Genomic DNA, 72,089 nt, shown 5'->3' on the forward strand with positions numbered 1-72,089 from the left:
TTTGTTAAAAAAAATGTCAAAGATGCAATGTTACATGCACCAACAAAAGTTCTGGATCAGTTTACACTATAATGTCAGCCAATTGAAATGGACTTGGCTGGATGGCTCAGCTTTTACCTTGAACCAGTGAGTATCTTCATGCATCAGTTGCAAAGGAACAATATTAATTAATTATCTAGGGTGCATATGATAAGATATTAAATTCCATCTATCATGATTCCATAATTAACAAAAAGAAAAAAAGAGAGGCTGTAGTAGAAACATAGGAACATAAAATTAACAGTGTGCTTAAGAAGTTTGTTCAAATAACCTCACTTGGTCTTATGGCTTTCATATTTTATATAAATAAAATACTGATTAGGTTGTTTAATTTGTACAAGATTATAAAACTAATATGTATCAGAGATAAGTAAAACATAGAGGTAGATCTAATATCAATAGATATTAGATCAACAAAGTTATGAAGATCCTTATAAATTAAAAGACTATATTTAATGAGATCTAAAGCTCTAAAAAAAGATAATTTTCAGATGCAATATCTATCTTAAACTTCTAACTGAATAGTAATTTTCTTTACCAGTGGCATTTATAGTTAGGAAACACACTTGCACTTAGTTCAGTTTCCAATATTTGTTTCCTAAATCCCCTCTATCATTATCAACTTCATCAGTAGATGGATAGGGGATAGGTGTAAAAATATTGAACCAGCTACTTATCTATACATAATAAAAATCATATTCTTTTCAAGAAATTATGCTTAATGTACCTTGATTTTTAAGTAATTCTTCCCACTTTGTATGAAACCTTATTCTGATTCTTTCAACTTACACAAAGCCAAATTTGACTACACAAATGAATACCAATAGTGTTTAATGTATAGGCCAATGAGGACTGATATCCTTGTGTAAAACAGTTGATTTTCCAAGTATAGATAGTTATTATTTCTCTAAGTCATAATGATTATATGTGTACTAAGGCACTTTGGGGAGGACTCTGAGGTCAAAACAATTTTCATCATACTATTGAAACATCCCTTTGTCTTTTCAAATTCATTCTTTCATGAGAACAAGTTGGAATACTCCTGAAGCTCATGATATATTCACAACAAACTAAATGCTGAAACACTTTAAGAAGAATTCAGTTGGTTCTTATGATTCTAGACAAGATTTGCAAACATGTAATGTCAGTGTTCTCACTATTTTTTGTTTTAGAAGATAAAATTGTTCTTATATTAACACAAAATATACACAAAATAAATGTAATTATTATTTTTATATATAAATAAGTGAATCTCTTAAAATTTGTCAAGTTTTAATTTTTGATATTGCAAAAATGTATACATTATACTAAACAGACTTTTGAAAGTGTCACTCAATAATATCGAGTTTAAAGGAGTCCTGAGAACAACGTTTTGGGAATTTTTCTTATAATAGATATATTATTGATTTTCTTATCAAAATACTAACAGAATACTAATACTAACAGAATGTACTCAATTTGTTGTACATACCATTAATATAAATGTTTCACATTTTGTCTAAGCACACATAGAGGATAATCAGAACTAAAGACATTTTTTATCATCCCATTTCCATTAACTTGAAAGAAACAAATGTTCTCTAACCAAAATGTAGCAGCCTTTTTTTTTCTCTCCAAGTTTTTGTACAATTTTTATTAGACCCTAGAATTTTAAAAATGGAATCTGAAACTTTTTGATAGCTTTCTCATTGCCTAAATAAGACAACAGCATTTTAGAATTCCCTACTTTGCCACCTCTTTCTTTAACTTTTGAATAGAATTAACATTCTTTGTAATTTATGTATTAATAAATATGCCAAAGAAATTTGTTTCTATACAAATAAATTTCTTTATTTTTATTTAATAGAATTGATATTTGAAGTAAATTTTAATTTAGAATTGAAATTTCTTTTTCTTACAGGTTTCAGTTAAAGAGACCTGACAATGTTTACAATCAATGCAAATATATAAAAGATGGCCAGTTACTTGATGGAGATTGCAAAGAACGTGGTTATTGTATATGTAAGAAGACAGCACATGGAGATTAAGTTTTTAAAATTATAAGAAAAAAAAAGACAAAAACTTTTCCAAGATGATTTTCATTTCATTTAAGAAAAATCTTTAATTTCCTGAAAATAAGCATCTTTAAGATATTAAACACCTTTCAATATAATTTGAAATAAATATAATACCAATTAAGTTTACACTTGTTAACTAAAAGGACTCAAATACCTTAGTAGTGAAGAATATGAAGTCAAAAAGAGTAAGGATGAAATAAAGAAACTTTTAAAGTGCAGAAAACAAAAAAGGCCTCACAGAGCTCTGATGATTGAAGTTTTAAGTTTTTCAAATTTTCAAAAATTGTTCAAAATAAAAGTTAAGCCACTTTACATATCTTCATCATTTTTCCTCTGTTTCATCGTAATGACCTACAACAAATTGGGGCATGAGAATAGATTTGACCTTCAAAGAGTGAGTTTTTCCACCAGTATAAAAAGTAAATGATTGGAAATGTTTGTAAAGAACCAAGAAATTTTAAAACTTTTCTTGGTTCAAAAGTAGGCATGGAAAGTGAAAACAAGCAACCTTTAAGAAAATATCCTAAGGTATATTTTGACTTTTGAAATTACATTTGCATTTTGTAATCTTAAGAATGAAGTACTCTAATAAATAACCAATAAACAATAAATAACCAATAAACAATAAATATCCAACAAAAATACCAAATTTTAAAATAACCTGAAACAAATGAACTTGACTATATGTTAAATTGGTGATACTATTTCACAGCGAAAAGAATTGACTTATGTAATTCTTCTAGGGATAGGAGAATTAACAACAACATGAAAAGCATTTTAACTCACTAAAGATGTAGCATTCACCATAAGTATACAACTTAAAAATAGCTTCAAAATATATAAACAAAAAATTTGAGAGAAGTACTAGGATAATTAGAAAAAAATCAATATAAATTACCAAATCATCATTATATAAATATAACAGAAGGAATACTTTTCTAAATAATTCCCAGATCAGATAAGAAAACTTAAACAAAAATTTTAAAATATATAAAATAATTTTTCAAAATATATAAGAATTTGAAAGACTGTTTCCTCCACAAGTAGCATAAGAAAAATGGATATATTTCATTTGTATATAATCTTTGTGATTTAGAATTTTAGCAAAGGACAAACCCCTATGGTCCAGGAGAAACTCTTGCAGCTTACATACTTAGCAAAATACTAGTTTGGTTATGGTAGACAGAGAAGTAGATTTACCGCAGTCAAGATATTTTCATGCCAAGCATATTTGAAGCATAATTTGAAAACTTTAATGGCCCCAAAAGCAAATGTGTGTGTGTGTGTGTGTGTGTGTGTGTGTGTGTATGTATATATATACCCAGTGGAGAATCCATCCAACCTAGGCAGTTTTTCTGAGCCTCAGGAGACCAGCTCAAAGTAAATCTTTGACTCATGTTGTCCCTTGCTACTTGTCTTATTGTCCCTTACTGTCCCTTATTGTGAGTGTTTGCCTTACAGGACTCAGACAAGTTGTTAGATAGTGTGCAACATTTCATAGCAAAGTGGAAGACAAACAGTAACCAGAAAGGAACTCAATGTAACTAAGACTTAGCCCAGCCCACTTCACCTCTGCTCTTAGGAGGAACTGAATAAGCAGTCTCCCTCTAATCTCCAGGAGGAGTAAAGATCTTTAAGTCTATAAAGAGAAAAAAAAAAACAACACATTAACAAATAAGTTAATATCATACTTCTTTCTCCATTGTTTTTCATTCAGTTCCAAAATATAATAAAATATTGAACATGTGAAGCAGCAAACAGATCCTATAATAAATACAAAAGTAGAGATTTGATATTTCAACATCATACAGATACGATACTGAGTTTAGAAGAAAAGAATTTCAAACCAAATATTCAAAGTAAGGTAAAAGTTAGTGGAAAAAAAACATAATGAATGAATGATACTTACAGGTAAAATGGAAACTGTAACTATATATATACATACATAGATATATGTATATATATATATAAATATATATATATATATATATATTTATATATATATAAATTCTAGAACTAAAAAATACACAACCTAAAAAAAATAATTATGATGGTGGGAAACAGACTGGTTGAGGAGTAGCAAGTACCCTAGGAGAGAACTCCAAATTTATTTTATGCCAGTGGGCCCAGAGGAAATCAGATTCCAAATTCTGAGCACCCATCACCAGTTTTTCACAACATTTATAGGCTGTCCAGTGTCATAAATTTTCTGGTCTAAACCAGTTGTGCAGGGGGTTTCAAGTGGGAAGCATAGAAAGTGATGGCAAGGGAGGGGCTGGCTCTTTTTACAAGGCCTTAGATAAATCTCTAGGGGGACCTTGCACTTCAAAGGAAAGTAGTTAAATCTCAGAGGAAGTCATTTACAATCCCAAAGGTAGGAATGGAGGATGCTAATCAAATTCCCAGAAGAGGAGCTGCCTAGAAACAGGAGGAGAACTCTTCCTTTCCAGGCACTAATTCTCAGGATGGTGTCCTTAGTTTGTTTTGCATCCAGGCTTGGGTTAGTCACTCATTACATTATGGTTTTAACTACAGATGGCAAAATGCAAATGCAAGAATGAATAAATTTAAAAACAGCCAGATGTGTTGCTGCCAGTTTATAATCCCAATTACTCAGGAAAATGAGGCAGAGGGATCAAAAGTTTGAGAGCAGCCTGGGCAACTTAATGAGATCTTTCATCAAAATAAAAAAGGCAGAGAAGGTGAGGGGAAGTAGTTTAGTAGTTGAGCACTTGCCTAACATGTGTGAGGCCCTGATTTTAATTCCTAGTACTGCAACAACAAAAATGCCGATGAAGAAGAAGAAGATGATGATGATGGTGATAATTAAAAGTTGGTCAAAACATAAACTTATAGATACTTAAGAATGAATCAGTCAGACTAAACTCTATGTAATTTAAACCCCAGAAAAGAGAGAGAATAATAGTAATAATTTAAGAAGTACTGTTAAAATTTTTTCCCATTTTATAAGGAACAAAATCTTACAACCAAAATGTTCAGCTAGTTCAGAATAAAGTGATTCTCTCTCTCTCACACACACACACACACACACACACACATACACACACACACACACACAAAACACACTACTAAATTAATCAAAGAAAAATGTAAATAAAAGGTGAAAACAAAAAATTTAAAAGCTCCCAGGGAGTAATATATTCCATGTTAGGGAAAAAAAAATTATGGTGGTTGACTTCATAAACAAAGGAACAACAAATTTAACTTGATGAAAGAGACAAAACCAAACCAAAATAATTCTGCCAATTTATAACTTTATATCAAGTATGTCATTTTAATATATAATTAAAAATTAAGTGAGGTCTTCTGGTTCCATCAAGTAGCATCACTCCAAAAAGTTTCTCTGTAACTCAAAGGTATACACACCTTGAGCAAGCATAGGAAGACCCCCCACCACCACCACCAAGAGTGAAAAGAACAAAACAGACTTCGAAGGGGTTTCTGGATTTAATAAATAACACAATGGTGTGTTCTCTAGGTACCCTTATTACTTCCCATATGGCTCAGACTTCTGAAATGCTCAGAAGTCTCCAACATAGAAGGGTCAAAAAAGAGCAAAACAAACAAACAAAAATCTCCAAAGAAGCTGGGCATGGTGGGGTTAAGGTGCTGAGACAAGAGGATCACAAGTTCAAAGTCTCCCTAGCAACCTACCAAGGCCCTAAGCAACTTAGACAGACTCCTGTCTCAAAATAAGAAATAAAAAGGGCTGGGGATGTTGCTCAGTAATAAATAACCCCTGGTTCAATTGCTGGTATGAAAAAAAAAATGTTCTCCAAAATACAGTACTTGCGACAGATCAAACTACAGAAATCTTTGGTGATTTCTGCCCTACTTTAGATAGATATTATCAGTGTTTTCACTGATGAGTCCTGCCTACTCACATGTTGAAGTTTGAACATTAGAGAAGCATGTCAAGGCAAGTATATAAAGTAGGGTTTATTTAAGGGGTAATATAGACTTTTTCCGTGGGGAGAAGGGGACCATAGCTGGTATCCTGGTATCCCCAGAACCAAGGTGTTCTGAACTTTTTATATGTCCTACTCTTCCTTTGTTCTCCTGCCCTCCTCCCCTTATCTTTTTCCTTCCTGCATACTTGAACAGGCCCAGGAATGCTCAATGGGAGGACCAAAAGGTGGGAAACAGGTGGGCTGAAGGGGGAAGGGTGGTGCAACCCAGGACATATTAATTAACAACCTTATGGATCCCTGAAGGGAGGGGCAATTCCTGTTACTCTGTCAACTGGCTGGAGCAGGGGCAAGTTCTTGATAAAGGTGGAGGAAGGGCTCTTAAGTAATTAACATTTCAATCCTTCAAGGGGCAGTCTCCAACTTCCCTTCATTCAAAGTTGGCTTCACTTGATCTGACCTGACTCAATTTACCTATCTATACTGACTCTAACTGTCTAATTCTGGCTTCATCAGGACAAATATCACCTTCCAACACCCCCTACCCCCATGCCACCATTTCTGCAAAACTGAATGCAGAATTGTTTTTAGTCTCCACCTCAGCCCTCTTTGCTCACCAACAATTGGAGCTCTAATTCTCCCTCCATAATAGTGTTATTGAAGTTCCTTGGGAAGCTGATCCTGAGCCACAGTCATATTCAGAAGCGAGAAGGCAACACAAGTCTGGGAAGTAAACTTGCAACTCACCAGAGAGCAATGAGCACCATGAGTCAGTGCCTATTTTTATTAGTACTGTGTCAAGGGGACAGGGAGAAGCTGATTTCAGAATAGCCAACAGGAGAAATAGACTTCTACCCCACCATCTATCTGCAGTGAGATGGTGTAAGTCAATGCCCTGATTTTCTGAAGGTGCTGTCAGAGGGACACAGTGGGAAGGGGCAGCCAAGACTCCTGTCTCTCTGCTACAACATAGCAAGAAGACTGCATTAGGGGAAAAGGGGTTAGTTCACAGAGTCTTACAATTAAATATCCAAAATGTCTACAAAGCAATAGAAAATCACTCATTATGACAGCAACCTGGAAACCACAACATGAATGAGAAAAGACACCAATGTTGAGATAATTACACGTGAAATTTTTCATCTGACAAAGATTTTATGCAACATTATTTAAAAATACTTCTGTGAGTTAAAATTTGTTTTGAATTTGTAAACATCACAAAAGAAGTATAAAAAAGAACTAATATTGAAGTCAGATTTAAAGATAGGTAGTCAGTGTAGTTAGGTAAATTGGGTCTAATATCGAATAAAATCCAAAATGAAGGCCATGTTGAGAATGAAGTCCCGGAAAAGCAGAACAACTCTTGGAATGTTAATGTCCCCAAGGCCCAGAGCCCATCCCAAAGAAGTGTTAATGAAACAGCTCCCAGGAAACTTGAAGATGCTGACCCAAAAGTCCTTCCTGCCCAGATTACTCCTTTGGCGCACCCGTGCCCTACCCTTAACAGAACAAAGGACAGGAATGTGACAGGAAGGTGGGAAAGCTAAAAGAAGACCTTAGCTATAAAAAGGGGAGACAACCACCCTTCCACGGATTCCACCTCTTGGGTCCCCATCTCTTGGGTCCCCTTCTTCCTCCGGGAGAAGTCTTTTCTGCTGTCCTTTAATAAAGCCTCTACTTTCCACTCTAACCTTGCCTCGGCGTGCTTCTCTGGTGTTATACTTCAGCATTGGGAAAGCAAGGACTCGTTACCGGTGAACAACGGTAACAATATTAGTAAAATCCGAATTGATTTATTTCCAGCAGTTGCACATTGTAAGAAGTGTTCAAGGGTTGTTCTTACTGGAGGATAAAATACCAGATGAGAGTCTGGATCTGTTATGCTCAAGTTTGGGACCCCCAAAAGACCACCAGAGACCAAGATCGATGTAAGCAGCAAAGAGGTGTTTATTGCGAGCTAGCTCCGTCCTCCACGTGCACACAGCAACTGGTGACGCTGAGAGGCCCCAAGCCCAGGGTTTACAGCAGTTTTATACATTCTTTGGGGAAGGCAGGGACCCCCACATACATCATAGCATCTCTTAGCAAATCATCACACACTTCGGGAAAAATCATAAAACAACTCTAAAACATGATTAGCACATTCACTGGCGGGAACAAGTTGGGTAGGGGTGATTGGTTACTACAAGAGGGGGATTCATTTGAACTGATTGGTTTAAGCCATGAGGGGAGTACATGCTGAACTACATGGTTTCCCAACATGTTATCAACCATCATAAACTACTGGGGGATCATCTGGCATCCCAGGTATTTTCCCTGTCTCATGCTGATTGGTGGTTGCTAGGGGGTTGCTATGGGTTCTCACCTAGCTTAACTGAGTCAGGGACACCTGGCACCACAGATCTCTCCTGTTATTTGTAGATAAACAACTCAGCAGGGTGGTTATGTGCCTATGAGCACTAGGTTTTTCCAAGGACAAGGGTCACACCTCCTTCCTTGGACAGGCTTTGCTCTGAGGTAGAGGCCGGTTTCTCAGGTCCAGAGGAAAAAATTAGAGGTAGAATTATAGATGTATGATTAAATATAAAGGAATTTTTTCCAAATATCTTATGGTCCAACCAATGTCTTCAGGCAAAAATAAGAGCAATTTATTTCAGTACTTGTATGTGAAAATCAATTATATCACAGTGTAACCAAAAGCCAAGTCCTTGTTCCCAATGCCAGTTGATGCCAATTTAATAATGAGGACACGGTTTTGAGAAAAAGGAAAAAGAAGTTTTATTGCTTTGCTAGCAAAGGAGAAACACAGGGGACTCTTGTCCCAAAATGAAAGACCCCAGCCCAGAAACCCCAGGCCCCATTGTGAAACCATCAGGGCGTGTTGCTAACCCAACAAGAGGTCTATCTGTTAATCAGTTAAGGGTAGTCTATTGTGAGAGGACAGGATGGTTGAGAAAGAACAGAAAAGCAGATCCCAAGGCATGCCTGAACAAACAGGAACTGATAATGATTAGCAGGAACAGAAAAACCAGAGTGTTAATATGTAACTGTCATGAGGTTTATCCAGGAACATAAAGTGAAAAACAACTTTGCCCTTTAGGTAATCTATATGTTGGGTTCAAAATAACCAATAAGAAACCTGTCACTTCCTGCGAGCGCGAAACCTGCCCCATTATCCTATAAAAGACCTGTACCCCAAAGCCCGGTGTGCCAGTTCACCAAAGCTCCGGCTGAGGTTTTGCTGAGCACCCGCAGGCGTCTGTGTCTGAACAAACCTCTTGCGTTTGCAGCCAGTGCCTGGTGCATCTTTCTTGGACAGGGAATCGGTGGGTCTTTCAAAAGGTTGTGACTTTCCCCATCAGGTGGGTCAGGGGACTTTTAAAGGAACTTTTCAAGGGCTACATTCCAGGTGTGCTCTGGTATGGAATCCCAGAGCGACCTGATGCTCTGTTAGGATTCACTTGTTAATTTGGGAGATATTCACTTTCCACATCCTCAGCAGGCATCTCCTTCCTGTAGTGGGTGTGTTCAAGAGCAATTAACTGGGGGAAGAAGAGGTAACACTGTCTCTCCAGTCTTGTTAGGGAGGGGGCGAGGGGAGAAGAGAGGAAAAAAAAATCATTTTTTAAAAAAAAATAAGCCTTAGAGCAATGAAGGCTATATTTAGAAGGTGAAGGGATCACTGTTAAAACAGTAGTGACATCAAAATAAATAGTAAGTGGGAGTGTAATGCCAGATTCATGGGACCCCAATAGACCTCTAGGAGCGGAATCCCATGTAATCACACAGGAGTCTTTATTGCAAGCTCAAGCCTGGACTCACAACCATTTCCACTGCAGCAGTCCCAGGGAGTGAGTCCTGACCCTTAGTTCAGTAAGGATTTATAGGTTTTTTTGGGGATACTCTATGCATCACAACATCACACAGCAAATCATTTCATACCGTGGGAAAGTCAAACAACTCTTAACATTAATTAGCACATTCACTGGCAGAACAAGTTGGATAGGGGTGATTGGTTAGTACAATAAGGGGATATATTTGAACTGATTGGTTTAGGCTGCGAGGGTGTAGCGCTAAACTTGCAGGGTTACCTAATCATGTTATCAATCACCAAAACTACTGGGAGGGTCACCTGTCATTTCAGATATTTTCCCTGTCTCACTCTGATTGGTTGTTGCTATGGTCTGACTTTAGGTCTTTGGTCTTGCATTGCTGAGTCGAGGCTATCTGATTTATTGATTTCATGATAGAAAACAAAATTCAAATGTATATTTATATAATGTTTATGCCCAACTTACTTTTAAAAAGAAGACACAGACTGAACTTAAAAGATAGTATAAAAATATACCAGGTAAAAATACCAGGCAAAAGCCAATCATAAAATATCTGGTGTGATTATCTTAATGACAGGTAAGATAAATGAGGACTATTATCAGAGATGAAGAAGATATCATAATGATATTGTGAAGAAATCATCAAGAAGACACAATGTTCCTAGATGACCACATCCAACTTCAAAACACATGAAGCAAAATTTAACATAATAAAACAAAAGTAGAGACATGATCACAGATGAAGCTATTAATACTAATAATAAAATGAGCAGAAAAATAAAGTTATTTAAAATTAGAAGATAATATCAATCAAAGTAAAATAGTTTAAGTTTACATAATATTATTACATTAAGAAAAGGAATATTCAGCAGTGCGTGGTGGTACATGCCTGTAATTCCAGTGACCTGGGAGGCTGAGGAAGGAGGATCAAAGTCAGCCTCAGCAAAAGTGAGGCAGGCACTAAGCAACTCAGTAAGACCCTGTCTCTAAATAAAATACAAGCTAGGGCTGGGGATGTGGTTGAGTGGTTGAGTTCCCTTGAGTTCAATCTCCAGTACTCATTCTCCTCTCCAAGAAAAAAAAAGAAAAGAAAAGGAATATTTATTATTTCAAGTGATTATAAAGCAATTTGAAATGTAGAACATATGCTGGACCATATATTGTATTCAAATTAAATAGGAACCTGGCTTTGAAGAAGAAAAAAGTTCTCACAATTCTCCTGCTGAAGCAAATAGAAAAAAAAAAAAAATGGGTGACAGGTAAAATGCAGAACTACATTTGCAACTACATGAAAAGAAATACACAGTAAGTTTCACAATGGTCTTAACTTTCTGCCTGGAGCCACAATCTGATCACCAGTCCTACAGAGGCATCAGAGACAGAAATATGGAGGTCATTGATTTGAGAATACAAACATCAGAATGTAGGCCAAACAACAATAGTGTTTCAGAATAAAATAAGTTACACAGAAAAACAAAAATTAACAGCTCAAGATATGTGCATAGGATCTCTTGGAAATTTTGCTAAATATTTAAATCACACTTACATATGTTGAAAATATGAGGCTGGCCAAAGAATGACAATGGGCTGTAAATTGAACAATAGACATAGGTGGAGACTCCATATTAGTTACTGAAACATTCAATAAATACCCCAGACTTACTAGGTATCACAGGTAGAGTAAAATCACAATCCAACAAACTAAAAAGCAACCCTTGAAAGAATCTAACTTGTCCATAGGTGATCTCTAATTTTCTGCCAGAACAAAGCCCAACAGTATTTCAAGAAAACAAATTCAGACATTACCACAGTAATACCCACTATCACCAATATTGGGATGGAACTTTTAAACTTTTCTATTTGAAAATAGAAAAGTGTAACCGATAATGAAGGGAGGGTAAATAAAAAGAAGTCCCAAATGACAGAGATAATAGAATTGATAGGAAAAAACAAAAACTTTGAAATAGCAAGTATGAATATACTCAAACATTTAAAGAAAAAGATGAGCCTAATAAAGTGAGAAATGGGAGATTTAGAAAATATCCAAATGAAATTCCTCCAAATGAAAAGTACATTGTTATCCCTGAGTGGGGTTAACAATAAATTAGACATTGCTATGAGTTGAATATGTGATGCCCCCAAAAGCTCATGTGTGAGACAATGCAAAAATGTTCAGAGGTGAAATGACTAGATTAGGAGAGCTGTAACATAATTGGCGAATTAATCCACTTGAATGGATTAATCCTACCTGCCTACAGTTGTCCCTGGAGGAAGAAGGTCATTGTGAGGTATGACTTTGGGAATTATATTTCTCTTACACCTTGCTTTCCCTCTCTCTGCTTCCTGGATGTCATGAATTGAGCAGCTTTCCTTTGCCATACCCTCCCACCATCTTGTCCTGCTTCACCTCAGGCCCAGAGCTATGGAATCAGCTGACCATAAACTGAACCTCTGAAATTGAGCTAAAATCAACTTTTCTTTTTCTGAAATGTTCTTGTCTAGTCATTGGTCATAGCAGCAAGAAGCTGATTAAAATAGATATGGTCAAAAGAAAAGAAAGAGAAACCAGAGAACTTCACAACAATTGGAGCTGCTCAAAATGGAACACAGAAAAAAAAAATGCTGACTAAAAATTGACATAGCCATAAGACACTGTTAAAGATGTGCATTTGGAGACTCTAAGAAAAAGAAGGTATGTTTGGGTAGGAAAAAATTTGAAGAGATAATATGGCCACAATTTTCAAATTTAATGAATAATATCAAATCCACAGTTACAGATATTGAACAAACTTTGAACAGTATAAAATGAAGAAAGAAAGCAAGAAAAATCATAACACCAGTTTCTGAAAAATCAGTATTCAGTGAAGCTGAAGAGAAAAGATATTGCACAGAGAATAAAGAAAAGGATATCTGGAGACTTCACATCAGAAATTCATCAGACTTTCACTGAGGAACTATGCAAACCAAACATAACCTTGGAATTGTCATAACTGGGGATGTGGTGGGTAGGGGTTGCCAAGCTAGAACTTAAATTCTGTGAAAATAAAGAAAAAATAGAGATATTTATAGAAAACAAAAGCTGAACGAATTCATCAACAGCAGATCTCTTTTATAAAAAGAATTTCTTTTAAATTCTGGTGTAGGACTTGACCCCACACCAGAGAAAAAAGAAATAATAATAGAACTGATACACATATTAATGAATATAGAGTTTATTTCCATTTTAACTTTTTAAAATAAAATCACCCTTTTAGGTAAAAAGTCATCAAAAGGACATGACAATTCTAAATGTTATGAATGTATTAGTAGAGGTTCAAAATTTACAAAATGAAATTTGACAGAAGTGAAATGAAGGAAAAGATACCTGAGGGAAATCCTCTCTTTGTCATTGATAATACGAGCAGCAACATATCAACAAAAATATTAAAGAACCTCATGAAACAATTTGTCCTCATCAACATTTATATAACACTCACCCAACAACAAAAGAATGAATGATTTTCCCATGCACACAAACTTTTACTGAGCTAGAACATACTCGGGTCCATAAAAGAAATCTCAATAAATTAAAAAAAAATTCAAATCATACAAAATTTCTCTTACAATAATAAAATTAAACGAGAAATAATAGTGTATGTTGGTTTGTGTAGGAGCACTGAAAATATATAATGAACAGCAGTTAGCTACTCCCAAGGCTGTAATGGCTTTTGAGTGAGGGCAATTAATTTATCATTGCATTTTTTATATCACTTTTTTTTAAAAAATACTTATTTATTTTTTTTTTAGTTTTTCGGCGGACACAACATCTTTGTTTGTATGTGGTGCTGAGGATCGAATCCGGGCCGCACGCATGCCAGGCAAGCTACCGCTTGAGCCACATCCCCAGCCCTCACTTTTTATCTAAATGAACAAATATTTATAAATATTTTCATAAATATCTTTACATTATCACACCTTGATCAATTTTTTATAACTTTATTATATATTAAACTGATTACTTTTAAATCTTTTCACATTAATCTTCATGTAAATATTTTATTTCCCCTTTCATTTATAATTTCTTATTAAGTGAAAAAATATTGAATACAAACTAATTTTTCTCCTCTTAAGCTTATTTCCAGTGATTGGCTTTCAAGAGTAGAATTATAAATAAAAGACAGTAAAAGTTAAATACAATTTTCAAAGATTGATCTACAAGCATTCAGTAATTTAACAGCATAACTTATGTCTATTTTAAAAATATTCGCAAGTGAGATTAATGAAATGCTGGTATCTTAAACATTCAGGTAAATTTTCCTCTTTCTTTTTCATTATTAATTGACTGATTGGTGACTTATTATCAAAATTATTATCAAATAATTTAATTTCCTACATATTACAGAATTAGATTTTCTTTTCAAAACATTGAAAATAATTTAAAATATTTGAAGACAATTTCTTAATAATGAATAATGTTCTCAATTATGTTTGTATTCATGCAAGTACTGAGTGAAACTGGTGCAAATATGTTAAGTAGCTTCTGTAACTTAAGGAAGACCCATGAGAGGCCCTGCCCTGTCTAGGGATGACATAGAGATGAACTGGGCAGCAGCAAAACAGTTTCCTGTGTGACTGCAGAGGACTCTTCCTCTTGCATTCTGAATTCACTTTTCAGCCTCTCTCAAAGGACAGACATGTATTATTTGTATATTTCTCTTTTCTTATCTTCTTTCTGTGGGCTCTCTTGTTCAATACTAATGACCATCAAAATTCTTAAATTCAAACTTCTGCCATAAGGGTTAAGATCTGAGCCAGACTCAGTGGCCCATGCCTGTAATCCCAGTGGCCTGGGAGGCTGAGGCGGGAGGATTTCGATTTCAAAGTCAGACTCAGCAATTTAGTGAAGCCCTAAGCAACTCAGTGAGATCCTGTCTCTAAATAAAATATAAAAAAAGGTTTGTGAATATGGCTCAGTGGTAAAGTGCCCCTGGATTCAATCTCTGGTTAACCCCCCACAAAAAAAAGAGTTAAGATCTGCTTATTTCTAGGATAAGTATATGCTCTCTGCATACACAAGTTCAGATATTTTCTTCTAAAAACTGGTATTTGATGCCCAGGCATTCATTATGTTTCTCAGAATTTATAGAATTCTGAGAAGGGAATGATTTAGGGGAACTTAAGTGTTAGATTCAGAGATGAACTGATATATCTACATTTAGGCAGGTATGTGTGCACATATATGTATACATATATAGTCTTACAGATTACATATACACACATATACATGTAGTAGATTTTCAATAAAAACACACACATATGTAACTTAGAAGAAAAGGAAATAAAAAATAAAAGTGTGGGTAATCGAGTAGTGAAGGAGGACAGAGAAGAAAGGAGATAGGAAGGGTTGAAGGAATGAAAGATGCTAAGAGATAAAGTAGGTGAACACAGATAGTCTTAAGAAGGGTATTCTAATTATTTAATTTTAGTAATTTATTATTATCACTGTTGATTTTTTTTCAAAGTTTTTATTAGTTATTGATGGACCTTTATTTATTTATTTGTTTATATATGGTAATGAGAATCGAACCCAGTGCTGCACACATGCTAGGCAAGTGCTCTACCACTGAGCCACAACACAGCCCCACTGTTAAATTTTTGATACAGCATTTTGTGGCATGTAGAAATTGTTAAACATAAGATAAAAGTTTAATGAAAACAAAGAGATAAAAATTCAACTAGAGTAAAACACAATTAAATTCTCATAGAATGTGCCTTGTCTTTTGTGAAAAACTTGGTACATTATCTACTAGCAAGGTAACAAAACAACAACAACAATAACAAAATCCTCACATTGATTTTTTTTAATTTTCTAAAATGTTTAATGAAAAAAAGTGATTTAACTCCTAAACATTTTTTAGTACATAAAACATTAGGTTTAGAGATAAACTTATTAGTTTTTATACTGCATCATGGTAATGAATAATAATAGCAGTAGCAAAAAATGAATAATATTAAGGGAATCCCAAAAAAGTGAGAAGATACTAATGAAACCAAAATAAGAGGAGATCATTAATAGAATGGTGACAAAGAATAATGAAATAAAGTGAAAGAGGTGATTGTTATTGAAGCAATTGGGAATTTTATTAAAGGAAATGGACTTTGACCAATTGAAAAAATTGAAATTATAGAAGGAAAATATACCAAAGAAGGAAGGTGGAGAGTGCTTATGATATATGGGAAAAGAATAAGGATGTTGGAGTTTTTGGAGTATGGAAAAATGGAGACAGGTGGAAGTTGAAAAGAAAACTGTAAAGAAGGAAAGAGGAGGTTAAATTGTGGAGGACATGAAAGCCTCATTTCATTCTTCAGAGTTCAAGAAAGCCATCTGATTATGTAGTGTTCATTTGCATTTTTAATTATGACTGAATAACTTTAGAAGTTTGTAATTGTGAATAGACAATATTAAAGAAGCCAAAATAATAAAGCATATCACTCAATAACAAAACAAATCTTCATATATTTTTTCATTCTTGAAATGTGTTTGAATTTGTGTTTCTCTTACACCCTAACCACTAATTACTTGAGTTCATTCCCAACAATGTTTCAATCAACACCAATTTTATTTAATAATTACACCATTTTCTTTAATTGAAAATACATTTTGTGTTCCTTTTCACTGTATCTTTGACCTTCTATAATGAGTGAAGTAAATGTAGCATTGTGGTTGTGGTTTAGACATCTAGATATGTGTGTTTTCTGTACTTTCTTAAAGAACATAAAAAAATACACATATATAAAAATATATAATATGTAACATATGTAATATAAAATACATAAAAATATACTGAATATTAAAAATAAAAAGTATGTTATGCACACACAATTTTAATTTTTAATGTTTATCTTTTATCAAACAAGAAAAAATAAACAGTTTTGAGGACATAAAACTTTTTTCCTATGAAATGTCATTTTAACTACATTACAAACACTAAATCAGTGCCTTTTGAGTATATGAAAGATTTGGGAAGTGAATTATGTCATTCACAATTTTCTGTCATTTTATATCAGTACTATGTAATAAAATATTTCAGAAATAGAAAAGTGAGATCATTTTGTTACTCTAGTAGAGTTTCTGGTTTTTGAGTAATCATATTTTTCTTGTTTTCTTAATTAATACATTTGCTAGCATAGTGTATTCAAACTGTATCCTTGTCAAATATCACATATTTGTTTTGACACAATACTACAATGGTATCATTTTAATAGAACACATATGATTCCATGAAATTTAGCCATCATCCTATCATTTGAAATTTGCTTAATTCATGTTTTCACTGGTGCTAATTTACATTTGTCAAATGTTTTAATTTAATACACAAAATAATTAGAAGTTCATTACATATTAACTTATGGATTCTTTTTGAGTTATATTAACAGGATAGTCATGACTTTGGCAAAATGTATTATTATTGTTAACCAGTATCTTCATTGTTCCCTTTCCAATTTTAAAAATTATAATTATTATGGTGCTATTTATTACATATGCCTTTACCATGTGATTAATGAGAAAATAAGTTAATATTTGCTTAATATATTAACAATTAAAGGAAAACCTTTTAGCTGCAACTGATTCCAATGTATTCAAAATTTGTCTTTTCATTCCTAATGAAGAATTAATCTTACCATTACACAAAGCTCCCTTCAGATTTGTACGGGAAAATGTTATTAACAAAATTATTATTGGTGGGCGTGAGTATATGAATGTGTAAAAATGCCCTCCTTCACAATTATTCCTGTTTTGCATATGCCAAAATAGAATGACCCAGAGTCATTATCCTGTCTTTTAAATTTGTTTTTATCAAACAGTATATTTTTGTATTCTTCACAGTTTATAAAGTATTTTCTCATATGTAAATCAATAACACAAGAACTGCATAAGGTCATTTTGTGTGTTTTTTCTCCTAGCTAATCTACAAACATAAACAAAAAGTTATGATAATTAAATCCTATGTTCAGGATATTAGAATCTCTCATTGTCAGAATCCAGTCTACCTGGGAAATCAAAGCCTCTTTTCTCTTCATCCAGAGTCCCTGGATGATTCTTGAATAACTAACTAATATTCTAAGAATAACTAACTTTTCTAACAAAAAGCTAAATTAAACTTTCTGTCATTTTTAATTTTATTTTTGTTAAAATATGTTCCTTGATGTGTAGGTAACTCAGGGACCTACAACTAAAATACATATGAGGATGAGTGTTTCTCTTGACTTTTGTGGAAATTAAAATCTATCATCTTTTTTAAAATTTTCAGTGAAAACTTTTGACCACCAGGTTTCACTGTGTACAAAGCACAGGTCAAAGTTTATTGCAGCTATATGATGATGTGTTTACATATGTAAAGAAAAAAAATCATGAAAGAGAAAATTTCTTAAATGTGTTAAAAAATATTTATTTTACTATCATTATAAAACTCTTATAATTTATATGCAAAATTTTTAAGTTACTAAAATATAGAAAATATGGAAATAATACTAAATATTTTTGTCACCAGAAATAGCATAAATAACACTTAGCCATATTTTTAAAAATCATTTTACATATATAAATACATAAGCACTTACATAGAAAACAATATATATTTTTTATCTTTAAGAATTTGTTCTATGACCAGTGTGATTCTGCAATCTGTACAATCAGAAAAATGAGAAATTATATCCAAATGATTCAAATGTATGAATTGCCAAGATTATTGTAATGTTATGTGTAGCTAATAAAATAAAATAAAAAAAGAATTTGTTCTAATTAGTTACACATAATATTAGAATGCATTTTGACAATATAATATATAATAATTGAATAAAATTTCTTATTTCTTTTTTTAACAAAATGGAAGTTTATACTATAGTTCCTTTTGTGATATAAAATACAAATATTCATGTATTCATGAATAGATATTTATGTACTTAAGTACACATTAAGATTAGCATGAATGCAGTTTTTTTTTTTTACTGACATATATTAGTCAAGGTTTTTATGTTGTTAAAAGCCTTTTTTTTTTAGCTTTGACTGTTTTGCATCAATTTTATGTCTTTGATAAAAATCTACTTGTGGATTGAGGTTTTCATTTATCTTTTATCTTTATCACACATATAAATTATAAAATTCCATTCATGCCTGTTAGCTATTTAGTTGATGAATATTTTTATTGCTTCTTGTAAGTTTTCACAATAGGTGAACCTTTCTATTTTCTTCTAGTTTTTTAATCTACCCACTTGGATTCACTTAGAAATATTTTATTGTGTGGTTTCAGGTGAGGCTCTATACTGATACTATTCTCCCAAAAGGCTGAACACTTATCAACAGGATCTTTTATTTTAAAAATATTTTATTAAAATAAATGGAAATGATATTCTTTAAATTTAAAAAAAATTAAGTTTTATAGGAAAATATAAAGAAAGGCTTGAAAGTCTTCTATAGTACTAATATCTGGAAGGAACTTGTATTAACAAACACATTTATGGTATGTCTACACCATAAAGTCAGCATTGTGGTTAAATATGCATTTTTCTATACCAAGCTGCCTTATCTTGAATGTTAGTTTCCCCCATTAAATTTGTGTGATTTTGCTAGATATTTAACTTTTCTCTTCCTCAATTCATCACATTTATAAAAATGGCAATGTAAATATTGAGTAGTTCATTACACTGATTTGAGGGTTAGGAAAAAATGGAGCATTTAGCAATGACCTTCCTAATTCTGAGTCAAATACTGCAGTCAATTTTACTCTTTATCTTACTTGATCTATCACTAGCATTTGACCGTGTTTACTTCTGGAACACTCCACTCTTGAAATATTCCTCCTGTTTTATGATCCTTCTTCTTAGTGTCCTTTGCTATTGTCTTCACGTTCCCTGATCTCTGAATATTGAGCTCTCTTTGAATTCACTCTTCTCTCTCATCTTTCATTTGTATATTTGCTCTCTAGTGACTCACCAGTCTCTGGGCTTTAAATATCATTGGCATGATAATGAGTCAACATTTATATCTGTGCTGGATTTCTCCCTTGGAATTTAGATTAACTACTCCACATAATAATCAAATTTCCTTTTACATGTCAATAGAGATCTTACAGGCTATCTTCCTACTTTATCTGGTATTATCACCTCAAAAGCCCTGGTTTTCCCCATTTACATTGTTTGCAACGTCATGCTTTCAGTTATCCATACTAAAGAAATTAGAAACTCATCCTTGATTAGTATTTTTCTCTATGAATTTTCATCAACAAATCTTGCCTTAAAAATTGTGAGAATTTTACCACTTTCAACACCTTGACAACACCCTATTCTAAATCGCAATTCTTTTCTTCCTATTACTCCAGAGATACATGGACTGCCTTTCTTAAGGAAAGGAATGGTTATGGAGAATGGAGGGATATGAGGGAGATCATAAATTTGTTTTAATTGAGTAAATTCATATAATGTCATTAAAATTTCTTTCTTCACGTAAAACATCCACCTCTGAGGCAAGATTTTCTCTTAAAAATCAAAATGCCTACTTTAAATTAGTTTCTTGCTTTTTGCTTGACTTTACTGACATGTTATAAACCCCAAATCATGTAAGTCTAATCTGCCTTTTTTCCACATTAATATTTTAAATTAAATTTAAATTATTTTTTAAAATTTGTTCTAATTAGTTACACATGATCCACATTAATTTTTACCATGACTCCAAATTTCTTGCCATCTTAGTAAAATGATATGGCAAGTCAAATAGGAGCTAAAAATTTAAATCTGAGCTGGAGGGCCATGTAGAAGAGCACTCTAATACTAGCTAAAAATCCTGGTATGGCCACCACCTACTGGAATGACGAGTATGATTCTGCTTAGAGACAAACTAGAAAAAGCAAAACAAAATGAAAAGAAGAAATTGGAAGAAAACCCAAATGTTTTATATATATATATATCTCCAAGATTTCACTTCTAAATCATAAGTCATCTTTCTTAAAATTGATTTTTCCCATTGTTCACTTTTTTTACAGAACACTTGTTTTTTAAAAAGTTACACTTCACCTGTATCCCTAATTTGAGTGACATCTCATTGCTGAGGCTCTTATGTCTCTATTTATCTCCACAAAGCATTATATATTCTGTAGCCCTCTACAATGTTGGGGTGGAGGGCAAAGGGAAGAGTCACATGTTTATGTGTGCTCCCCATCATGATTGTCTAAATGCTTTGCAAAAACAGTGTTGATATGAAGACATGGATTCAGTCAGATGAGTACAGATTGGCTATGGATAATGTGTCAACGAATTCATTCTGACAAGTGAATTTACCGCATATTACTTGAGACCCCAGAGTATGCAAATTCTAGAAATTCAAACATGGGAAGTTCAGAAAGAAGGATATAGGTAGTACCAGGTTTATAGCAAAGGCTTGGAAGGTCTAGAGGGTGGAAACATTAGTATGATTAGTGGTGGTTTTTTATCTGCTGTATTGAGTTTCCTGAAAAGTTCATGAAGTGAGTTATTCATCTCTGATATCTTGCTATTCCTGCATAGCATTTTCATTTTATTCACCTTATAAATTGTATACATTATGTTCATTCTGATTTCCCCCTTTCTTATTAGATGCTTTAAAGTATAAAACATTACTAGTTCAAATTCCATGTCTAGAAATTATACATGGGCCATCTCTGTATCTGATTTTCAAGGCTTTCTCTTTGTAAGATGTGTCTCCCCAGGTGCTATCTATTGCTCTGACAAGTGGGTTTTTTGTTCCTGCACCCCAACTCTGCAGCATTTGTCTTGTATCAGTGGTATCTTGCATGTGAAGCAATTTCCTGTCTCCCCACCAGCTGCAATCATCCACTTTGTACCATTGCAGGATCTTGGGCATAAGTTGGTTTCCTGTCCCTCTAAAAACAGATGGCTTTACTTATTGTCAGTCCGGGTTGTGGGCAGGTTGGTTTTCTACTTCTTCCCCTACTAACAGCTGACCTCTTCCTGAAATAAATGGGGTAGCAGTGGAGTGGGGGGCAGCAAAGTGGTGGCGGAGCATTTAGCATGTATTACTAATTCCCCCGTAACTGCTTATCTTTACTTGTGTCCTGGAATCAGGACCAGGGGGGTCTTATACCTGTCTCCCACGAGAAACCCATCACCAACTTTTACTCATGCAGGACCCAGAGTACAGGTCTGCTCCAGATGCACCCTTGGACCTTGGAAGGCACTATACACTTGGGGGAAAAAAAGGGAGACTCTTCCTCTAGGATCTCCTGTTCTTTCCCCATCTTTCCATTGAGCAACTAGCAGAAGCCCAAAGAAAATAATTGGGATATGAGTGTGACCTCCCATTGGCCTGTGGCTACTGGAACTCTAAAGCCTCACATCATCTTGCCCTAACATTTTTAAAAACTCTTTGCATTTATGGCTGCCATATATACCTGCTATGCTTTATCAAAGGTGAGTAGAGCAGGTGTTTTCTCTCCTGACAGAAGCAGGGCTTAGCTCCTCTTTGGAATTCAGTTCACCTGCTTGCTTTTTTAAGTCAGCTAACTCAAAAAAGGATTGCAATTTTATAATTATTTGTTTCCCCATCTTCTTAAGTTGTGAGTCATGCTGTCATACAGCTTACTACACTTACAATAGATATGAACTCTGAATAAATATTCAGCTGCTAATGTGACAGTCTTCATTCATCTCTTTCTATAAATCTTCCTGTTCTCTCTTCTTCACAGAAATCCACCACAGTATTTCTGGTATTTGACTGTTGCTTTCATCTGTTTAAAACTTAGCCACACAGTATAAGTCTACTTTCCCTCTAGACACAATCAAAAATATGTTTACATTTTCTGTTTATATCTTCAATTCAATCCAATTTGTTGACTAAATATAATATTCTCTACATAGAACTGGGGATTATTATTACCAGACTTATGAAATTCTTGAGAACTTTCTAAGCATATCACAAACATTACTTAAATATTTTCAAAATTTTTCCCATTTTCTTTATTAAATCTTTCTTTGGCTTTGGAGGCTGAGACAGGAGGATCATGAATTCAAAACCAGCCTTAGCAAAAGCAAGGCACTAAGGAACTCAGTGAGACTGTGTCTCTAAATAAAATACAAAATAGTGCTGGGAATGTGGCTCAGTGGTTGAGTACCCCTGAGTTCAATCCTCAGTACCAAAAAACAAAACAAAACAAAAAAAAAACTTTCTTAATTCTCAAAAACTTGCTCACTATCATCACAAGATGTCCTTCTTCTGTGACAAATTGCTGAATAAACTTGTAATATTTTCATTCTAATTTTTATGTTTATGACCTTCTATTTGTGTTCATTAAAGCAAGTAATGTTTTGTTTATTATTTTTGTACTTCCAAATTTACTACAGTATCTTAAACATAGGAATACCTAATTATTTTCTGTGTGAGTTTAAAATTGACCTTCCTGAATTTTTTGATGAATCAGAAGAATATCCATAAAATTTGTCTTCCATCAAGGAAGCAAATTTTAAGCAGACAATTTTGGAAGACTTTCTGAGTCATGACTTTATCTGCAAGGGAGAAGAAAGAATTAGTGATGTTTCAACTGTCTAACCTGAGTGACAAACCTACATAGGTGTAAGCATATTATTAGTAAAATCTACTTGTATGTCAAAGACTATTTCTCCTGGAGATTAGTGCTCTATCTGACGTGCATGTGGCAAAAATTTGCTCCCAAAATGTAGGCTCTCTGCTCACCTCATTGATTGTTTCTTTTGCTGAGAAGGAGCTTTTAAATTTGAGCCCATCCCATTTATTAATTCTTGATTTTATTTCTTACACTGTAGGAGTACTGTTAAGGAAGTCAGAACCTAATATGATATGATGAAGATTTCAGCCTACTTTTTCCTCTATTAGGCACAAGGTCTTTGGTCTAATTTCTAGGTCCTTGATCCACTTTGAGTTGAATTTTGTGCATGGTTGAGAGATAGGGGTTTATTTTCATTTTGCTGCATATGGATTTCCAGTTCTCCCAGCACTATTTGTTGAAAAGGCTATCTTTTCTCCAATGTATGCTTTTGGCACCTTTGTCTAGTATGAGATAACTGTACTTATGTGGGTTTGTCACTGTGTCTTCTATAAAATTTAACATACACACACACACACACACACACAAAAAAAAAAAAAAAAAAACCAAACAACCCAATCAATAAATGGGCTAAGGAGCTGAACAGACCCTTCTCAGAAGAAGATATACATTCAATCAACAAATATATGAAAAAATGTTCAATATTTTTCATTTTTCTAATTTCTAGTAATTAGAGAAATGCAAATCAAAACTACTCTAAGATTTCATCTCATGCCAATCAGAATGACAGTTATCAAGAATACAGACAACAATAAGTGTTGATATGGTAGTGGAGGAAAAGGCATATTCATACATTGCTGGTGGAACTGCAAATTGGTGCAATTACTCTAGAAAGCAGTATAAAGATTCCTTAGAAAACTTGGAATGGAATCACCATTTGACCCAGCTACCCCACTCCTCGATCTATACCCAAAGGACTTAAAATCAGCATACTATAGTAATTCAATCACATCAATCTTCATAGCAGCTCAATTCACAATAGGTAAATTGTGGAACCAACCTAGATGCCCTTCAATAGATGAATGGATAAAGAAACTGTGGTATATGTACACAATGGAATATGAGTCAGCATTGAAAGAGAATAAAATTATGGCATTTGCAGGTAAAAGGGTAGAGTTGGAGAATATCATGCTAAGCAATGTAAGCCAATCCCCCCCCAAAAAAACAAAGTTCGAATGTTCTCTCTGATAAGTGGATGCTGATCCATAAGGGCAGGGGGACACGGGAAAAATGGAGGAACTTTGATTGGAAAAAGGGGAGGGAGGATAGGGAGGGTGCATTGGGGCAGGAAAGATGGTGGAATGAGATGGACATCATTACCCTAGGTACATGTATGACTGCACATATGGTGCAAAGCTACATCGTGTACAGTCAGAGAAATGAAAAATTGTGCTGCAATTGTGTGCAATGAATCAAAATGCATTCTGCTGTCATTTATACCTTCCTAAATTAAATTAATTAATAAAAAAACTATTTATCATGTAGTTTTAAACATATATTATTTACATATTCAAAATGATGTAATCTATCAAATGTTGACCTGAGGATGAATAAAAGTTTCTTAGGATATTGGTTTATATGAGTGGATACGTTTATGATTTTATATATTTCTTATCTGATATTTTTAACCTTATAGATTTGTTTCTCCTTAAAAATACACATATACTTTTGGTGGCGGTGTTCCAGGGATTGGACTCAAGGGTACTCAACCACATTCCCAGCCCTATTTTGTATTTTATTTAGAGACAGGGTTTCACTGAGTTGCTTAGCATCTCACTTTTGCTGAGGTTGGCTTTGAACTTGCAATCCTCCTGCCTCATTCTCTTGAGCCACAGGGATTACAGGCATGCACCACCATGCATGGCCATAAATACACATATACTTTTAAAATTTCGATCATGATATTACATTGACAATTGACAATGGTTTGTGTGTGTTGGGGAGATATTGTTTTGGGGTTGTTTTTTGCTTGGCTGTTTGTTTGAGGAAGCATCTTAGTATATTGCCCAGGATGGCTTCAAACTCCTAAACTCAAGTAATTGCTTCTATCTCAGCCTCTCGAGTAGGTGAGGCTACAGGTGTGCCTCATCTCTCTTGCTTAATTCTCTGATTTTTTACTGTTATTGTTTTTTGTGCTAAGAATTGAACTCAGAGCCCACAATATTCTAGGAAGCTCTCTAGCACTGAGCTATATTCTCAGACCTGTAATTGTTATTTAAAAAAATTATTTTTCTATAAGCATCTTATGTATCTTGAAGACCAAATTGTTTTCATAGAAGTGGATTATTGGTTTAAAGATGTATAATAAAAATATATGAGTATGTAGTCCATAATGTAAATGTAAAACTCATATGTTGTTTTTATTAATACAAGGTAGATTTGCTGTATAAACTTACTGTATACCAACTTTCACTGATGGGAAATGTTTAATTATAGTCTCTCTCTCTCTCTCTCTCTCTCTCTCTCTCTCTCTCTCTCTCTCTTAACTTTTCTTGACACTGTAGGGAAATGTACTGTTTGTTCATAAAATTGGCATCAGCATAGACCATATGGCCTCTATTTTTCAAGAAACATGTTTCCTTGGAAAAAGGGTCATCAATATTGTATTTGTTTAGAACTAAGATTTCTGAGATTGAATATTGAAGAAAGATGTAACGATGAGATTGTATGACAAATTTCAGTGGGTTGTAAATACTAGAATATTTCAAGAAGTGTAACCAAAACTCAAATTTAATGTTATTCTAAAATATTTTCTACACTGAAGTCATGTAAATCTTTACAATCTGACTATAATTTTGAATGTGTAGTTCAGTAACATTTAAGCGGCTTTCCTCAGCACTTCAGATAAAAGCACACTGAAGTGTCTAAGGCCATTTGTGATCTTATTCCTACCAATTTCTTGTGACTCCTCAGCTGTGAATGACTAGATCTAGACTCACTTTAGCTTCACCTAAGACTTTACATTCACCTAGAATTCTAAGCAATTGCATATTTATTTTTAATTACTGTACTTAATATAGTAAATGTATGTACTCTGTCAAGAATTATAGCACATATTTTGTGAAACATTTCTTGAAGTTTTTGGTTCTCATTGTTAAATTTGAGTATTTGATCTTTTGAAATTATCATCTATGCTTACCAGTATATAGTGTGTTCTGAGCTTTCATCTGGAAGGAACAAATTACACCTTTCCACAAAGAAGTTAATTGTGATAGATGATTAACAATTGTATTGTACTTTACATATTGTAGAATCTGATTATCAAAATTCTACTATAAAAGGAAATGCAGTAAATTTCAGAAATGAAAATATTCTGAAATTGCCTTGGGTCAGAGATGATATAATTAAATGCATTTTTCCATTTCTAATTCCAGATTTAAATTTCGAAGGAGCTTAATATATTATTTATTATTTATATTTCTTAGAGAACTGAGGAAATGGCATTTCTGACTTTTATAATTATATCCAAATATAATGTATTCAAAAAATAATATTGATATTAATAAATTTGGTATTTATTTATATTAAATATTTATTTAAAGCTGCTATTAATTTTAAAAAAAATATACACCAAGCATACACAAGTTGAAGATATTAGACAGTAGCTACTCTCATATCTCACTCACAAAAGGCATTAAAAGATAAGAATTTGGAATGACTTGCTTTTCATTCTAATAAACGTTCATGTCTAGGTTGCTATATAATAGATACATATTGCTTTTAAATATGCACATAAACATATACATATAGAAAAATAATGATATCTATTACTAAACACCACTTGATAAACACCTGATAAAATTGATAAAAATAGCTAATAATACACTTCTTAATTCTATTAGACTTTACATGTTTTGATTCAAAAATTATATTAGTCCAGTTTTTATGGTATGTGCTTTTTCATATTCTGATACACAAGTATCAGAACATGGAGATATAATTGGTATGTTTCTATTGGACAATAGTTTTAGAGTAATTAATGTAGTTTTGGAATTTGTTGTCCATTGTCAGAAAATTGAAACATACAATTCTATAACACTTCCAGAGTTTTTATTTTTTAGTGTGCTTTTATATTAATTACTTGACCAAATTGTGTATAATGTTGCGGGGCTTTTTTTTCTCAGAAATCATTCATTTAGAAACTCCCACATCTGTTAGAATAGAATTATACTTTGTATCATCTTAGGTTTTTACTTTTCTAATCACTAAATTTATGATTTTCATTTTTAAATTCTGTCATCATCTTACTCAGCAATAAAAGAGAATAAAATCATGGCATTTGCACGTAAATGGATGGAATTAAGAAGATAATGCTAAGTGAAATTAGCCAATCCTCCAAAACCAAATGGCAAATGTTTTCTTTGATATGAGGAGGCTGATTCATAGTGGATAGGGAGATGAAACATGGGAGGAATAGACAAACTCTAGATAGGGCAAAGGAGTTGGAGGGTAAGGGAGAGGACATAGGGTTATTAATGATGGTAGAATGTGATGATCATTACTATCCAAGGTACATGTATGAAGACACGAATTGGTGTGAATATACTATGTTTACAACCAGAGATATGAAAAATTGTGCTCTATATGTAATAAGAATTGTAATGCATTCTTCTGTCATATATAAATTTTAAAAAAGTAAATTTGGTATTTAATGGAATGTCTTGTTTCTTCTGAGCTTCAACTGAGTATATAATGCTAATAATAAATGCATATTTATAAAATATGGCCAGGTTACCAAAGATGCTAAAGTATGACTATATTATCTGTAAGAAAACAACACATCCATATTACAGAAAATGTCCGAAAGTAATAAAAATGTGAACATTTGAAATTTTCCTGTGTAATGATTTCAACTATGTGAATTATTTACTTAGCTAAAATTAGATATTATTCAACATTGAAATCCATATATTATTCTTTATTCTTTAATTCTTAATTTATAAAAAGATAAATGCAATAAACAGTAGTACCAGAAAACACACAAAGAAAACAAAAAATATGGTAACATTACTGGGGCAGAAATGCTATATCCAACCTTTTTGCATCCAGTTTTAAGACTTTCTGATCTTGCAGTACTTTCAAAATAAATTCTGTCATTCTGCTTTCACCCTCATATCTAGGTTTATATAAAACACTAGTCTTTCTTTGACTCATTATGGTCACCTATGACAAGAATGAGTGGTCATGCCAGGTGCAGTGGCTCACACCTGTAATCCCAACATTTCAGGAACCCAGGGAAGAAGAATCATAAGTTCAAAGCCAGCCTCAGCAATTTAACAAGACCCTGGGCAAATTAGCAAAACCCTGTGTCTAAATAAAAAATAAGAAAGGCTGGGGACATGGCTCAGTGGGTTCAATTCCTGATTAAAAAACAAACAAACAAACAAAAAGAGTGTAAGAAGATAAAGTTGACTGATCAAATGAACCACAAAGAAAAATCGCATTTTAAATAAGAAAGTAATGTTTTAGAAGAAATTACAGAGATCCAGGAGATATTAAACTTTACTAGGCACTTAATTTGCAGAATATGAAAATGGATACTCTCAACTGTAATTTTACTCATTCAAGAAGTTTTGTTTTCCTTAACATTGAACAGTAAATCTTAAGTGCTGGAGATTCAAAATTGTACAAATCATAGAGTCATGTCTGCTCTCATGATCTTACACACTAAGGGGAATGAAAACATTAATAAAGTGATTACAATAGTAAAAATGCACAATTACAAAAATAAAAAAGTTTTTTTCCAGAAAAGAGAACAAGATGGATGAAGGCATCCTACTATTATTCCCTTCACCACCCAAATCCCAAATGGGGTCATTGAAACTACCAGATAATGTGGGGCCACAAGCAAAAAGTGTCAGATGATATCAATATGTGGTAATTGCACGGTGTAATCAATAATTTCATATGACATAATCAGTAATACATCAAAAAATTTAAATAAACATTCTAAAAAATCTTCATGAAAGTAAATGTTTGTAACACAAAGTAATGAATAACATTTCTGCATCCAGATAAAGCATGGTAAAGATAAATCAAAAAAGAAAAAATGCAGTTTTGAACTCATACAAACATAAGGAATAATAACTAAATTACATTAATGTCAAAGTAGGATGAATAGTTCGGCAACCTGCAACTGTTGTTTCCTTACTGTTTTTCATAGACCTGATCCTGACCTTAGGGGAAAAAAAAACTGGAAAAATTTTACTGGTTGTATGTACCAGAATGGTAATGTCACTCATTTTTTTTTCCTACAAGTCATTTGCTAAATCGAAAACAGAACAGAGACAGGCCATAGATTCTTGGGGAAAAAAAATTGAAACCTCCCAAAGTCCTCCAGTTTTTAGGAATCAGAAACTAGCTAGAAGAAGGTCATGGGGGAAAAAAACAAACAAAAAAAAAAAAAAAAAAAAAACAAGTCAAGCATGGTGGCACCAATAAGAGATCCCGATATACAATGTCCCTTATCTGGGTTACCAGAGTGGGACTTTAAAACAACTATCTATATGTATTTAACAATTATCTAAACACAGGACAAAATAAGATGTAAAAGTTTAAAATGTCACTGGAAGATTTCAATCTCCAAATCCAAACAAATGGGCATTCTAAAACTTAAAAGCTGAAATTTCCAAAATTAAGAACTCAGTGAAAATGAAATAGAAGATTGAAAGCAAAAGTAATACTGGTGAGCTCAAAGAAAAATCAGTATAAAAATATATGAACTGAAATAGACAAAATGGAAAAATGCAAATAGGTAAATGGATAAATGAAATGTGATACTCAATAGGAAAAGGTATGTGGAATTGAAGTTGGGTGAGCATAGAGTATGAATGGGACAGAAAAACAAATACATAAAGTTGGACCAGAATAAACAGAAACAAAACCCTACCAAGCTGTAACAGTCAAAACACTGAAAGCAAAGATGAAGAGATAATCTTACAGTAGCCATATGACGAGACAAACAATAATAGACTAAGAAGATAACTCCTCAGTACAAACACTAGAAACCAGAATTCAATAGTATTTCTCTTTGAAAATGACAAACAAAACTAATTCCCAGGGGAAGTGTTGGGAAGTGATTGGCCAACATATATTGCTATACGCTGTGCACATATGAATATGTAAATGTGTGTGTGTGTGTGTGTGTGTGTGTGTGTGTGTGAGAGAGAGAGAGAGAGGGAGAGAGAGAGAGAGAGACTTGGATTTGCTGACATATTGGGTGTATTGTGTAAGAGAAAGACAGGTTTCAAAGATGACTTCAATTTGGTTATTTTAGCTCTTTATTTTGACATGATTTCAGATTTTCAAGACCCTTCACCAAGATTACTCCCCTTTCCACCCTCCCATCCCTTAGTTTCTACCTTTTGTAATTTTATCTTTGTGTTTTGAGAAATTTGGAAGATTGCCAAAGTTCTTGAGAACTGGTTGAGATTATTTTCCTTCAGACAATATTGGTACTGTTAGTAGTAAGGCTATTAATAACCTTGAACTACTTCAAATAAATTATTTGACTGCCATACTTTTGGACTTCACTGTTAGCCAGGCGTGGGCTGTAAATATAAATGAGAGCTTATCTGTGGGTACAAATGTTTCATGGGAGGTTTTCATTTTCTAGTTCGTCTTTTCAAAGGTCAAGACTATCAAGAATCTCTCTTTCTATTTTCTGAAGTATAGGTTTTATTTCTTATTTCTTGTAGGAGTTTGAAACATTTGGGGGATCTCAGTTTTAGAAAGAGAACTTGCATTTCACACTCAGGTTAGATGACCACTAAACTTTATCTTGTATTTCCAAGCTCCATGACAACCACCAAAACAGAAACTAACAGTTCCAAAGTTGATTATAAGCTCTCAGAATAAAAGCCAGTTTCTGTGGTTGCTTTTCAGTTGTGATTTTCATTTTTATTTAATTCTGATATTTAATACATTTTACCTGCCTGCTGGTTTAGTAATGCTTTCCCCAAGTAACAATATATTATGCAACAACATTATGAATCATTTTCTGTTATTTTCAGTGATAACAAATGCCCAGCTATCTTCCCCTCTGTTCTTAATTTTATCGACTAGGTGAATTATAAACAAAGTTTATGCCAGCATGGTTGGGCTCTGCTGAAGATCCTCCTGCAGGTGTAGACTCAAATTCTCCTTGTATCCTCTTGTGATGTAAGAAATATTAGAGAGGTTTCTGGGGTGTTTTATTAAAAGCATTAATCCTACTCACCAGGGCTTAACACTTATGATCCAAATTTCCTTCCAATGGCCTGCCTTCTATTATAATTTGGGGGGTGTTATAGTTTCAAATATAAAGTTTGGAGGTTCACAAACATTTAGTCTACCCCATGCCCTCTGAAAGGTTCATGTCCTTCTCACATGCAGAATACACTCATTCCATCCCAACAACCCCAAAAGGCTTTACTCCTTCTAGCACCAACTCTAAAATCTAAAGCCTGAAGTCTCATATAAGTATTACCGAAATAGTTAATATTTATCCAAATGTTGCCTGTCCCACCCAAAATATTGTTGGGTAGGACAGGCAACATTCTTCCCCAGCTGTGAACTCATGAAATACAATAAATTATGTGCTTTCTAAGTGCAAGGTTGGGATTGGCACTGGATAGGCTGCCACCCCAAAAGGAGGAAATGTCGAAGAAAAAGAAAGGGTGATGGGCTCCAAGCAAGTGCAAAACCTAGGTAGGCAAACTCCACGAGATCTTAAGTTCCAAGAATAAACCTCTCTGGCTTTCTGCTCTGCCTCCAGGCCCACTGGGGCCGCAGTCCTGCCTTCTTAACTGACTGGGATGTCAACATTACCCCCACAGCTGGGCACAGCACTGCCCACCCATTGAGCAGTTTTCTCTGCTAGATGTACCACCAGTGATTTATAGGGCTACTTTTTCCTCACCACTTTCCTGGATTGGTTCCATTCTTTGTAATCGAGGCTGAACCCAACTCCATCCTGTGCAGTCTGGGCCATGGTAGAGGTGGACTTGATGATTTCTGAATTGCCTTCCTTTGTCTTACAGAATACTAGATGCAGAATAGTTCTGTGGTCCTATTCTGGAGAGCCTAGGAGGTGTATGTTCTTCCTGTGTTTGTCCCTTCAGCCACATAGCATTGTTCTTGCCAGTGCAATCCCTTCTTTGTTCCTGTTTTGTGTTGGGATGGTTGATTGAGTCTATCCAATCCTTTGCATGCAGATGTATGTGTTCAGGGCTGAACAGTTTTCTGTGTAGCCTTTAAAGCTTGAGCCATATACAATGCAGGTTCCATTCTGCATTTCCACCAGTGTTAGTCTGTATTGGAGAGAATTACACATGACATATCCATAACTTTGTTAATGCAGGAAATAAAAAAGCAATAATACTTATAAGAATTTAAAAGGTATTGCAGGAGAATTTAGTACCATGCTTGACCCTCCTAATTCACAGATATACAAAATGTAGGCATCTTAGAAAATGAAAGTTTCATATTTTAAATTATTAGCCACTGTTTTTTTTTATACTTTGGAAATTACATAGTTCAGAAGTCTAAAATCTCTTCATATATGTACCTGAGTAAAATAAAAGTTTCAAATGTTTACTTAAAAATTAATATTTAGATAAGAAATAAATTCAGAATTGAACCTAGAATTCAATATCTGCAATTTTTTGTACAAGAAAAAACCCCATCTTCTTCATATGGTTGACACTCTGTAACATCTTCAGGTTCTATATCTGCAGATACAGTAAACCACAGATATATTCCCCTAGGGGTACCAAAGGAGGACTATAGATGCAATTTTAGTTGGTAAAGAAATGAAAAGAGATCATAAAAAATCCTGAAACATACCCACAAACATGCAAGCATGTGTGTATGAGCATGTGTGCATGTGTGTTTGTCATTCTATGTGGAGATGGCTAAATCTGTATGCGCATTTTATTCTGGTATATTTAGTGTTTGGGAGTCATATGATTAATATAATTAGTGAATTTTTTTCTTCCAAGAATAGGTCAGAAATAGAATATTCAAGAAAGAGTGATCATGTGACTTCAATGTGAAATTGACAAATCAAAGGGACAGACTGTGCTCTGATGTTACATGTATTTAAAGGACAAGGAAATGAACCCTGTTCATATGGAAAAACTAGATGCTACAGAGGAAACAAGATTTGAGTTTTTAGTGACTACTCTTAGTGGGTCTCAATCTAAGCCTAATTTTTTTTCATTCTTAATTTTTAAAATTTTGATTTGCACTTTATAATTGTGCTTATTTCTGGAGTAGAATTTGATGTTCTAATGTATATTGATTAATATAATCAATAAGTGTAGTTAGCATAGTCATCACTTCATGTGCTTGTCATTTCTGGCATTCCACAGCACAACAGGTGACTCAGTTACCAATTAGCTATTTTATGTTTAAGAATTAGCTGGAAGAGTGACTTTTGAATGTCCTCACCACAGATAAATAAATAGTGCCTTGTTCTCTCTAATTTCACTTTCTTCACATGTTATTTTGATTTCTATGTGTCTTTTCCCACATCATTCTTATCACTCTTCACACCACATTATGCTTATTTTTTGATAACTACATTTCCTTTTTTGTTTGCTTGTTTGTTTTCCAGTCTGGGGATGGAGCCCAGGACCTCTCACATGCAGGACAAGTACTCTACCACAGCTACACCTCCAGCCCCTTTAACTACATTTTTGACTGCAGTATAAAGCTCTTGAAGGAATTATGTCCTAGTCATCCCTGCAGTTATCTCTGCTGGACATTTACAGGTACTCAAAAATATTTACCATGTGCATGAACAAAAATTACACTTGTAGATTGGAAATAATATGATATACAATCTTATTAGTATTTTGGGAGAAGAAAATTTTGTTAAAAATAAAATCTCAGGGCTGGGGATGTGGCTCAAACCTTAGCGTGCTCGCCTGGCATGCGTGTGGCCTGGGTTGGATCCTCAGCACCACATACAAAAAGATGTTGTGTCCACCAAAAACTAAAAGATAAATATTTTTTTTAAAAACCTCTCTCTCTCTCAAAAAAAAATATTAAAAAAATAAATAAAATCTCAGGTCATGTAGAAATTAGCCCATCCTACATCAATACTGAGGGTCTTCAAGTCAGAAATATAAAATGTGATAGGAAGGTAGATAGTTTCTGTTACAATGTATACAACAGAAAACTTGAACACATGACAATAAATGGTTGTTGACTGACCACTGCCAATTACCCATTAAAGTAGCAAAGCAAATTCAAAACCATTCAATGATTACTCTTGTGATAGAGTCAGAAATGCATATATATCTGAATCCCTGCTGAAACAATGATGTATTTTAGAGCTTAAGTGAGTTATTATACACTCTAAGATTCTGTATTTACTTGTAAAATTAGAGTAAAATAATACTTGTTATATAGGCTTGTGTGTGTGTGTGTGTGTGTGTGTGTGTGTGTGTGTGTGTTTTGCTGGGGATTGAACCCAGGGCCTTGTGTATGCACTTTACTAACTGAGCTATATCCCTAGCCCTATTTAGGAATTTTAAGAGTTCTTAATGAGGATACACATAAAATGCTTAAAATTGTGTCTGAAAGACATAAACACCTAATTAATCTAACATTAACATTGATATTGTGATTATTTTATTATTTATGGAAGAGTTGAATATTCAAATAACTAAAATATAACTAAAGAATTTTAAAAATTTACGGTCTAGAAAACTTCTGCTGATTTTATGAGACCAAAGGAGAAAGTAGTAGTATCAAAATATTTAGGTTTTATTCCTGATCTTTGTGCCATTATAAGTAAATTAATTAATAGTAAATATGATAGGCCAGATCTTCCAAATGATAGAAATGGCCTTTTTCTGAGAATTATCTTAACATTCATTCAAAGGATAAAAGCTATATATTCTATAAGCTCAATAAATGTTGAAGTATTGTCATTTAGCCCAGCTGTGAAGAGTTTGTCTATGCTATCAGGTGGTTAAAAGAGCAGGCTATAAAAAAAAAAGAATATCAGAATACTCTAGTCTGTAAATATCAAAGCAACTGTAGTTCATAGACACAGACTGAAGATCAAAGAGCTGAGCAAATAAAGAAACCCAAAGACATACAGAAGTCCTTTCTTGAGTATTCAGCAGAGTACTAATTAATGCATGTGTGCAAGAAAAATATTCAAAGATGGAGAAAGAACTATCTAGAAAGGCGTAGAGGAAACAGTGTGGACATAGAGGGTCTGGAACTATGCCTACTTTATCTAGCGATTTGTAAAACCTTGTATTTCAAACAGAGTTGAATAGATGAATTAGAAGAATACTGCTTTAGAGTGGGGATAATTAACTAGACTGGATGTCCTGATTAGTAATATTTTTTAAAAGATCAAAATAGATAAAGTGGTTTATAAGTAAGGGTACTTGATAAAGGCAAGTACCTTTGCCCCTAGAATATTTTTAGCAATAAAAATATGTAGCATAAAATTAAAAACATATTTAATGTTTTTAATAAAAGACCAATGTATAAAATTCCACAATAAAAGTACCTGGCAAGTAAAGAAACAGAACAATTAACCTTAATGAGAAGACAAATCAATCAATCAAAATTCAAATCCATACATGGAAAATATTAAAAACACCTACCAAATCACACTTCTTGAAAGGAAAACTTCAATATCTGAGATGAAACATACATTTATAGGATTAATGAAACTTTATACTTTACAGAAGAAAGGATTAGTGAACTTTCATGATCATGGAATCTATCTAAAAACATAAAGAAGAGTAAAAATATGAATAGAGCATCAGTGAACTTTACTACAATTTTAACAGGCTTAATGTACCAAATTTGACTGGCCTAAAGAAGACACCAAATAAATGGGGGAGAGAAAACATTTGAAGAAATAATTACACTTCATTTTCTAATTTTAGTGAAATTTATAAACCCTTCTAAGAATCTCAAGAAACCACATGTACAAGAAATATAAAGAAAACAAAAAACAAGGCTTATGGCACATTTTCAAATCCAATGACAAAGAAAAGTGATTAGGTAGCCACAGGGAGAAAAAAAAGACATATATACTGTTGAACAAAGACAAGTATGAGAGCAGATTTCTTAGACAACAGAAGTGAGGAGAAACTTATTGAAAGTACCCAAAACAAGCAACAACAAAAGATTTAAATCCAAAAATGTGTAAAGAATAAAAACATCTCAGGCTGGGGATATAGCTCAGTTGGAAGAGTGCTTGCCTTGCATTGCAGAAGGCCCTGGGTTCAATCCAGGGGGCAAAAATCAACATCAAAAATATCTCTCAAAAATTAAGATAAAATAATGACATATTCAGAATAGAAGCTGAAATAATTTATCACTAGGAAACAAACAGCTTCAAGTAATGCTATAAAAATCCTCAATATAGGAGGAATATTACAGTAGATGGAAGTTATGTTCTATAAAAATGAGTAAAGAAATGGTGACAGGCATAAACATAATTTGTATAATTTAACTTGTTACTTAAAGCACGTAAAATATATTTGATGTTTTTAATAAAAATAACAGTGTGAGACTTATGGCATTCATACAGTTAAATTTATGACTAAAATAGCTCATGGTTTCGAAGAAAAAAATGGAAGGATAATATTGCAAGAATTTTATACTATGCATGAAGTGATAGGTTATCAGATTTATTGATATATTAGATATATATGCAATAAACTCTAGAGCAAACTAAAAGAACAACAAAGATATACCCAATAAGCCAAAGCAAAAAAAATGTTAGTACAAATTAAAATATGTTTAATAAAACTCAGAAAAAGAAAACAGGAATAAACAGCTAACAAAACCAATAAACAGCAAATAGCAAGATTACTTAACTATTGAATGTAAATGGAGAAAACATCCCAACTAAAACGGCATGACTTGTCAAACTGGATGAAAAAGTAAAATTCAACTGAAGTCTGTCCAAAGGAGACTCACTTTTAATGTAAAGACCCATACAGATTAAAGATATATGCTACACTAATTCTAATCAAAAATCTGTAATGACTAAATTTATATGGTACTAAATAGAATTTCAAAGCACAAAATATTATTAGCTCAAGAGTTCATTATATCATGATAAAATCATAAATTCAGGGAAGAGTACACAAAAGCTAAACTTTTATGCATCTAACAACAGAGCTTCAAAATATGTCAGGCAAAGAAGCATTTGAATTGCAAGTAACTAAATTTACAGTACAGTGTTTTAATACTTTCTTTTTAATAATTGCGACCTCTATCAAAAATAGTCAAAACTAAGTAGCTAGTAAATCAGAAAGGTTATAGAAGTCTTGAGCAACACTCTTAATTATCTTGAGTTAATTGTCACTTACAGAATATTCTACTCAAGAATGGCACAATATACCTGTTCGATTACACATGGAGCATTTCAAAAGAGATTATAATCTAGTCCATAAAACTGATCTCAACAAATTCAAGAGGTTTCAATCTATATTAAATTGATCAAGATGGTACTTAATTAGAAATTAGTAACAAAAAGAGTTCTAGAAATTTTCCAAATATTAAAAAATAATCCATGAATTGAAGACAAGCATGGAAGATTTAGAAATGATTTTTGAATTGAATAGAACCAAAAGCAATGTATCAAAATGTTCAAGGAGGTTACCAAATGATCTCACATATTATTGGCAAAAAAATATTTTTATTAGAAAAGAAAAATCAATGCCTTGGCTTTAACCCTGAAAAAACCAGAAAAGGGAAAACAAATTTAAAATTTAAATTTAAATTTTAAAATTTAAAATTTAAAGTGTGAAATTAGTAAAATTTCATAGCAACTTTGATTATAGTTTGGTATTTTCTTAAAAACTTAAGCATAAAACTATTATATGATCCCTCTGTTTTACTCTTAAATATATTTGTATAAGAGAAAGGAAAGCTAGTTTTATTTATAAATAAATAAAGGTGTTGTGTACATATACATTTATTTATTTTTATCTGGTGCTGAGGATTGAACCCAGTGCCTCACACATGGTAGACAAGTGCTCAACCACTAAGCTACAACCCCAGTATGGTAAGCTTATTTTCATGGAAACAGTTGTACACAAATTTTTACAAGTGACTTTATTTGTAATTAAAAACTGAGAACTACTTACATATATATCAAGAGACAATAGGGTAAACAAGTTGCGCTACATTCAAAAAGAAATCTCTCAGGAATAAAAAGAAAGTATTAATGTTATAGGATGCCTAAATCTCAAATAATTATGCTAAGTGAAAAAAATCCAACATAAAACTAGTACATATCTTATGACTGCATTTATATAAGATTCTAGTTGTTGCAAATTAATGTATGGTGAGAGAAAACAGATTTGTTTTTGGAACAGAAAGAGGTATATATAAAAGAGCACAAAGAATTTATAGAGGTTCAAAAGAAAGTTTTGCAGGTGATGGATATGCTAATTATTTTGATTTTATTAATGGTTTCATAAGTGCATCAAAGTGTACACTCTGTATGTGCAGTTTATTGCACACCAATTATATTGTCAACTTAGTAGTACATGACGAAAGAATATGTTGTACTTAACCTCTTAACCTCTCTGCTTCAGTCTCCTATCTGTAAAATGAACATAATATTAGATCTATCTTTTGCAGTATTTACCACATAGTAAGCATATATATTACTCATAATTATTTATATTGGTCACTTCATAATACTCTCTTCTAAATTTAGGGCACAAGTATTTCTTTTCTAAATGAATGAGAATATGGGAATGCCTGGGTTTGTGAAAAAGAAAATGTGATAGATGAGTGATCATAAAGATAAATTAGGAACAAATCCACAACTAGGATCCTGTTGGGGAGAGGAGAGAGTGGATAGTATTGGGGAGTGAAATTCATCAAATCATGTTTGTATGTGTGCACTAGCATGCCACAACAAAATTCACCATTCTGTATCATTGAGATGCATGTATTAAAAAGAGAAAAAAACAAACAAAAAAAATCTATTGGACCTAAGACTTACTGGTTGGGCAAGAGAATGGAGCCATCTTCCCACTGCCAGGATCCATTTGTCGGAATTTGTATGAGTCCTATCCAATGATATGACTTCACCAATTTGAAGAAATCCTGTTTGAAACAACAAGGTGCAAATAAAATCAATGCTCAGAATGTTGCTAAGTGCAAGGCCATAATCAATTAATCTTTTCTTCTCACACTTGAGGGAAAATGCATTTTGTCCCTAACTAGCATAATTTCAACTTAAGCAAAACATACATAAAATCTGAGGTTTCTTTCTTAATTTTAAGGCAGAAAGATTCAGAGTAGGAATTAGAATATCTGTTTCAGTGCTCACATTCCAATGAATTATTTCATTCATTAAGATTAAATATAAGAAGGGTGATTAAAACAAATACTCAACCTGTTCCACTCTACTGTATATCTTCAGGAGGCTGGAATTTTGAGACATACAAGAAGCTTGGCTCTGGTACCAAGTTTTGCTCTCATTAAAAAATTGGTAGCAGTGGTTTCTATAACATAACCAATTTTTAGGGCATGGACCACAGTATCCTTCTAGAAAGAGAATATACTATTAATTCTACACATATCTAGACATTATAGCAGATTATAAAAAAACCCTCAAATACCTTTCTCATTCCAACTTCAAAGTTAAAAAAAACAATTAAACCATTATAGTCATATCCAAAGTATTTCTACACAGAAATAGAAAGGGAGATGCCCAAACAGAATTTTCTACTCTTTACAAGTACTCCATTGTTTCAACAAAATAAAGCCATAGTAAAATGTGGACAAGCATAAACTATTTTCTTTCCCACTTTTAGTGCCATTGGATATATAATACACTCTAGTATGTATAGTGTGTATTCAATTTATTCTTCAAAATATTTTTAAAAATTCACTTACCATTTGAAGGAATTGAAACTTCTTGGTTGGGAAATGCTATGAAAATAATCATAATTATTTAAAAAATTTGTACTGTTAGTAAATTATAATCCAATAAAAAATAACTGGTAAATTTCTAGACTAACAGCAAAACTATGATGAGAACACTTACTCAGTATTGCTAGTTTATGTATCTGTGCCTCTGAATATTAATCAAAATAATGCATTACAATTGTTTGATAAATGAGATCACAATTTTTTGTAATGACTTACAGTTTATGAATATGACAGTCCATATCACCATCATAACAATGAAACGTATCGCCATCGAAATGGCGATGAAACGACCAAGAAAAAATGGAGATACTGTCAAAGAAAAGAGAAAGATCAGAAAAGAAAGGAAGTATAAAGGACACAGGTATCTTTGTGTTTAGTATTAGTGGTATTGTGCTTTTGATGAGAGAATACTGTGTTTTTTTTTGGCTTTGTTTTTCTCAGAAGAGGTAATGCCTAAATTGTAAAATTATTGCATTACATTTAATTGCTGTCTGGACAAAATCTAATTGTTGTCAGACTTTTAATTTTTTCCAATGGGTAAATTGTTTGTTAGTTTTTGCTTTTAGAAATAATTATATATTTCATTTACACCTGTGCATATTTTTTAGTTCTCTAGAAGAAATTCCTGCTATGGCAATCACTAAAGCAAAGGCATGTATATATTAAGTTTCTGTAATGATTGAAAATTTTAGTTAAAAAGTTTATACTAATTTACATAATAAGAAAAATAAATGTAAAAGCCTATTTATACTTAATATTCCTGTTTAATTTACATCTTCCTTGGTAGTAAATGTTCTTCATATTTTTTAATGTATAAACTTGGTAGGAAATATTTTTACACTTACCTTTTAATTTTATATTTCCTCTTGTGGAATAAAGTTGAACATCTCTTATTTCTCTTAGATTTTTCATGTTTCTACAAAGTCTTTACTTTTTAGGTTGGGAATATGAAGTATGTTTTGCAAATATATGGTTCAGACATTATTTCTGTTTTAACTTTCTTTATAATAATAACTTTGAAAGGCTGAAATGGTTATTTTTTTCTCTGGTTGACTTAATCAAACTTCCCTTTATGACTTATATTTTTTTGATATGAGTAAAATGTCTTTATTATTCTGAGTTTGTAAAACTAATTACATCCATGTTACATCACAATGGTGTATGGTTTCTATTTTTATTTGGACTATTAAACTTCTGTTATGTATATGTGTGTGTAAAATATATTTGGTAAAAACTCAAATTTTATAAGAGTTTTCTTTGCCAGATGTGTACTGAGTTTTTCCAGCACTAATTATTGAATCAACTAATCTTCCTTTACTGATGTGAAATGCCACTATTAGCATATGATCTATCCCTACATGTGCTTGCATTTATTCCTATGTACTCTAATCAGTCTGCTCATTCACATATGAAATGCTTGAAGACAAGATAGTGTCTACAATATTATAGTACATTATCTTTTTCAGACTATTTAGCTATTATTGTTATTTTTTTCTGCCTTATAAATTTTAGAATGTGTTTTTAAAAAACATATCATTTCTAAATACAGTGCATTTGTCCTCCAACAGAATCACATTAAATATACAGATGTATAGAGATAATGTATATCTGTAAAAATGTTGTCTTTTATCCTTGAATGCTTTACATTTTATGTTCATCAGTAGAAATATTAATTAGCAAATTTATTTCTAAGCTTTTTAGTAAAAGGTTTATTTCTATGCTTTTTCCTGATTTGGGGTCATAACATATGAACAGCAGTTTCCTTGTATTTATATTTAGGAAGACAATTGAGTTTTAAATATGAACTTTCAATAAAATCTTAATATCTATTTTTAATGGTTTTTTATATTTAAGGCCTGTACATTCATTAATTTTAAAATATTTTAAATCACATATTTTTAATTATGTTATTTTTACCTTTTAATTCTAATTTTATAAACATTTCTTTTCTTGCTTAGTCACTCAGCATCAGCAAAACAATAAATAAAAAGCAACATTAATAATAGCAAAAATATTTTCCTTTCCTAATTAGAATGAAAATGTATTAACATTAATTGTAGTGATTTATATATGTAATATATTGTGTCTATATATGTATATATCAAGAGCAGTATTTACATTTTTTAGATTTTTCAAATTAAGTTCTTTTAGTTAAGAATTCACACTGATTTTTTATTCAATGACATTTCAACATTATGCACATGGTCATATATTCTTTCTCCTTTGATTATTATATACAGCTCATTTACACTTCTATGACTAACTCATGAAATCATGTTATTTGTTAGTAATTTCTTATTATTGTTAATAAAATCTTTGTTGATTTTAGGTGAGGGTGGTCTGTTAATTTTCCTTTTCTTTAAGCTGCCTCAAGTGCTAATATCAATAATATTCTGGATTGGAAAAAGACATTTGAGGACACATCTTTTCTACTGCACTCAGAAACATTCTATATAGTAATCAAATTATTGCTTCTATAATGTTTAAGAACATAACTCAGATGAATTTAATATGTTTTTTCTTTTCTGTTGAATCTTTTTGTTTATTCCTCCTTTAGCTAATTACTTACTAATTTCTCAAAATCTTCTGTTTCATTGTCATTATTGTGATAAATAAGCTCATCATTTTTAGGGCATGAAAAAGGTCCTAAACAATAATTTCTTCTAATTTTATTATATATTTCAATAATCTATTAAAGTAAATGCCATGTCTGCTACCACAATGAAGGTAAAATAAATTGAATAATTGTCACTGATATTGTTTCCATGATTAACCTCTGTACAATGAGAGAGGACAAATGGAATACAAGACTTACATTTTTGTCTACATTTGCCTGTTATTAGAGTAGATCTTTGCTTTTGACATCTTTTAGAATTGTGACGCTTTGCCAGTCCAAAGTTATAATTGTGGCATTCAGTCATCTCTGGAGAAAAACAGTTCAAGCCAATATGAGCCACAGCCTTTCTACCACTTGAGATATTTAAAATTAAACTCATCATTTCCATTAATATACTTCCCAAAGATATCTTTTTAAAAGTACAACAGCACAATTCACAATAGCTAAACTGTGGAACCAACCTAGATGCCCTTCAATAGATGAATGGATAAAAAAAAGTGGCATATATACACATGGAATATTACTCAGCAATAAAAGAGAATAAAATCATAGCATTTGCAGGTAAATGGATGGAATTAGAGCAGATAATGCTTAGTGAAGTTAGCCCATCCCAAAAAACCAAATGCCAAATGTTTTCTTTGATATAAGGAGGCTGATTCATAGTGGGATAGGGAGAGGGATCATGGGAGGAATATACAATAGGGCAGAGGGGTTGGAAGGGAAGGGAATGCGCATGGATTAATTAATAATGGTGGAATGTGATGATCATTACTATCCAAAGTACAGGTATGAAGACACGAATTGATGTGAATATACCATGTATACAACCAGAGATATAAAAAATTGTGCTCTATATATGTAATAAGAATTGTAATGCATTCTGTTGTCATATATAAATAGAAAAAATTTACATAAAAAAGAAAAAAAGTACAACATGAATTTATTTTGCTTTACATTACTTTATTATCATGATGCTTGTGTTTATTGTATAGATAACATTATTTTATTCCATAGCAATGTATTCTTAGTAAGATCTTATATACTTTAAAATGAATTAATTTATAATATAATGAAATTAACATTGAAATAGACACTTTATAAAAAAAAGCCAGAGAAAGATAGACATATATGTACACTATAGATTCAGACTTAATTTGATAATTTTACATAGCATTTAACTTTTGCATCTCAGTTTCCTAACTTGCAAAGCAAGAAAGACAGCAGTAAGAAAAGATATCAACACAATTCATTAGAGATCTTTAAAAAATAAAATAAAATATGATGAACTTAGTTTCAATAATGTTAATCACATGCAAACATTTCGTAAATACTGGTTTGTCTAATTTCGTTTTTAATGACAAAGATGAAACAAGTAGGATCTAAAGTTTTAGGATAAAGACAGAGAACCTTGCCTCTGAACAACAACAACAACAACAAAAGTTTACTTTTTGAAATATTAATCATTTACTGAATACTTACAAGCCTTTCTAAATGAAATGATAATACTAATTGTCTTTTTGGTACCAGAGATTGAACCCAGGAGTGCTTAACCACTGAGCCACATTTCCACTTTTTATTTTTATTTTGAGACTGGGTTTCCCTGAGTTACTTAGGATCTCGCTAAGTTGCTGAGGCTAGCCTCTAATTTGGGATCTTCATGCCTCCTGAGTTGCTGAGATTACAGGTGAGCACCACCACACCCAGTTTACTAATTGTCTTTATAACTAAAATTAGATGTAAACATTGTTTGTTCATATATAATTCACTGATTAAACCTGAAGAGCAGAAGGTAGGTGTTATTTTATGGACGAAATAATTAGAGATGACAAAAATCACATTGATTATTTAATATAATGTTACCAACTGTAAATAATTTATGAAAAAATTGACACTTTTAGCATAAAATGTACTTTCAAATTATATGTTGATTTTAATATTACAGAAATCCACTAAGATAAATACAGCACATATTATTTCTCTATTTGTGGGGGAAGGATCCCATGCAAGCTTCATTGTCCCTATCTCAAAACAAAAGAATGGTTTGATTAAAATTCAGTTCTTCTAACTCCAGTGTGATGCTATTTACTGATTCAAGTTGTCTTCAGCTGTGGATGACTTTACTATTGAAAGATAATGAAATCAGTGGTGGGGGAAGTGAAAGTTTTTGACAGCTTGATTTAAAGTAAAATTTTGGATAGCTTAAAAATATACAGAACTACACATTCATGTGGACAGTAAGTACATACCCAAGCTGTGATGACACCTCCGATCACGAATCAGTCCCATTTTATGATGATAATTGTATGTCTACTTCAGGGAGTCCAAACTCCTCTCACACAGGATTCTTGAATGAAGTAAAATGGAACATTTGTTTTTTCCATTTTCTTTATAAGAGAGGAAGTATTTTGATTGGACAAGTAAAATACAGAAAAATTCCCCTGTTTCATAGCTTACCTCCCCTAAAAAAAGAATGGAAATAATGATTCACATAAAGCCAGGTTAAATTAATATATAATTTTTTTGTTTGTAAAATAATGACCAATTAGTTCAAAGTGTCATAACATATAATGAATATTTTAACTTATATACATTAAAATATTTAATAAAAATATTTGTCATCACTGATATTGAATAACAGCACAGTTTTCTGTTTATAATTGTTTATTTTACTGGATGATAATTGATTTCTTTGTAAAATAAATTTATACAAGATGTATGAATTTTTGTTGGATGTTTTCCTATTGCATTTTAATCCAGTTTCTATTCTCATTGTCATCATAAACAATAACAGGTTATCATCATCACCATCATCAGTAACAAGCACAATTTCATATAGTAACATTATATAGCAACATTTTACAGTGTCTATCAGAGCTTCCAGAAAAAATAGCTATTTAACAAATGTGCATAATGCTGATGTTTTTAAATTAAGATTTATGTATATTTGATCATAATAGTTGGAATTAATGGATATGACATGTTTCATCTTGCTTTTAAAATTGTGTATCAGAGAAGGAGGTGCCTTCCACAAGATTAGAAAACCCATGTGAGAATTCACATTAAAAATCCTTCTAATCCTAAATATAATAATTCATTCTTGGGGTTTTGCTTAGACAAGGCTTCTTATAGAAAGCTATAATTTCTGATACTTCAATAAGTATATCCTAATTACTAATTGGATACTATAAACAAGAATACTTCAGAAGGGATGTGCATTCCTTGTCTTCAGCAATTCTAGTCACTTAAATAATTAGAAATATCTTATACCTCCACATTTCTTGAGTGATAGTTGTTAGAAACAAACATGCATGTGCACAGACATACGTGAGCACACATACACAAACACACACACACACACACACACACACACACACACACACACCTGATCAAGAAGGAAGATCTTGGTTCTTGTGGATAAAAGCCTTCTACAGAACTAGAAAATGTAGATGTGTCCTGTGCTCCTAATTTAGAACTGACAAGAGAGATGCTCAAGTAATTCTGATTCCTGAGAAAAAGGTATAATAACTATTCATCTGATCTCATCTTCCTGTGAAGAGGAGATACAAACCACAGCACTTCCTTTTTTATCACTGCACAACACACTTTGCTCATTTGGAGAATGAAGCATGGCCACCCACTGCTGGATAAAGGTTATGTCTTAACATTTTAGGACGTGAAAAATTATTATTTGAGTGATAAGAAGTAGCACAGAATTTTGAAAAACAAATGATGATATTATACAACTTCTATATCAAAAGTGAAAAACTATATGAAGCTTGTTTGTGAGGACTGTGTGAAGTTAAGCAAAGAAAATTTAACATTTTAGTCACCCCGTGCACCAGCTGCTATAAGTTTAAGTGGACTCAAGTGTGCTGCATCAAGTAGATGGAAACCAGAGGTATTTTTTCATAGACACACAGAAACATACACAAATATAAAAATTATGCATACATGTGCTGTTGATAATGAAGCTAAAATGAATAAAAATAAATAATTCCACAATGAGCTGTCAAATATCTAGCTTAAATAATTATCCACATGGCAAATATTCATTCATGGGTATTTTTTGGGTGTTTCAGATACTTCTTTGGTCTTTTCTCCTTTTTCTATCTAGACTTATCTCATGTGAACCCCTCATTATTCCTAATGCCAAATCCCATGTGAGAACAGCAATATAATCAACTGCCTTAGTGTGCTAATTTTTGAAATTATAATTTCTGTTTTACTGAAAAATGATAAACTGTCACAGTCAAAAGGAGACAAAAGAGACTTGACAACTAAATATAATGCTGTAATTTGGAATGATGAAACACAAGAAGTATGTTAGATTTAAAAAATTAGGAAATTTGGATAAAACATGTCTTTTAATAGTTATATAGAAATATGGGGTCATCAGTTGTGACAAATTACCATACAAATATATTAATAATAAGGAAAAATCAGGTATGGGTACATGAAACTCCATAATATCTTTGCACTTTTTCTCTAAGTTTATAGTTTATACTAAAATACAAAGCTTATTTTAAAAATAAGTATTTGAAATTTCTTTAGAAAACAAATAGTATGTCTGGGGCAGAAGAGGAGACAATAGAAAGAAGAACAGAAGAAGACAATGAAAAATACACACACACCACACACACATAGACACAGCTAGGAAACCAGGGTCACTCCTGTTAATTTTCACTGACTTAAGTACTCATCAAAACAGAACTTCCATCAATAAATCAGGTCATTCCATAAGTAAAGAATAATTATTAGCCAATAGTTTATAGCGAACAGAACCATTAGACACTGTAACTATACTATGTATCATGAAAGATATGAGAGAAAATTAGTATAGGCAAAAATTGATTCTGTAAAAGTTTAATAAAATGAAAAGCTCACTAGCAAAACTTTTAAATCTTCCCCCACTGTCACCCCCTCAAAAAACATGACTCATTGACTCCAAAGTTGTTGGGTTTTTTAAAAAATTTTTTGAAGCTATTGTGAATGGGATACTTTTCCTAATTTCTATTTCAGCTGCTTCATCAGATTTATAGGAACAGAATTGATTTATGGTTGTTAATTTTATATCCAGCTGCATTGCTGAATTTATTTATGAGTTTAAGAAGTTTTCTGATAGAGTTTTTTGGTCTTCTAAATACAGAATCATGTCATGGGCAAATAAGGACAGCTTGAGTTCTTCTTTTCCCATTCATATCTCTTTATTTTCTTTCTTTTGCCAAATTGCTCTGGGCAGTGTTTCATGGACTATGTTGAATAGAAATGGTGAAAAAAACCATCCCTCTCTTGTTCCTGTGTTTAGAGGAAAAGATTTCAGTTTTTCTACATGTATAATAATATTGGTCTTGGGTTTAGCATATACAGCTTTTACAATGTTGAGGTATGTTCCTACCATCCTTACTTTTTCTAGTGTTCTGAACAGGAGTGAATGCTGTATTTTGTCAAATGATTTTTCTGCATCTATTAATATAATCATGTGATTCTTGTCTCTATTGATGTGGTGAATTACATTTATTGATTTCCGTATGTTGAACTAATATTGCATCCTTGGGATTAAACACACTTGTGCACCATCTTTTTAATATTATTTTGTGATTTCCCAGGATTTTATTAAGAATGTCTGCATGACTTGTGAGGGCTTGGAGCTACTCTGCCAAATTGGCGTGGTGTGTTCGCCCAGACTTACTCCACCATGTGGAAGGTTTCCTTTAAGATTACGCTGATGTCAGACCCACGGTTGCCTTATAAAGTAGTTAGTGTTCCTGAGAGTACACCTTTTACAGCAGTCTTAAAATTTGCAGCAGAAGAATTTAAAGTTCCTGCAGCAACAGTGCAATTATTACTAATGATGGAATAGGAATAAATCCCGCACAGACTACTGGAAATGTTTTTCTTTTTCTTTTTTTTTTTTAAATATGTTTTAGATGTTGATGAACCTTTATTTTATTCATTTATTTATATGTGGTGCTGAGAATCGAACCCAGTGCCTCACACATGCTAAGCAAGCGTACTACCAATGAGCCACAACCCCAGCCCTGGAAATGTTTTTCTAAAGCACGGTTCAGAACTTCGAATTATTCCTAGAGATCATGTTGGAACTTGTTAATATCTGCTAGTTGGAACATACAATTACTTTTCTGAATAAATATTGGTATTTTTTGTTGTTGTAAATTTGAAATCAGGCATTTAGCATACTACGAAAACATGAGAAGTCAGTGAAACAATGAAAAGTGGACTCTTCTGGTCCCTTTGTTCATGATCTTCACGTGCAGAGGGAATGCTTGTGAGTAGCGGGAACTGCCACCACAGAAGGTCTTAGAGTTGTTGATTGCTACCTCACAACACAAGTACGGAGTTCATTTGTGAAAAGTGGATTATCCCACTGTGTTTTTTACCTGAAGGATGATTCTGATAATTCTTTCTGAGAACTTTTGGAAAATTAAAATTTACTGAATCTTACACATTTGTATTTGAGTTAAAAATGTAAAAGGAAATGAGTCATAGAAGGCAGTTTGCTAGACAGCCTCTGACTTACAGACTCATAAGTAGTTTGATTTTTAAGTGTATAGTTTGTGATGATGATGATAGACATTTCAATGATGGTTAATTATCTTGACTTTATCATTTAGTTTTGTAAGTTTTAGACTTCATGTGTCATATAAATTATATTTAATTTAGCACCAGAGAACCAAAAATCTTACTTTTGATCTAACTTTATGAATATGAAGTCACATCCCACAACAAATGAGTCTTTAACAGTCATCTTGGCAGAATGTAGTGGTGGGAATTGACAATGCAGTACAAACTCCTTTACTGAGTTATGCATTCCTTTATCAGTCTTGTGTAGTACAACATTTGAGACATAAACCTTCTAGAAACCATTGTCCCTTGGAGGATAATATTTCTAAATAACTTTGAGGAAGAGAGTGTTGTTACAGAGAAAATATGAAGATTACAACAAAGTTTAAAGACACCAATTGAAAATTCCAATTAATTATACTTATTGAAGACCTGACTTAAAAGAAATGCTAATATTTTTCAACCAATTGGATAAGAAACCAAATAAAGGAAGATGAAAAAGACTGGTTGACGAGGCTTTTGCAAGGAGGAAAGCAACAAGTGCCCAGTGAAGAGGAAAGCAAAGTGTCACAGAAAGAGACGGCTGGTTGGACAGAGCTGCAGAGGGTATGTTGGAGAAAACTGAAAGTGAAAACAAAATACTTGACTTGGTCTTAAGTAGAGTACTTAGACAAAGGGGCCTTGCCAGCATACAGATTTCAAAATACTCTTATGACAATTCAGAGAATATAATAAAAGATTATACTTGACCTTACAGAGGATATCAGTATCTATGTACGTCACGAAAGATAAAATGAAAGTTTTTAGTGATTCAGAATCATTTCTTGATGTGCTGTATTTTGAATGACAAACTCCCTAGAGGCAGGGCTTGTCATGCCAGATTCTTTCTAGAGCTGAGAGTGTAGTAGACATTCAATAAATACTTGATGAGTTATTCATGAATAAAGTCTAAGACCAGTTTTCATCTTAAAGAAAAAAGAATATTTGCATCTATGTTCATCAGGAATATTGGTCTGAAGTTTTCTTTCCTAGATGTGTCCTTTATCTACTTTTGGTATTAGAATGAGTTTGGAAGGGTTCCCTCCTTTTCTATTTCATGGAATAATTTGCAGAGTATTGGTGTTAATTCTTTTTTTGAAATTCTGATAAAACTCAGCTGAGAATCTGTCTAGTCCTGGGCTTTTCTTTGTTCATAGGCTTTTTATGGCATCTTCAATTTTGTTGCTTTTTAAAAGTGACCTGTTTAAATTTTTTATGTCCTCCTCATTCAATTTGGGTAGTTAATATGTCTCCCAAAATTTCTCAATGTCTTCAAGATTTTTGATTTTTTTTTAGTATAAATTTTCAAATAGTTTCTGATTATTGTCTATATTTCAGGAGTGTCCATGGTGGTATTTTCTTTTTCACACAAGAATATTAGTAATTTGAGCCCCTCACCACTGCCTTTTGTTGTCTTGGTTAAATTTTTATCAATTTATTTTTTCAAAGAACCAACTTTTCATCTCTTCAATTTTTTGAAAAAAACTTTTTGTTTCAATTTTATTGATTTGGGGCTCTGATTTTATTTAGTTCAGTCTTCTACTGCTTTTGGTGTTGATTTGGTCTTCTTTTTCTAGGGTTTTGAGAGTAATGTTTGTTATTTATTTGTTGATTTTCTATTTCTTAACAAGCTGATGCAATGAATTTTCCTCTTAAAACTGCCTTCGTAGTGTCCAAGTGATTTTCATCTGTTGCTGTGTTCATTTACATCTAAGATTTTGTTTTACTTCTCCCCTGATTTCTTCTGCTCTTCTTTGGCCATTCAATAGCATATTATTTAGTCTCCAGGTGTTAGAGTAGTTTCTATTTTTAATTTTATATTTATTTTTCTAATTTCACTTTATTATGGTCTTATATAATGCAAGATATTATCTCTATTTTTTGTACTTGCAAGAGTTGCTTTGTAGCCTAAGATATGATCTATTTTAGAAAATGATCTGTGTGCTATTCAGTCATTGATGTATGATGTATTCTATATATGATTGTTAACTCTAAATTATTATTTGTATTTTTTTTTTTTTTTTTTAGTTTTAGAGCTTATTTATTTAGTTTTGTTTGGAAGAAAGATCCAGTGATGTGAGGGCTGTGTTCATTCTACACATCAATGATGAATCAACGACAGAGAAATTAGGAAAACTACCCATTCACAATAGCCTCAAAAACATAAATAGATAAAGCTTGATAACCAATCTCACAAGAAAAGGTGAAAAACCTCTACAATTAAAACTACAGAACACTAATAAAAGGAATTGAAAAAGACCTTAGAAGATGGAAAGATCTCCCATGTTCTTAGATAAGCAGAATTAATATCATCAAAGTGACTATACTACCAAAAGCACTATGTGAATTTAATGCAATTCCTATTAAAATTCCAATGACATTGTTCATAGAAACAGAAAAATAGTCATGAAATTCATTTGGAAAAATAAGAGGCCGAGGATTACCAGAGCAACTTTTAGCAAGAAAGTGAAGCAGGAGGCATCACAATACTAGACCTTAAATTATGCTACCAAGCTATATTAAAAACAACAACAACAACATGGATTGGCACCAAAACAGACAAGTAGACCAATGGTTCAGAAGAGAAGACACAGATCTGGGGATGTGGCTCAAGCGGCAGCGCGCTTGCCTGGCCTGCGTGCGGCCAGTGTTCGATCCTCAGCACCACATACAAAGATGTTGTGTCCGCGGAAAACTAAAAAAATAAATATTAAAATTCTCTCTCTCTTCTCTCTCTCTCTCTCAAAAAAGAGAATAATTTCCAATTAAAAATAAAGAAGAGAAGACACAGAGACAAATCCACATAAGTACAGTTATTTTATACTAGACAAAATCACCATGAGCATACATTGGAAAAAAGATAGCCTTTTCAACAAATGGTGCTGGGAAAACTGGAAACCCATACATAGCAGAATGAAATTGAACCCTTCCTTATCTTTCACCCTGAAGAAAACTCAACTCAAAGTAGATAGGACCTAGGCATTAGACCAGAGACCTTTGCCTAATTAGAAGAAAGTGTTGACCCAACTCGTCAACATGTTGGTTTAGGAATTGACTTCTTCAACAAGACTCATAAAGCCCAAGAAGTAAAATCACGAATCAATAAATGGGATTGTATCAAACTAAAAAGCTTCTTCACAGTAAAGGAAACACTACAGAATGTGAAGAGAGATTCTACAGAATGGGAGAAAATCTTGCCTCCGCATCTCAGATACAGCATCAGTCTCTAGGATATACAAATAACTCAAATAACTTAATAAAAAAAAAAAACAATAAATGAGCAAAAGAACTGAACAGGCACTTCACAAAAAAACACAAATGGTCAACAAATGTATGAAAAAATGTTCAACATCCCTAGCAATTAGAGAAATACAAATTAAAACTACCATAAGATTTCATGTTACTCCAGTCAGAATGGCAATTATCAAGAATACAAGTAACAATATATGTTGGTGAGGATGTGGGGGAAAAGGTACACTCATATATTGCTGGTGGGACTGCAAATTGGTGCAACTACTCTGGAAAACAATATGAAGATTCCTCAGGAAACTTGGAATGAAACCACCATCTGACTCAGTTTTCCCACTCCTCAGTATATACCCAAAGGACATAAAATCATGATAGTACAGTGATGCAGCTATATCAATGTTTATAGCAGCTCAATTCACAATAACTATGGAACCAACCTAGATGCCTTTCAACACATGAATGGATAAAGAAATTGTGGTTCATATACCCAATGGAATATTACTCAGCATTAAAAGAGAATAAAATTATTGTATTTGCGGGTAAATGGGTAGAGTTGGAGAAAATCATGCTATGTGAAATAAGCCAATCCAAGAAAACTCAGGGTTGAACGTTCTCTCTGATATGTGGATGCTAACACACAACAAGCACAGGGAAGGGAAAATAGAATTTCAATGGAGTAGACAAAGGGGAATGAAAGAAAGGGAACAGAATAGGAATAAGAAAGACAGTAGAATGAATCTGACACAACTTTCCTATGTTCTTATATGAATACACTGACAGTAAAATTCCACATCATGTAAAACCACAAGAACGTGATCCTAATCAGAATAAGTCATTTCCATTTATGTATAATATGTCAAAATTGCTCTACTCTCATGTATATCTAAAAAGAACAAATAAAAAATGATTGAAAAAAGAGAAAAATAAACACAATTTTGCATTAGCAGAAAGGAAAAAAGATATAAAAAATACTATGCAACTAGTAATAATAAAAGTGATGATAATAATAACAATAATAATAAAAATTTTATGAATGAATCAATACTAATAATATTGGTGATAAAACTTGCAAATTCATTAAAAACACAATTATTTTTATACATATTAATAGTACATTAAAATTTTGTTTATCTTTCACAATTATTGTCCAGAATTAGTGTGAAAAGTATTAAAGGCCAAAAAGTTAATTTAAAAAATAATGCAGTGGATAGATTATAGATATCTGAATTAGAGAAGTAACAAAGAGCTGCAGAGGAAACAAGAATAAAATAAAATTAATAATCAAAGCCAAAAACTATTAGTTTGTAATAACAAAATAAACAAAACTGTGGTAAAAACACATCAAGAAAAAAGGATGTTTTCAGAACTGAATTTAAATGGCCGTAAATATAAATAAAGGTGGTTTAGATGACAAGATACACGTTGATAACTATGTAAATAGACAAGAAAATGTATGTGAAAAGGAGAAATTGATAGAAATATATAATTTTCCAAATTTTATCTCAGTATAAATGGGAAGCTACAATAATTTTAATAAATTCAGTAGGTTATTTATTGTCTTTTTGAATGGGTAATACAAAGGCCAAATATCTTTTTTTTTTAAAGAGAGAGAGAGAGAGAGAGAGAGAGAGAGAGAGAGAGAATATATGAATCTTTTTTTATAGATGGACACAACACAATGCCTTTATTTTTATGTGGTGCTGAGAATAGAACCCTGGTCCCGCCCATGCTAGGCAAGCGCTGTACCTCTAAGCCACAATCCCAGCCCACAAGGCCAAATATCTTTATAGAAAAATAATAACAAATTTTCAAGAAAATGATCATTCTAACATTATGTAAGCTCTTCTGAGGCTGAGGATATAGGTCAGAAATAGAGGGCAAGATTTCTCATTCTATTAGATATAATGACATATTAAAACTATGTTAATTGAAACAAAGGATCTGAGAGCACAAAACACAGATTAAAAAAGAAAAAGATACAAAAAAAGAAGTCATGTGCACATATAAAAAATATACAAGTCAGCATTTTAGATATAGAAGAAAATGAGATCCTATCTAATTCATGCTGAGAAATTTTAAACTAATATAAAACCTCAAAATTGGATGTCTACCAATATACATTACATGTGGAAATTAGCAACTTAAATATATACCCCTGGTGTACATAAAAATAAGGAAACATGTGAGTTGGTGCCAATTGATAATATTGGTTAACTGTGCATCTGACTTATATTAAGCCATTCAAAATATTGAAATAGTGTATAAGATTAAAGTAAGATAAAGTAATGAACATATTATAACATTTTTGAAAAAAAGTGGTTGATCTCAAAATCAAAGATATACTATGAAAGGAAAACGACTATTGTGTTGTGATATATTAAAATTAGACAATAAACAATCATTCAACACATTTTAAATGAGTATTATTTACTTGGCATCAAGAATGTTGAAGTAAACAATCTAGGCAAAATTTCCTGCTCTGGTGAAGTTTAGGTTTTAGTTTAAGTGACAGAAAATAAAGTATAGAACAAGTTCAAGAATTAAGAGAGAGAAATAAATGGAAACAAGTTGAAGAAAAAGAAAAATGCAATTTTCTGACATTCCTGTACCATATTTTTTCAACTAATTCACACTTTCCTTTTTACTATTGTACCAGGTTAAATTTAATCAAGATGGAGAAAATGGTAGCTGGTATTTTCTTACAACCATATTTTCACTAATATGTTATTTAATAAAGGAAATCAATAAGTGCTAAAATGTGGGCTTTTTATGAGGAAACCTAAACTATCACAATTAACTGAAGTTATTTTTATATTTGTGGCTTTAACTGAAATTGTCTCTTAAATTTAAAATTAAGAAAAAAAAGACAGACAATAGAGGGTAGAAACAGAACATTTGAAAATATTCTACCCATTTCTTAAATAGCAATTTACAGCCTGAAGGGAAGTTGCAAAATATACCTGCAAAAGAAATTTTGTGAAATAAATACCATGATGAATCTGCAGAGGCGGTTATGGCATCATACATGAGTTCCTAAACAAAATTGATAGGCAGAAGGAAAGGATTCTTAAAGAGGAAAACTAAGGTGAGTCCCATATGCTAAGTTGCATAAAATATACATTACTTTAAAAAAAATGCTATGTTCAAAGAAACTACAGTCTATTTCTAATGGCTGAGTATATACTCATTCTAAAACTGTCATCATGGATTTTTTAAGTATTACTAATGGTTTATATACATGGAATTGCAAAAACATTACAAAGTTTTTGGAAAACAGACTTATAAATGCAATAAAGCCAATAAAAATGAATTTATGCAGAAATAATAATTTGACTAGAAATGTACATGTATGGGCTTCATGTGGACATATTTATTTGACTTCTTACGACTATTGCAGAAGAAAAGTTACAATGTTTTGTGAACAGCCTGAGTTCAAACTACTTGAGAACACTACAACAAATGAATTAGAAATTATTTTTCTCAGTTGAGAAAGATTACCAAGACCCAATCGAAAAGCCTTCTTGAACACTAAACTTCTGTGTGTAAAGACTTTCCTGTGTAGCCCAAGGGGGGGGGGGGTGCTGAGGCCACAGTGCAAATTTGTGGTGAGAAATAGTGTTCTTGGCAGGAATCTCACTTCAAGCTGTGGTGCTAAAACTGAATGTAGTCAGAGGAGTTTCCTGAATAGGTGCCAAGAAATGAAACCGAAATGTGCAGTTATGGCTAAGTGAAAATGTCATAAGCTTGACTGTTTTGTAAATGTGATAAAGTGATGAAAGACTTGTCAGAAAAGGACAAATTAAAAAATTTCCATGAGCAATGAAGTAAATAAAAGTCCCTGGAAAATTAAAAGCTGAGTCTCTGAATATACATGGTATATTGTGGCAGAAGTGAAACTATATAAAATACAAAATAAAAAAATGAAGAATATTTGAATGAATATTTATTCAGGGCCTAATATGTTTTCAGCAAGGTGTTATGCACTGGGCAAGGAAATATATTTCCTTACATTCCTTACATCCTTATATTTCCTATTTTAGTACATTATGATAGGATGAACCCAAAGCAAATATTCCATAAGTATTGAATGAATACTTTGGGAGAAAAAATAAGCCACCATCTTCACAACTAATTTTCTCTGGCACAGTTATTTGAGTCAGGAATGGTTAATATTTTGGCTGTGTATCAGTCAAATCTTTCTATAATTCTAAAATTTAAAAATTCAAGAGATTTTATGAAGATGCTTTCTTTAACAAAGAAATATTTTCACTATAGATAACTTAGCTCACAATAGGATACCTAATTTTTTGTGTCTGTTAAATTGGAATCTGTATGATGTAATGGAACCGAAAAGTTTTCCCCGTCCTGTAGTATTATGTTTAAATTGGTGAATAAACAGTCATAAGTAAATAGTGACTATTTTCAAAATTGCTTTCAAATAAATTTTCTACATGAGACTTCAAATTATTATTCTCGCCGTGGTTAATTTTCTCTGATTGCTTCTTTTCTTGTTTGCCATTTAACTTTCCATTTCCTGCCACAGTGGTTATAACATACATAAATGAAACAATGCCTTTGACAACTTCTACATTTTGTGCTCAAGTGGATTTTTGTTGTTTATTTCAGTGCCTCAAGTATCAAAGAATCCTAGAATTTTGAAAATCACATAAAATTTGGACATTACTTATCCGAAGTACCCAGGGAATCTGAAAAATGGCTCATTTGTTGCAGATCCAGGTGAAAGGAACCAAGGTTTCTAGAGACACAATTTATTTTCTCTTGTGAACCTAAGAGCAAGTCCTCAAATTACATTGATTTATTTTTCTCCTTTGTTTATCCTCAGTAATTCATTTGTGCACCAATTAACAACAACTACAAAATCCATGTGTCTTGACTCTACAATTCACACTACCCTCTTGGTGAGGTTGAGAATAAGTACTAAAGATTTGCAATGGTCCTTCTGAGGTTTTGGGCAAATGGCCCTAGAGTCTTTATATAGTGCATTCAGTTCTTTTCCCCATTATTTCACATAAAATTAGCAACACAAAACCTCAATAAAAGTAAACAAGTAGTAGAAAATTTCTGAAATTTTTATAAAAACTATTGTCTCTTGAGCTAGTATCTATTAAGAATCCTTGTGTGGCAAGCATAGTGATTGACAATGGATGTACAAAATTGAATAAACTATAAACTTTTCATCGAGTTGTTTACAGTCTATTAAAGACAAAGATTAAAAAAATGTGGCATATGTACACAATGGAGTTTTTCTCAGCAATAAAAGGGAATAAAATAATAGCATTTGCAGGTAAATGGATGGCATTGGAGAAGATAGTGCTAAGTGAAGTTAGCCAATCCCAAAAAAACAAATGCTGAATGCTTTCTCTGATATAAGGAGGCTAACTTATAGTGGGGTAGGGAGGGGTAACATGTGAGAAATAGATAGAGCAGAGGGGTGGGAAGGGACGGGAGGGGGCAGGGGGTTAGCAATGATGGTGGAATGTGATAGACATCATCATCCAAAGTACACGTATGAAGACACAAATTAATGTCAACATACTTTATATAAAACCAGAGATATGAAAAATTGTGCTGTAAACATAATAAGAATTGTAATGCATTCCACTGTCATTTATTTTTTTAAATCAAGAAAAATAAATAAATTAAATAAAGACAAAGATATGAGCATATGTTGTTAAATTTATATGTAATTTCTGTGAAAGACACAAACACTAGATGTTATTGAAAATGGTATTCTAGATGACACTTACCCATTGGGTTGCCAATATCAACTACAAGAAAATGATGTCACAGAAGGTGTTTCAGATGACATGGCTTTTATTTAGAGAGTTTCTCTGCACTTAATATGTTATATATGATGTTGAAATTGGTTAAAAGAGACAAAGAATCAAAGATAGAAAGTTCAAAAACATGCACAAAAAAAATGAATCCATACAACTATGTTCAGTCTAGCATTGTTAGTTAAATAAGTGGGACTATGAATAGCTAGAGATGAGGATGAAGGACTGAAGAGCCTGGAACCATAAGAAATGGTAGTGAGTAAAGAAAAAAGATCCATAAACTAAGCTGTATTGCTGGTATTAGGTAACATGTAGGTCATAAAAAGCCTTCACAGAGTTTAAAATTAATGCACAAGGTCAGACTTCCATGCTCTGGGTAACAGTTTGACCTGTTCAGGGGACAATGAACTCCATAATAATGGAGACAAAAGAACAAACACAAATAGTTATAAGTCCCATGCAATACAGATAACTGATGTTTTCACCTGAAACTGTGATAGCGGAAATGGTGAAGAAGATACTACTTAGGGAAGTGAATTGATAACCTGATGACATTAAATCTGACAATAGATGAAGATGAGTAGGCAGAAGGAAGGACAAGAATGATTCTTATTTTTAAATATTTTGTTATATTATTATTAACATATGCCAATTATACATATTTATAGGGTTCAGCATGATATTTTTTCTGTAAATATAAGTAATTTATTTAGATAAAAATGTCTAAACAAATCCATTTACAATTAGTACATTCTCTTACTTCCTACATAATGCTCTGTGGCACACAATTGTAGTTTGAGATATCAACAAATACTAAACTCCTAGAACAGTCCTCACTCTGCAGAGTGTCTCTTATACCTCCAGATATTCAGCTGTCACTTAAATCTTCATTAGCTTAAAGGTGAGAGATTGTGAGACATTTTGAGGTCAGTTCAGGAATTGAACCCTTATTTGTGGGACAGGCCTTCCCACTTGTCCTGCCAATCTTGCTGCTATGGTAGTCAAGCACATAAACATAACCTAGTTTCAGAACAAAGTCCATCTCATAGTGTTGTCTGCTTGAATAGCAAGTCTTTGTGAATTCCAGAAAAATCTGTCTTTTGATATCCTGAATACTCATTCTCTATCAGAGCATGCATGTGCACACACACACATTTTCTGTGTATGTATGTATGTGTTATCATGGATTGTTCTGCTAGTTATGACCAGAATCTTAATATCCTTTTCTTTGTTTTTTTTTTTTCTTTATCAGTTCACCTTCCAAATATACTGGTAATTTCACATCTTCAACTTGTTCAGCATGATATTTGAACACACATACAGCATACATTGATCAAATTCAGTCTCCCATTATCAACTCTTCACCCTCCTACTTTTTCCAACATCTAATAATAATCTCTATTCTATACTCAGGTTAACTTCTTTCAAATTCCACCTATGAGAGAGATCAAGAAGTACTTGTCTTTATGTGTCTAGATTAGTTCAATTAAAACCCAGTTCCAACGGATCCAACATGGCGGCGGGCAGAGAGGCTGTGCTTTTAATGCACTCCCAGTGATGGGATCATAAAGTCGAAAGGATAACTCTTGGATTCTACCAACGGAGATTCTCCTAGCAAAATTCCACTGAAGAGAGACCGCCCGGGAGCTACTAGGATTTTTTTGAAGTGTCTGTGTGACCCGGACGAGCGGGACCCTGTCACGAGACACGGAGTTCCAGATCCACCAGCCACAGTCCGGGCACCGTGGGCACAGCTGCAGATCCGTCCACCCGCCCGCAGCCAAAGTGACTGGGTCCTGCTAGACGCCGGGACACAGCTTGGCAGGAAGAAGTCTTTAGCCAAGCCTCCACGAGCCAGGAGCTGAGGCGAACCGGGCTGGACCAGTCCCACCCCTCCCCTCGGACACTCCGGCAAGGAGCCTGGGGCCCGCCATAGCAGAGAGGTGACATCATTGAAGTTCCGCCGGCGGAATTCCTTCCCAGCAGAATCCACTTTAGCAGGTGCGTGACTCCCCATACTGATACAAGCAGCCAGGAAACTTCATTGACCTCTCAGGGGTTGTGTCCGTAGGAAAGCAGAGGGGATCCCAGCCCCCCAGCCCCTCATATCACCAGTGGTGACCACCAGGGTCTTAACCGCCAGTTTACCACAGCACTGGGGCTTAAAAGGGACACGCGGTCGGGCTGCAAGTGTAACTAGATCTCTGGGGAATCACTTCTGGGGAACAGAACCTGGCTGGCAGGCTGACAGGAGGAAAGGGGTTAAGAGCTGGAGAAGTGAAATGGCTCTGGACTGACAAGTCTGAGAGACCCCCAGGAGACGCCCTACAGAGATAGCTCTTGGCAGGTAGAGAGCAGAAGCTCCGCTTGGAGGGCACAGCTCTGCCTACTGGAAGAGAAGAAAGTGGATCTCTAAGACTTTAATTTTGTTGTTGTTGTTGTTGTTGTTGCTGTTGTCAATATTTTTTTTTCTCTCCTTCTTTTCTCCCTGTTCCTTTCTCCCCGTTCCTTTCTCCCCTTTTCCTTCTCTCTTTCTATCCCATTTCAAGTTTTATTGTTCTTTTCATTCCCCTCTAATCTATCTCTCCCTCTATCCTTTTTTCTTTTTAACAGCACCTTCATTCCCCTACCCCCCAACTCTCATCCCAAGCATTACATCTTCCATTGCGTGTAATTGTCTAAATGCAAATAGGTGAATGTCTCGAGGCTGTCTATAAGACTCCTAAATACCTAGCTACTACCAACACCCTCATCCAATTGCCTGGTAGTATCCACCTTCAGGGGAGCAATCTTCTAAAGTAGCCAAGACATACTAACCATCGTACCACCAGAGCACCCAACCTAAACATATAGTCCTAAGAACAAACAGCAAATCATTATATGCATACAGAACCTAGAAGCCTTATATGAATTGAATGAATCAGCTTCAAAGTACAACAAAGCCCAACATTTCTAGGCATAATCTCCCACCACAAAATAGAGACAACAGAGATATACAAAGCCAAAACAAATGTATAGGAGAAAGCAGTTACAAAGCAGTCAAACAGAGCTGGAAAGCAACGTGAACAATATGAAAAAACAAGGGAAAAAAGGGTTACAAACAATGCAGGACAACCTAAATATACAGGAGGACCTAGAAGAATCAGAAACATGGACAGGGAAAGAAATCAAGGCATACCTAATTCAGATGGAACGGAATATTAGAGAAGACATGAGACAGCAAATCCAAGCATTGAAAGTATATTTTGAAGAGGAACTAACCACACAAATTCAATCCGCAAAGAATGAGCTTTATCAGGAGATAGAGGTGTTAAGAAAAAATCAAGCTGTAATCATACAAATGCAAGAAACCGTAAATCAGATGAAAAGCGCTAATGAGAATATTACAAACAGACTAGATCAAGTAGAAGTCAGAACATCAGATAATGAAGACAAAGTTTATCAACTTGAAAAGAATATAGTCAACACAGAAAAGATGCTGAAATCTCACGAGCAATCTATCCAAAAGATATGGGATCTCATCAAAAGACCAAATTTGAGAGTCATTGGGATAGAAGAAGGCACAGAGAATCAGTCCAAAGGAATGGATAGCTTACTAAATGAGATAATACTAGAAAACTTCCCAGAGATGAAAGATGGAATGGATTGCCAAATCCTGGAAGCTTACAGGACCCCAAACATCCAAAACCATAATAGACCAACTCCAAGACACATAATTATGAAGATAGCTAACATAACATAAGGAGAGAATACTAAAAGCTATGAGAGAAAGGAGGCAGATTACATTTAGGGGTAAACCAATTAGGTTAACGACTGATGTTTCATCACAGACTTTGAAAGCGAGAAGATCCTGGAACAACGTATTTCAAACACTGAAAAATAATGGATTCCAACCAAGAATACTGTATCCAGCAAAACTAAGCTTCAGATTTGACAATGAAATTAAAATATTTCACGATAAACAAAAGCTAAAAGAATTCGCAGCCAGAAAACCAGCACTGCAAAACATGTTGAGCAAAATATTACAAGAAGAGGAATTGAAAAATAGTGCCCAAAACTAACAGTGGGAGGTATCTCAGTAAAGGGGGAGAAAAATAACCAAAGAGGGAAAACTAGCCAATCTAAAATAAATAAATAAATAAACATGACAGGAAGTACAAACCATATTTCAATTGTAACCTTAAATGTTAATGGCTTAAATTCACCAATCAAGAGACATAGGCTAGTAACCTGGATTAAAAAAACAAATCCAACAATATGCTGCCTTCAGGAGACTCATATCATAGGAAAAGACATACACAGACTGAAGGTGAAAGGTTGGGAAAAATCATACCACTCACATGGCCCTCGGAAGCAAGCAGGAGTGGCCATTCTCATATCGAATAAAGTCAACTTCAAACCTAAGGTAATCAAAAGGGATAAAGAAGGACACTATATAATGTTAAAAGGAACCATCCACCATCAAGACATAACAATTATCAATTTGTATGCACCAAACAATGGTGCTGCAACGTTCATAAAACAAACTCTCCTCAAGTTCAAGAGTCAAATAGACCACAACACAATAATTATGGGGGACTTCAACACACCACTCTCGCCATTGGACAGATCCTCTAGACAATAGCTGAACAAAGAAACTATAAAACTCAATAACACAATCAATAACCTAGACTTAACCGACATATATAGAATATATCAACCATCATCAAGTGGATACACATTCTTCTCAGCAGCACATGGATCCTACTCAAAGATAGACCATATATTATGCCATAGATAATACCATGCACCATATCTGACCATAATGGAATGAAACTGGAAATCAATGGTAAAAGAAGGAAGGAAAAATCCTGCATCACCTGGAAAATGAACAATATGTTACTGAATGATCAATGGGTTACAGAAGATATAAAGGAGGAAATAAAAAAATTCCTAGAGATAAACGACAATACAGACACAACATACCGGAATCTATGGGACACAATGAAAGCAGTTTTAAGAGGGAAATTTATTTCCTAGAGTTTATTCCTCAAAAAAAGAAAAAACCAACAAATAAATGAACTCACACTACATCTTAAAACCTTAGAAAAGGAAGAGCAAAACAACAGCAAATATAGCAGAAGACAAGAAATAATTAAAATCAGAGTGAAAATCAATGAAATTGAAACAAAAAAAACCATTGAAAAAATTGATAAAACTAAAAGTTGGTTCTTTGAAAAAATAAATAAGATCGACAGACCCTTAGCCATGCTAACGAAGAGAAGAAGAGAGAGAACGCAAATTACTAACATACAGGATGAAAAAGGCAATATCACAACAGACACTACAGAAATACAGAAGATAATTAAAAAGTATTTTGAAACCCTATATTCCAATAAAATAGAAGATAGTGAAGATATCGATAAATTTCTTAAGTCATATGATCTGCCCAGATTGAGTCAGGAAGACACACACAATTTAAACAGACCAATAACAAAAGAAGAAATTGAAGAGGCCATCAAAAGACTACCAACTAAGAAAAGCCCGGGACCGGATGGGTATACAGCAGAGTTTTACAAAACCTTCAAAGAAGAATTAATACCAATACTTTTCAAGCTATTTCAAGAAATAGAAAAAGAAGGAGCTCTTCCAAATTCATTCTATGAGGCCAACATAACCCTGATCCCCAAACCAGACAAAGACACTTCAAAGAAAGAAAACTATAGACCAATATCTCTAATGAACTTAGATGCAAAAATTCTCAATAAAATCCTGGCGAATCGAATGCAAAAGCATATCAAAAAAATTGTGCACCATGATCAAGTAGGATTCATCCCTGGGATGCAAGGCTGGTTCAATATACGGAAATCAATAAATGTTATTCACCACATCAATAGACTTAAAGATAAGAACCATATGATCATCTCAATAGGTGCAGAAAAAGCATTTGACAAAGTACAGCATCCCTTTATGTTCAAAACACTAGAAAAACTAGGGATAACAGGAACTTACCTCAACATTGTAAAAGCTGTATATGCTAAGCCTCAGGCTAACATCATTCTAAATGGAGAAAAACTGAAGGCATTCCCTCTAAAATCTGGAAATAGACAGGGATGCCCTCTCTCACCACTTCTATTCAATTTAGTTCTTGAAATACTAGCCAGAGCAATTAGACAGACAAAAGAAATTAAAGGCATAAAAATAGGAAAAGAAGAACTTAAATTATCGCTATTTGCGGATGACATGATAATATACTTAACAGACCCAAAAGGGTCTACAAAGAAACTGCTAGAGTTAATAAATGAATTCAGCAAAGTGGCAGGATATAAAATCAACACGCATAAATCAAAGCCATTTCTGTATATCAGCAACAAACCTTCTGAAATAGAAATGAGGAAAACCATTCCATTCACAATATCCTCAAAAAAAAAAAAAAATACTTGGGAATCAACCTAACAAAAGAGGTGAAAGATTTATACAATGAAAACTACAGAACCCTAAAGAGAGAGATAGAAGAAGATGTTAGAAGATGGAAAAATGTACCCTGTTCATGGATAGGCAGAACTAACATTATCAAAATGGCGATATTACCCAAAGTTCTCTACAGGTTTAATGCGATGCCAATCAAAATCCCAACGGCATTTCTTGTAGAAATAGATAAAGCAATCATGAAATTCATATGGAATAACAAAAGACCCAGAATAGCAAAAACAATTCTAAGCAGGAAGTGTGAATCTGGAGGTATAGTGATACCAGAGTTCAAACTGTACTACAAAGCAATAGTAACAAAAACAGCATGTTACTGGTACCAAAACAGGCAGGTGGATCAATGGTACAGAATAGAGGACACAGAAACCAATCCACAAAATTACAACTTTCTTATATTTGATAAAGGGGCTAAAAACATGCAATGGAGGAAGGATAGCATCTTCAACAAATGGTGCTGGGAAAATTGGAAATCCATATGCAACAAAATGAAACTGAATCCCTTTCTCGCCATGCACAAAAGTTAACTCAAAATGGATCAAGGAGCTTGATATCAAATCAGAGACCCTGCACCTGATAGAAGAAAAAGTTGGCTCCGATCTACATATTGTGGGGTCAGGCTCCAAATTCCTTAATAGGACGCCCATAGTCCAAGAGTTAATAACAAGAATAAACAAATGGGACTTACTTAAACTAAAAAGTTTTTTCTCAGCAAGAGAAACAATAAGAGAAGTAAATAGGGAGCCTACATCCTGGGAAAAAATCTTTACTCCTCACACTTCAGATAGAGCCCCAATTTCCAGAATATACAAAGAACTCAAAAAATTGAACAATAAGATAACAAATAACCCAATCAACAAATGGGCCAAGGACCTGAACAGACACTTCTCAGAAGAGGACATACAATCAATCAATAAGTACATGAAAAAATGCTCGCCATCTCTAGCAGTCAGAGAAATGCAAATCAAAATCACCCTAAGATACCATCTCACTCCAGTAAGATTGGCAGCCATTAGGAAGTCAAACAACAATAAGTGCTGGCGAGGATGTGGGGAAAAGGGTACACTTGTACATTGCTGGTGGGACTGCAAATTGGTGCAGGCAATTTGGAAAGCAGTATGGAGATTCCTGGGAAAGCTGGGAATGGAACCACCATTTGACCCAGCTATCGCCCTCCTCGGACTATTCCCTGAGGACCTTAAAAGAGCATACTATAGGGATACTGCCACATCAATGATCATAGCAGCACAATTCACAATAGCTAGACTGGGGAACCAACCTAGATGCCCTTCAATAGATGAATGGATAAAAAAAATGTGGCGTCTATACACAATGGAGTATTATGCAGCACTAAAAAATGACAAAATCATGGAATTTGTAGGGAAATGGATGGCATTAGAGCAAATTATGCTAAGTGAAGCTAGCCAATCCTTAAAAAACAAATGCCAAATGTCTTCTTTGATTTAAGGAGAGCAACTAAGAACTGAACATGGGGAAAGAGCATGAGGAAAAGATTAACATTAAACTGAGACGAGTGATGGGAGGGAAAGGGAGAGAGAAGGGAAATTGCATGGAAACGGAAGGAAACCCTCATCGTTATACGAAATCACATATATGAGGTTGTGAGGGGAAAGGTGGGGGGGAGGGAGAGAATGGAACAACAACAGATGAGGTAGAGAGGGAAGATGGGAGGGGAGGGGAGGGGGGATAGTAGGGGATATGAAAGACAGCAGAATACAACAGTCACTAATATGGCATTATGTAAACATTGTGAATGTGTAGCTGATGTGATTCTGCAATTTGTATTTGGGGTAAAAATGGAAATGCATAACTCACTTGAATCAAATGTATGAAAGATGAAAAAAATAAAAATAAATAAATAAATAAATAAATAAAAACAGATCACAACAAATGCAGGACAATAAAGATTCACAAAGACGAAAAAAAAAAAACCCAGTTCCATCCATTTTTGCTGCAAATGACAGAACTTTATTCTTTTTTATGGCTGAGCAATATTCCATTATGTGAATATCACACTTTTTCCATTCATCTGTTCATAAGCATCTAGTCTGGTTTCATAACTTGGCTATTGTAAATTTCAATTACATTAATATTGATATACATGTATAAATACAATATGCTAATTATAGTTCTTTTAGATAAATACCAAGGAGTGGGAGAACTAGTTTATAGGGTTGTTCCACTATTTTTGAGGAATCTTCATACTTCTTTTTAAAGTGATTTTTCCAATTTGCAGTCCCACAGTGTATTAGTGTACATTACATGCCACATCCTTGCCAGCAATTATTGTTAACTTTATTCTTGATAACTGAAGTAAGATGAAATCTAACTGGATTAACATAGCCCTGGTATCAAAACTAGATAAAAACAGTGGATGTGTAACCGATGTAATGCTGCAATCTGTATGTGGGGTAAAAATGGGAGTTCATAACCCACTTGAATCAAAGTGTGAAATATGATATGTCAAGAACTATGTAATGTTTTGAACAACCAACAATAAAAATTAAAGAAAAAAAAGCCAAAAAACCCAGATAAAGACACATCAGATAAAGGAAACTATATGCTATAATCCCAGTTAACTATGGATCCAAAAATATTCAATAAATTATTAGCAATCTGTATTTAAAAACACGTTAAGGGGGCACTGCAGAAGTGGTTCAGTGGGGCATTGGGTTTGATTCTCAACACCACATTAAAAAAGATAAATAAATATAAAGGTTCATCCACAACTAAAACTATATATATAAATTAAAAAAGAAAACCACATTAAGAAGATTTTACACCACCAACAAGTTTGTTTCATCTCAGCTATGAAAGTTTATTTCAACAATTACAAATCAATAAATGTAATTCATCACATAAAAAAATCAAGAAAAAAAATCACATGATTATTTTCATAGATACCAAAAAAAGCCTTTTATATCATCCTGTACCCATTCATGTTAAAAGCACTGAGTAAACTAGGTATAGAAGATACTTACATCAATATCATAAAGGCTATCTGTGATAAACCCAAAGTCAACATCATACTGAATGAAGAAAAGCCAAAAAAAAATTTCTTTTAAAATCAAGAACAATATAAGGATGTTCACTCTCATTATAAACTATATTTAATATAGTTCTTGAAAATCTAGCCAATACAAATTGGCAAAAAATAAAAAGAACACAAATAGAAAAGAAGAAGTCAAACGACCTGTTTGCAGATTATAAGATCCTATACTTCTAAGATTCAAAAATTCTACCAGAAGACTTCTAGTGCTAAAAAAAGAAATTCAAGTAGTAGGATACAAGATCAGCATTCATAAATCACTACCTTTTGTATACTCCAATAATGAATCTGCTGAGAAGGAAGTTAGAAAAATAATTCCATTCATGATAGTCTCGAAAAACACTGAGGAAAAAATTAAGTGAAAGACCACTACTATAACAACTATATAACACTGAGGAAAGAAATTGAAGATGCCGTTGGAAGATGGAAAGACCTACCATGTTTTTGGATAGGTAGAATTAACATTGTCCAAATAGCCAAATTACCAAAAGCAATCTACAGATTTAATGCAATGCCCACTAGAGTGCCAATGACATTTTTCATAGAATTAAAAAAAAAAAGAAAGAAAAGCTCTATAATTCAAATGAAAAAAGAAATGACGAAGGATATCCAAAGTAATCTCAATCAATAACAGTGATTCTGGAGGCATCATAATACTAAACTTCAAATTATACTACAGAGTGATAGTAACAAAAACTACTTAGTATTGGCATGTGCACAGACATGAAAACCAAAGGAACAGAATAGAACACACAGAGACAAATTACAAAGATACAGAGATCTGATCCTTTACAAAGTTGCTGAAAACATCGGAGAAAAATTAGTCTTTTTAACAATGGTTCTGGGAAAACTGGATATCATACTTACACAGAGAAGAATAAAACTATATCTCTATTTCTCACCCTGCACAAAAATCAACTCAAAGTGAATCAAAGACACCTAGGAATTACACCAAAAATTTTACAATTGCTAGAAGAAAACATAGAGTCAACACTCCAATATGTTGACACAGGTACTGACTTCCTTCACCAGACCACCAAAGTGCAAGAAATGAAACTGAAAATTAGCAAATGGGATGGGATAAAATTAAAAAGCTTCTTCACTACAAAAAAGAAAAAGTGTGAAAAGAGAGACTACCGAATGGGAGATCTTTGCCAGCCACTCTTCTGACAGAGGATTATTTTCTAGAATAAATAAAGAACTCAAAAACTAAATACCTAAAAGCAAAGCAAAACAGAAAACCAAAAAATCCAATTAAGAGATGAACAAAAGATGTTAACAAATATTTTTCAAAAGAACAAATAAGAATGGTCAAGAAATATATGAAACGATGTTCAACATCATTAGCAATCAGGAAAACACAGGCTATTTTTGCTTTTGTTTTCTGTACTTTGATGGCTACCAAAAAAAAAAAATGATAATAATTATCTATCCCAAAACCTTGACATGTTTCCCTATGCTTTCTTCTGGTGGTTTTTTATAATGTTACATCTTGCATTTAGGTCAAAGCTCTATTTTTAGTTGATTTTTCTGTAAGATAAAAGAAAATGTTAAAGTTTCAAATCTTCATACGTATCAGTTTTCCCAGAACCATTTATTAAAATGGCTATCCTTTTTCTAAAGTATATTTTTGGCACCTTTATCAAGAACACTTGGTTTCAAATGCGTGAGTTTATTTCTGGGATTTCTATTCCCTTATACTGGTCTATTTGTCTGTTTTTATGCCAGTTCTATGCTGATTTGGTTATGACTATGTAGTATGTCTTGCAATCGGGTTTTGTGGTAATCCCACTTTAGTTCTTTTTATTCAAGAATGGTTTAGCTATTCTGGGTCATTTGAACTTCCAAAAGAACTTTGGGGATTGTTTTGCTAGTTCTCTGAAGAATGTCATGGTATTTTGATAGGGATTGTAATAAATCTATAAATTGCTTTGGGTAGTATGAACTTTTTAATATTATTTATTTTTCCAGTGCATCACATGGGAGGTCTTTCCATTTTATTTTACCTTCTTTGGTCTTTTTTCACCAGTGTTTTGAAATTTTCATTATAAAAATTTTCCCTCCCTTGGTTAAATTTATCCCTAGGTTTTTCAGTTTTAATTTTTTGGGGGGGTGCTGGGGGGTGGGGGTGGAGGGCATTGTAACTATTTTGAATAAAATTGCTTTTGTGATTGTTTTCTCAGCATTCTTGTTACTGGTGTATTAAAATGGTACCTGATTTTTGCATATTGATTTTGTACCCTAAAACTTTACTGAATCCATTCTTCAATTCTTATAAATACATATGTTTTTAGATTTTGCTGAATGATTTGTTGGTGGTACCCTTAGTATAAAGGATACTAGAATAACCATCATAAGGAAGAGGATGGTGACCTATTATATGGTCACAATGAAACATGAGTATGTATATATGTGTTTATAAATTTTACTATTTGAGAAATTTTATGTTGTTTTAATTTTACTGCAAAATCTCTAAGAGGAAAATTTTATATTACTGACATATACAATTTTCAATAGAAGGTAAAATTAACAAAGAAAATATAAACCTGGGATATAGAAATACATTTAGTTCATTTAATTAACTCACTGTTATTATCTAATTCAGAGTCTTTGGGGGGGCAAAACCTAAAAATGTACATATTTTCTTATGAGAGCCACAAAGAAACATGATTATAATTAAGAAAATAGCCTCATAAAATGTCAGGCAGAATTTTGATATTAATGTTTTCTTCTTGCTTTACACTATCAACTATGAGAAAACAAAATATTCAGATTAGTAAATTGGGAACCCAGGATTGGGCATACCCAGCTCAGCCACTTTCAAAGACTGAGAACCTTCCCAACTGCCTGCTAAAAACATATAGTCTGCTTAGATCCAACATACAATAAAAATTTTAAAGGATTCCATCATTTACTGAAATTAGTTCTGAAATGAAGACTGCCTGATTTTAGGGTCCATATAGCAAGCACATTATATTTTCATACCTAAGATTAATTCTCAAAAAATTTGATAAAACTGCCATTTTTATCTTTATATCCTTGATGTCTATGTGATGCCTTCAACTCTAAATTCACCTATTGGCTAGCATCCTCCTAATATTGTTTCCTGTACATATTCTGTGATTTTTAGGGGATTTGACCCAAGATCATCCTGTTAAGTAATCGAACTTTCTTATTGTGGACATATTTAAAACATAGGAATCTCTTTAATACACTTTCTTTTAATACATAAAAAATGGTTCAAGAGAAAATTAGTTTTATTCATCAAATTTATTAAGTGGCTTATCTTTTTTTTTTTTTCATTTCCAATTATAAAAGAAGCATTTGTAATGAAACACTCCAGCTTCTTTGGTTTGAATATTTTTTCCCGTCTAAACTCATGTTGACATTGTATTCCCAATGTAATGGGAAGGATGTTGGGCTGTCAGGAGGAATTAATGCTTTTCTTAGAGGAGTCAGATCTCACTTTCACAGGATTAAATTAGTTACCACAAGAGTGTGCTATTAAAAAGTGAGGTTGCCCTTGTGTTTTGCCTCTTTAACATGTTGTCACTGGCCCTCTGCTTTCCACCATGAGTTGAAGCCCCTCACCAGAAATGCCACAGATGGCTGTATCATGATTTTGGACTTCCCAATAGCCAGAGCTGTGAGTCAAAATAAAATTCTTTTCTTTATAAGGTGTCTAGTACCAGATACTCTATTATAGCCACAGAAACTATACTACGGTGGAAAATAGGTACTGAGAAGTAGGGTGTTACTATACATATATATATACATGTATATATATATATATATATATATATAACATGTGTGTGTATTATATATATATTTAAAAATATATATATATATGTATGTATATATATATATATATATATATA

The 72,089-nt window shown here is 33.1% G+C and overlaps 1 protein-coding gene and 1 pseudogene across 1 annotated transcript; one reads left to right on the forward strand and one right to left on the reverse strand.

Annotated features, from left to right (window-relative positions):
* Window positions 1-32,640: 32,640 nt before the first annotated feature.
* Klrk1 (killer cell lectin like receptor K1) lies at window positions 32,641-45,308 on the reverse strand. Its single transcript, XM_076855329.1, has 7 exons — window positions 45,255-45,308; window positions 43,207-43,314; window positions 40,608-40,700; window positions 40,356-40,391; window positions 39,853-40,004; window positions 39,457-39,560; window positions 32,641-32,758 (listed from the first exon to the last, which is right to left on the reverse strand). Exons 1-7 carry the CDS (start codon window positions 45,292-45,294, stop codon window positions 32,641-32,643), a joined length of 651 nt encoding a protein of 216 aa, XP_076711444.1. The 5' UTR covers window positions 45,295-45,308.
* Window positions 45,309-48,703: 3,395 nt separating this feature from the next.
* Window positions 48,704-49,117, forward strand: LOC143396707 (ubiquitin-fold modifier 1-like; annotated as a pseudogene).
* Window positions 49,118-72,089: the final 22,972 nt, after the last annotated feature.

The sequence above is a fragment of the Callospermophilus lateralis genome, chromosome 4 (genome assembly GCF_048772815.1).
Source record: "Callospermophilus lateralis isolate mCalLat2 chromosome 4, mCalLat2.hap1, whole genome shotgun sequence".
In the NCBI taxonomy this organism is placed as follows: domain Eukaryota; kingdom Metazoa; phylum Chordata; class Mammalia; order Rodentia; family Sciuridae; genus Callospermophilus; species Callospermophilus lateralis.

What these genes read in the sequence shown, in the direction of transcription:
- Klrk1 (XM_076855329.1), bottom strand. Translation starts at nt 45,294, where the DNA reads ATGGGACTGATTCGTGATCGGAGGTGTCATCACAGCTTGG. An exon ending in AGGCAAATGTAGACAAAAAT is followed by an intron (nt 40,701 to 43,206) that starts GTAAGTCTTGTA and finishes TTTCTTTGACAG; the next exon opens with TATCTCCATTTTTTCTTGGT. An exon ending in AGTTTCAATTCCTTCAAATG is followed by an intron (nt 40,005 to 40,355) that starts GTAAGTGAATTT and finishes TTCTCTTTCTAG; the next exon opens with AAGGATACTGTGGTCCATGC.